The sequence below is a fragment of the Cydia pomonella genome, chromosome 23 (genome assembly GCF_033807575.1).
Source record: "Cydia pomonella isolate Wapato2018A chromosome 23, ilCydPomo1, whole genome shotgun sequence".
NCBI lineage: Eukaryota > Metazoa > Arthropoda > Insecta > Lepidoptera > Tortricidae > Cydia > Cydia pomonella.
Genome location: NC_084725.1, coordinates 142,346 through 214,434, shown reverse-complemented (window position 1 = coordinate 214,434; position 72,089 = coordinate 142,346). Strand labels below are relative to the sequence as shown.

Here is a 72,089-nt window from a genome sequence, read left to right as displayed (position 1 = left end):
AGTCCGATATAAATAACTATAGGTCTTAGCTTAATATCCCATTTATATAAATTGTTTATTAAAATCATAGAAAATAGAATTGCCCCACTGCTGGACAAACATCAGCCGCCCGAACAAACCGGGTCACTCACGTATATAGTTCTATGATTGCTCGACATATATCGCTCCATAACCAATCGCAATCATCGACTTTATATACGTGTGTGGTTATTAATATTGTATGGAATTTAAAAATAAGCCACCCACTACTTCTTGTCAATATTTCTTCGAAGTGTATTAATAAATATGACATGATATAATATTAGTGACATCTTTTTTTAACCGCCTTCAATAAAAGGAAGAGCCTATTAATACGGCCGTATTTTTTTAGATATACTAGTTCAAAACTCCGTAATTGTTAAATCCGTTATTCATTTTAAAAATCTGTAATTGTACAATCGGGGACTTTCGCGGTGAACCACCTTAAGGGCAAAAATCTTTTAAACGTCTTGCAGGCGGTGAGCCAATAACACAAAAGTGATATTATGGCACTTAAAAAAAGTGAGTGTCGAAAGAAAAAGGTTAGCTCAGGTAAAGTTTATTGTCGTCCATTGTCTTTGTGACGGCCGGCATTTGCAAACTAAGATAAGGAATCCTAAATGCATCCTAATTGGTTATCTTTATGGGGAGGCGAAGTGTAGCCTAAACAACAACAAATAAACTGTCCTTACTACCTGTTGTTTGTCTCATTACCTGATACCCTTTTCATTATTAAGATAAAGAATTCTAAATGCATCGTAATTGGTTATCTCTATGGAAGGCGGAGTTTAACTCACTCGCAAGGATCGACGCAAAAGTTTTCTGAACTGGTACACCGCGAATGTCCCCAATTAGTACCTTAATATTTTACGTTGTTCCCATTTTGGACTAAATACATTTCCAATAAGATATACTTAGACACTTGAATCTTCTTCTTAACACTAAGTTGTTAAAAAGTTTATAATGAGCGCCTATAGCTCACTAAACTGTATTAATTTATTGTTATTACTGTCTAGGATGGAAATGTACACTAGATTAAGTAATTACATTGTACTAAATTATGTTAAATAAAAATAAAAAACTTGAATCTTCTTTTAATAGACATATACTTAACTTTGGTGTGAAGGTCTGCGTAGTGCAACCTAAACTTATTAATCTAAGCACTCCAATTTTTAGACTACAATAAAAACTTCAGGCGATATACATTATTAAATGATTTTCTAAGTACGAAGGGAGCCATACTGGCACTATTTGCTGTTTCTTGGCCTAGTATATTCGCCTCCACTTAATTTAGTAGTCTCGTTTAGTCTTATTGGATCATAAATTATTTACTATAACATTATAGCGTATTAAAAACTCATATTATTATATAGTTAGGTATATAATGTGAAATGTCAAACCGCAGTCTTCCTTAGAACTTTAGAAAAGACACAGTTTTTTAACTTATGTGGTACTGTATGAAGATGGTTTTTGCGATAAATGATTTTCTATTATATTCTATTCTGTTCTGCATTCTATTATAAAAATGATAAGACCATCATATCACCTTGATATTTTTCTGATTGGCCCTATGGTTCACTGGTGGAGAATGCCATGAATCCACGTTAAGCCTTCTGTACCTTTTTAATGTGCAATAATGTTTAAAATAAATAATAATATTAATAAAACAGCGACTCCACGTATGTCTCAGTCCGGAGCGGTCAGCGGGAGCTCCTGACGCGACATATTGTTCACACTACAAACACACTCACCTAATGTAGGAATGTAAGTCTATGTATTTAGTTCGCGTGTATACAATTATATCGAGCTGGAACTATGAATCAAATTACTTTGCCACTCTTGTGATAGAATGAAAGTTTCTTACCAGTTTTTGAAGAATAAAGAGAGCCTTTACGAACTGGTAAGGTGAATACGAAATATGTAAACGGGTTTGTCAAGTGGCTTTTAAGAGGTTTCTATTGTCTATATTTTGACGACCGGTCTGACCTAGTGGGTAATCACCCTGCCTAATATGAAGCCGGTGGTCCTGGGTTCAAGTCCTGGTAAGGGCATTTATTTCTGTGATGAGCACGAATATTTGGTCCTGAGTCATGGGTGTTTTGTATGTATTTAAGTTTTTTTTTAAGACTACGTCGGTGGCAAACAAGCATACGGCCCGCCTGATGGTAAGCAGTCTCCGTAGCCTATGTACGCCTGCAACTCCAGAGGAGTTACATGCGCGTTGCCGACCCTAAAAACGCCCCCCCCCCCCCCCCTCGTTGAGCTCTGGCAACCTTACTCACTGGTAAGTATTCATAAATATTATATATATCGTTGTCTAAGTACCTACCCACAACACATTTTTTTTGTTTTTGTTTTGTCTGTTGTTAACCTGTTAATGTGTAATAAAGTGACACACATACAAGCCTTATTCAGCTTACCGTCGGACTTAGTCAATTTGTGTAATAATATCCTATAATATTTATTTATTTATTCATTTATGATTGTAAGTATTTTATATATATTGGTTATTCAAAAAATACCGTGTCGTTTCAACCGTAATAGACAACATTTGATGTCAGTATAGCAGAGCCGATATTTGTTTTTCAACACACTTGCTCGAAAAAGATCTTATTTCATGCAGGTGTACTTAAGGACAAAGGTCTGTTTTGTTCCCGCGGGAGTTATGGATTGTGAAAAAAAAACCTGTAAGTCCCTAGGGAGTTATAGCTTTTTTTTTATTATGACACTTATTCATACAAACCAAGTAGCATAAATGAGTTTTACTTTTAAAATACTGACGTTTATAATTTAATATTTCTGTTTATGTTTAAAATTATCTAATTTAATTAATTTAACAGCCGTTTAAAATATTTTTACATAATTTTCAATCGTGGCTGAATGCCGAATAGGTCTGTGCCTGCGATGCCTCACCTGCCAAGAAATTACAAAATGGCGGACGAATGTTTGATATGTCACCGTATTTAAGAATTATTTCGCTTAAAATTTAGTTTTTTCTTCGCAAGTGTGATGAAAAACATTGTGTGTAACTCCGGGGGTAAGCATATTGCAAACTCGGGTCTTTAATTCCCTCGCATCGAGATTTACCGTCCTCGCTTCCAAAATGACACATTTTTTACGAGCTTTTATTTAAGTTGCCTTGTTTAGAATGTTAGTGTGTGTAGGTATAGATTAAATCATGGAAGCTCCATTTTGACCCACTTCCCGGTTTCCGATTGACCTGAAAACTCGCATACATATGTAAGTCGGGTGACAATGCAATATTATGGTACCATCGAGCTGATCTGATGATGGAGACAGGAGGTAGCCATAGGGACTCTTTTAAACAACGCAAATTATTGTGTTGGGGTTTTTGGAATAGCATTGATGAGTTATTCAGATTCAGATATATTTATTTCTCAATAGAAACACACAATTTTCATTAATACAAACAAAAATATGCACACATAATTATTTTATTAACTTGTACCAAAAAAATGATGTTTTTGACACAAACTTATTTTCCAGAGATATTTGACATAATTTGGTGGGTAGATCATTTCTTATATCATACCATAAGTATCTACAATATAAGCTCGATTTATGGCCATGGCCACGTGCTCTAAGATATTCATTGCGTAAAATTATTTTCTATAATTTACCAAAATTTACCAAGCGAAGGTCTCCATTTTGAACCGGGCAGACTGCTTTCGTATGTCCGGTACAGGTCGCAATTCTCAACCGATTCTCGTGAAACCCCATTGAGAGCGTACTCCCATCATTAAGGCCGGCATCGCGGTTACAATCCCTCTGATGTTGCAGGTGTCCATGAGCGGCGGTAATCGCTTACCATTACCGGATCCGTCCGCTCGTTTGTCTCCTCACCTCACCGAAAATTTTTTATGATACAAAAAAAAAAATTGGTGAGCAGGTTCAGTACCTAATTAAATGGAATTTTGCTCGAATTTACAGCCTACAATAAAGTAAAAATTAACCCAAAAACGATTAACGACTAATTACAGATAGCATATCTTTTAAACACAATAAGATGTTTTTACACTCTCCCCTTCTAAAGCCGAGATCACAATGATACCTGTTCCTTACAACAGGTTTAGAAAAACTCCCAAGATATTTGAAATTGGAACGTTCCATCCAACTGGTTTTATTTGATTTTTGAATTGAAGATAATGTGGAACTGGTTTGAATGTTGTTTCGTTTTCTTGAAAGGTTAGAAATGTCATGGGAATGGGGAATTTGTAAGGAACCTGGACATTTCGTTTCAGGTTTTCGTGTGAAATGTTATAAGATGGTTTTGGGGCACGTTGTATAAGGCACCCTTTAAAGCGATAGGGTTGCATTTTGCAAGGGTTATCTATCGAGGAACTATTTGTAAAAAAAAAAATACATATTTAACCAATATTTTAGGCCTATTTTTATTTTTTTGTAGATAGTTTTATTCGGCATATTTTGGTAAGGTTTCCTCATTCTGGTCGAAATTGGTAAATACGAATCCTAATTTGAGAAAAATTAAATTTTCTGCTTAGTTATGAAAATACCATACTTCTTCGTGTCGTTTTCGTACCTATTTTTTTAAGCGAAATATAAGTATCTGTCTACGCGCCCTATAAATGGTTTTGTCTATCCAATCCACCTATGTACCAATTTTTATTATGGTTGATGAGAACAGCTCCTTTTGCTCAAATGCTGCTCTTTGGATAAGAAATTCGTAAACATAATGTATATAAAATAAATATATAAAATTTTAACTTAATTAAAATTATAAAGTTACGACTCTGTAAAACACGAAAATGCAGACATCTTGAAATCCGGTTCCCTCCATTACCAACCTAATGAAACCAAACGAAAATTCAATAAAATGCTCCCTCTTCCAAACTTCTTCCAAACTTCACTATCCAACTATCAGGCCCCGCCCCCTGACATTACGCATACCGTCGACTCTTTCCAACACGTGCACAACTATGCCAGTGAAACGAGACGGTAATAGTTTAACCGCATGCATTGTTATTGTATTTGAATATTGCGTTGTTAAAACAGCTTATATCGCAACTAGTTGCGTTCAAAATAATACTTAGATATATGCAAAATAGGGCTTAATTTTGTTTGACAAAGTTTGGTTTTAGAGCGTTTTTGTTCTGTCCCAAGACGGAACGTAGCAACATTTTTACGCGAGCGATTCGCTAGCGTAAGATGACGGCGTAAGGGCTATAGTGGCGTAAAAATGGTATACTTAAGACGTTCTTGAAAAAAATACGCGGGAAACTAGTTATTCTCTATCGACGTCTTCGCAAGATGGCGGGCTAGAGGCGTTCAGAATTTGAATTTCTCAAAGGAATTAGAACGATGGTTATATGTTGGCTCTATGGTATAGATAGAGGGGTTGAGTTTGGCAGCGCTTGAAGCGCTGTAGCCTATTTGTATATTGGTTGGGGTGGTCTAGCGGGAAGATAGATAGATGTTTCCGCGTTTGGGTTCGTTTTATGTATTTTAAAGGGTGTTAGAATGTATGTAGCGAGTAATTGTTTGGTTTGATATTTAATAGGTTTAATTTTATGTTTTATAACTTGGGGTTTTAGAAAAATAACGATAAAATATCAAAGGTTTACAATATTAAGTGTATAGTAAGGACGTAAAATTAAATAACATAAGTTTATATTTGTATATGATATATTGTTTAGTTTTGTGTTTATTCTGTGCTAGACTTCTTTTATTGCACCTGGAACACCTACTGACATAACATTATTTTTTTTTATTCCGCTACCTAAAGGTTGTCTGGAAGAGATCGCTTTTTAGCGATAAGACCGCCTGTTGTTTACCTCTTCTTTATGTGTTGTATTGTTTGTACTGTTTCTGTATTGAGGTATGCAATAAAGTATATTTGTATTGTATTGTAATAAAATATTAAACGGAAAGAAATTAAATTAATATTTAAGAAACCCACAAAAATGAATAAACAGATGTTCCGTAATAGTAATAGTTTTATCTTGTATATCTAGTACCTACATATAAAAGATAAAACACATACATACTTCCCCCGAGTTACGAAAACGTAGGTTTATGTCAAACCTAAGGTAGGTTATGGGTTAAGTATATGGTAACTACAAAAAATATGTCGAAAATAACTTAAATAGGTACTTTACTTATACTTGGCAAATAAATAAATCTATAATTTGTATTCTAACCCGTTATACTGACATGGGTTACTTATTAAAGCATTTTCACTGACCCTCTAGCTATAAAGAAATCACTTCTATTCCAAATACAACTAGTTTTATTCATTTCAAAATATTTTTGGTGCCCCTTAGAAAACCATACTTACAAAATTTCACACGATAACCTGAAACTAAATGTCCTGTTTCCTTACAAATATCCATTCCCATGACATTTCTAACCTTTTACGAAAACTATTTTATTCAAACCAGTTCCACATTATCTTCAATTCAAAAATCGAATAATAACCAGTTGGATGGAACGTTCCAATTTCAAATATCTTGGGAGTTTTTCTAAACCTGTTGTAAGGAACAGGTATCATTGTGATATCGGCTTTAGAAGGGGAGAGTGTAAAAACGTCTTATTGTGTTTTTTTTTTATGGTGTGTTTGACACTTGACTCTGTTTTTATTTGTCCAAGAATTAATTTAGATGGCATGGAATAATTTCGGTGTATTACGGTGATACCTAAATTACTAACTTGTTATCTAGATCTTATGTATTTTTTTTATGTAAATGTGAATAGAATGACAACTTACCTATAATAAATTAATAGTTTAAAAAACCGCTTTCTCACAAGTGCAAACACGACTATGATACGATATTCCATCATGGAATGCCAGTGCCTATCTTCCGGCTTCATCGTCAGACCTTGAAATTGAATCGTGGTAAAGGTTCATTACAAGACTTTTCTAACAAATACACCTATGATACTATGTTCCATCATGAAGTTCCAGTTCATATCTTCCGGCTCCATCATCAGATCAGTTCGACAGTACCATATTATTGTATTGTCATCAGAACTACATACAGCTGCCAATTTCTATGACGCTACGATCCTTGGAAGATGGTTAAATTAGTTACCTTAGATTCCATTACGTATACAGGTCCACCTAATATAAGTTTTTGGCAAAAATTTCATTTTTGGTACAAGCTTTTATCGCTGACTGTATTTTTCTTTCCACAGGCAATTAATACTCATCGAGACAATTCTAAAAACCCCAAACACAATTAGGTTGCATTGTCTTATCATAGAGTTCCTATGTCCACCTCTTGTCTCCATCATCAAATCAGCTCGATGGTACCATAATATTGCATTGTCACCCGACTTACATATGTATGCAAATTTTCAGCTCAATCAGAAACCGGGAAGTGGGTCAAATTTAACTTGCAAGATTTGATTACAAACAGACAACGGTCAGGTGAAAGTAAATAAAAGCTTGTAAAAAATAAGTAGGTGCATTGCATACCTATCAGTAGGTGATTAAATTTTACCGGTAAGTAGGTAAGTAAGTTATTTACCTAGACCATGGGCGCCGGTGACCGCTTTCCATTAGACGGCATGTCTGCTCGTTAGCTGAATATCACATTAAAAAACTCATTAAGTACCTACCTACTTATTGTTTTTTTATAGATTACTACCTACTTATATGGTACTTAAAATATATACTGTAACTGTAGACCTACCCGGTTATCTACAGTAGGCCTATGGAATATATTTAGATATTTTTACTTTAAAATAGGAGCTTCTAAAAATGGCGCCGACGGAATCTGCCCCGTTTCAAGTGTTACCTGATGCAGACTACATAAGGTACCTACCTACATTATCTTACAATAGTTCTAAACGTCGTAAAAACATAACTAACGTTTTTAAATCGTAATTTAACGTAGTGAAATCTGAAAAAAAACGCAATATATTGTATTAATAATTTAATATAGTTATTTTTCTATTTATCATGAAGTTCCTTGTCATGAATTTCTGATGTAATTGAGAGATTTTATAAAATTCCAATAAACTTTATTTTAATGCTACAAGAAATTGTAAATTCTGCAATAAAAAACAATTCATAATTCACAAATCCGTACCTTATTACACCTAATCTATCCGTCAAAAAAACTACTGTATTTATAAAACAAAACAGACTAATTTTTATATTGATTAGGAATAAATGACAAAAGTCAAATCCTACCAAATCTTAGCTAATTACTGTTTGCATTTAACTCAATAACTATCATAATATTAGTGTAGTGAATGTATTGTCCCACAGTACGTAAATAGCCTGATTCTTGGCCGCTGAAATATACCGCTACCATCGGTTCTATACGCAAATAGGTATCATATTAGTAGTGTAGTGAATAGGCATATTGTCCAACAGTACATAAATAATGATTCTCGGCCGCTACTGAAAGATGCGTTACAATTGGCTCAACGCGCAAATATATATGTATTATAAGTTACAATAACTATCTTAATATTAGTGTATAGTGTACACTAACCTAGTGAATGTATTGTCCGACAGTACGTAAATAGCTTGATTTTCGGCCGCTACTGAAAGATTACGCAACCATTGTTTCTATACGCAAATATCATATTATTAGTGCTCTGGTTGGTTTATTCACTTAAATACAATGTAAGTTACAGTATAATATTATATCTATACTAACTTATTAAAACGCATAAAATACAAACAAGAATATTATTAGTATTAATACCGGTCTGGGCTAGTGGGTAGTGGCCCTGCTTATGAAGCTGATGGTCTGGGTACATGTGATGTATTTTTTTAAGTCAATAATTAATTTCTGTAGAATTTTTGTATGTAAAACTTCTACTCGCTCTAATTTCTTTGTATAAAAAATTTGCAACATATTATTTTTCTGACGGGACGGATTTAAAAAAAAATTAGAGAAAATATGCCTTAAAAATGTCTCAGATTACTGGCAACAATTTCTTTGGTTTGAAGATGCCATCACAAAATAATCCGCAAAATTCATTGTATGAAAAATCGAATTTCTTTAAAGTTCTCCATACAAAACGCCAATTTCATAGGTAATGACCTAATATATGTTTATACCAGAATTGTCCATTTAAAGGTATAAATATAATAAGGTAACAAGTAAGATACACGGTAGGGGCGCCGGGCAGTGCGGCGGCGTCGGGCGGCGGCGGCGGCCACTGGACCGCGCACTACAGACTACAACATAACCTTGTAGCCGTTGTTACTATGTCAGTATAGCTTATCATAACCGTGGGCAAGGAGCATCGTGTTGAAGTGCTAATAATCAATCCTGCTGCAGTTCTTGCGCCGGTTTTTGAAGTGAAAACTTCTTTAGCGGCGCTGGCGCTATGCACTTTTTGTGATGGGGAAAAAATGTTAAAATTGCGACAGATTGAAAATTCGTAAGACGGACACGTGACCTGATCGAAAAACTGATACAATGTCATTGAATTGTAATAGTTTTGAAGTGTTACATAAATAAATAAATAAATATTATAGGACATTATTACACAAATTGACTAAGTCCCACAGTAAGCTCAATAAGGCTTGTGTTGGGAGTACTTAGACAACGATATATATAATATATAAATATTTATAAATACTTAAATACATAGAAAACACCCATGACTCAGGAACAAATATCCATGCTCATCACACGAATAAATGCCCTACATTACATTTTTAATGTAATATAAACTGTCATGTTTGTGTACGATAGCGCAATAAATGAATATTTTATTTTACCACATAAATGATAGTACTTCTATACTGATAATTAAAGCAATTCGTGCAATTATTCCCTAATCATTCAAAAATATCAAAAATGCACAACGTTAATATTTCAAGTTTTCACTTCTGCCGGCACTCCCGGAGTGCAACCCTTTGTTTATTAATATCTATCGATGTATACACCTGGCACCTGCACCTGCATACATCTGCGAAGAAATTCAAAGGTGTATGTGAAGTCTCCAATCTGCATTGGGCCAGCGTGAGCACTACAGCCCAAACCCTCTCTCAGGAGAGGAGGCCTGTGCTCAGCAGTGGGACGTGTACCTATAGGCTAAATTATTATTTATTATTATTATCTATGTATGAACCATTGGCAGTTTTTTTAAATTCACTATAATACTGAATGACTGCTAGAACAGCCCGGATCCGGGCCAAGCCGCCCTACACTTCTTTTTATAGAATCATCGATCACTCATCCTTAATAGGAAAGGGGACGGCGTTTCTCCGTACAAATGCAGTTCCCATTTTCCTCTCTGGACACTAACATGATGGAAAATATTTTTTAATTTGATGTGTATTAACTATAGCTATGCCCCTACGTTAGCTGTGGTTGATATACAACAAATTGTGTCAAAATATTTTCAATGATGTTAATATCCAGAGAGGAAAATGGGGACTACATACGTGATTTAGCGCGCATCTTCCACTTCCGTCTTAATTCTATCATATCGTTGAGAATGTTCAAAACTAAAAGTCTAATTTTAAGCGTCAGATTGTAACATACATTTTATAAAATAACTTACATAGATAAAAAACATCAAATAAATGCCCTTACCGGGATTCGAACTCAGGACCATCGACTTCATAGGCAGGTTACCCACTATGCCAGAATTACCTAATATGCAGGGCTCAGAACCGGTTTATAAAATACCGGTTAATTTAAACTTTACTGTAACCTAAAAACCCGGTTCATTCGACGAGCGACGAAACGACCGGCTGGCCTGGTGGTAACGTGGTGGCCACGTAAACATAAACACCGACACAGGAAGAAACCCGTTTTTATTGTTCTAAACCGGTTAACTTCACAAGAACTGTTCTCATAAAAACCGGTTTAAAAATAAAGGTTTATCGAGCGAAACCGAAATTAAAAGGTTTTGCACCAAGTATGATAACGGATTGGAAATTTAACCGGATTCCGAGCTTTGCTAACATGTTTCAAACAGTATGCCAAGCTGTCCTGTCTCGCCTCGCCGCAAAACGCAGATCTTGAACAATTGCATAGTTCCCAGTTCGATGGCTTTAAATACCCGTGGACAGTTGACTAACCCTTCGTAAGCCGTATTGCAATGAGATAAGGTCTACGTTGGTTATGTTGGTGTGAATACCTAATCCGGTCAAGGACGTTTGACCTGTCGAGAACAGTAAACAGACCTATTTAGTTGTCCGTGGTTCTCGTCAAATGTAAAGCAACACGATTTTTTCATTTCTTTTGCTATAAAAGTGAGACAATGTTGTTCTAAAAAGTGTGCAGAAAATGATATGTCTCTGCACTAGAGTATTTTACTTTTTCAGGACGTTTTTAGGGTTCCGTAGCCAAATGGCAAAAAACAGAACCCTTATAGATTCGACATGTCCGTCTGTGTGTCCGGTTATGTCACAGGCACTTTTTTCCGAAACTATAAGAACTATACTGTTTAAAATTGGTAAGTAGATGTATTCTATGAATAGCATTACTAGTTTCATACAAAAATAGAAAAAACAAAAAACAATAAATTATGGGGAGCCCCATACTTAGAACTGAAACTCAAAAATTTTTTTTTCGTCAAACACATACGTGGGGGGTATGGAGAGGTCTTCAAAAATAATATTGAGGTTTCTAATATCATTTTTTTCTCAACTGAATAGTAGTCGTTTGGGCGAGAGACACTTCCAAAGTGGTAAAATGTGTCCCCCCCCATATAACTTCTAAAATAAGAGAATGATAAACTTAAAAAAAATATATGATGTACATTAACATGCAAACTTCCACCGAACATTGGTTTGAACGAGATCTAGTAAGTAGTTTCTTTTTAATACGTCATAAATGGTACAGAACCCTTCATGGGCTAATCTGACTCGCACTTGGCCGCTTTTTTATGCTGGCTAGACATAAAAAATTAAAAACATTTACGACCAAGCATAACACCTGTAGAATCCGACCAAACTAAGTTGGCAGCGATTTTGGTAGCCGAAACAGTGCACGTGTTATTTTAAACGTCAAGCTTCTATGAATATATGACGTTTACTTAACACTTGCACCGTCTGGGATATCAAAATCGTTGCTAACTTAGCTTGGTCTGACTCTATTTACTTTGTAATATGTATTTGAAATTGCGGATATACTTAATTATTTTACTTAGCCTTAGTATTATTAGCAGATACAACAAACGTACGTAAAATGTTTGCGGACATAGATTGGCGAAGCGCTGGTGGCCTAGCGGTAAGAGCGTACAACTTGCAATCCGGAGGTTGCGGGTTCAAACCCCGGCTCGTATCAATGAGTTTTTCAATACCTATGTACGAAATATCATTTGATTACCAGTCGCTTTTCGGTGAAGGAAAATATCGTGAGGAAGGCGGATTAATCCCAATAAGGCCGAGGTCTTGGTAGGAAGGTCATATGGCAGTCGCTTTCGTAAAAATTAGTGCCTACGCCAATTCTCGGGATTAGTTGCCAAGTGGACCCCAGGCTCCCAGGCAAAATGCCGGCACAGCACGAGGCATCCTGTTTGACGCATTTACTGTACTATGTAACTGTGTAGAATTTATTTTTGTATGTTTGTTTTTTTTTTGTAATTCGACATTTAGAGACTTTATACATCTCTAAGTAATAATAATATTTTACTTACTTTTTCTTTAAACAATAATACTTTATATTGCATTAATATTTTCAATGAATTGTATTTTATAATTGTTGATGTGCTTGTTTTTGTTTGTATGTAAATTCCATGTTGACGTGTAAAAGTACCCTTGTGGCCTATTTGCTGAATAAATGTCGAAGTTGAAGTTGAAGAAGATGTAATTGCTTGACATGAATTAATTCATTATTTAATTAGATATAATAATGTCATTGTTATACATATTACTTGTATTAAAAGCGTCAAATATACTCGTAGTTAGTAATGTTTGCGGGCACAGATTGGCGACAGAATGCATCGTTCTGAATAAGCGAATACCCGCCGAATGCCGAACCCTCGGCCGGCCTTGACCGTCGTTATATGTGCATGTGGACATTGTGGATTGTTAATGTCGTATCAACAATCTATTTTATGTATTTATTTACATAATCAATTACAATAGCTATATTATCAAAAAACTAAGCCTAAATTAGCCTGAGGCATTGTTCCCAGGACACTGGCCGCGTTCCCTCTCTGCACAGTGAGGCTAAGTTTTTGTGCGAAAAAAGCGCCAGCTCGTAGGTCGCCAGACACCCAGACTAGTTTAGTAGAAATTTCTTTTACTAGTTTCTTGGTGTCGGACGACCAAGGACCGAAAGTTTCAATCGCAAGTGCCGCAAATACATAATTACTTTTTAAAAATGCATATTTGCGACACTTGACAATTTGGGCGTCGTCTGCTGCCGTCCCCGGCTTCCTGGCAGAGCGCCGGACATGAGATGGGGCCAGCGTATCAACGCATGTTACATCCCACGCCAGGGGCCGCCCCAGGAACCAAGGTACGAGCGAGCAGCCGTCGGGCCTTTTGCCATCTGCCGCTGATAAACCAACTGGCTCCAGGGTTGCTGGTATGGAGACGGTACCGAGTGCTCTGCGGATTAGGTCGTTTAGGGCCGAGTGTCTATAAAATCGGCCGGCGCTTGACTGGCAGTGGAGTCCGTGGTGCCCATAAGCGTCAACAAGGCTTCCACAGCGGGAGCAAGCGTGTGGCTCGCAGGCTTTCAAACCTAGCCTGAGGCATACGGCTACGCGCAGTGACGCCGGGTCCAAAAGGGAACCAATGTTCCGCGACGGCAACGCGCGCAGCCAATGCCCTGACTCAGGTTCCGATACTGCGAGCAGTCTAGCACGTTCGCAAGGGTTCGAACTATTGTCATGCTAAAAAAGGGTCATTGTTGTTCTAAAAAGTGTGCATAAAGTGATACGTTTCTGCACTAGAGGATTTTACTTTCTAAGTACATGAAAAAAATCGTTTCTTTTTAAGAAAGGCAATTGAAATTTGATTTAAAATAGATTTGTTATACAGTTTCCATTCTGATATTTAACTCCCCATTCCATAAATAACGATACTTTTACCTAAATGGTTAATTGAAAGTACCCTCAAGAAATGCTATAATATATATACTTAGTCATGTTTTAAATGAAGAACATATATTTTACTTTCTTCGTATTCGAAATGAAAAGTAGAGCGTTTAACTCGGGTAACAGGCATAATTTCATCCCTTGGTTAACAATCTACTATTGATAATACATATAATGTCATTTTGTAAGACATAAAAATAATGATTATATTAACTTTTTATTTATTTAATTTGTTAATTACATAGTAATTGTTATTAAAATAATCGTCGTTATTGGTATTTGTAAGAAACTTCAACATTGAAACAATATGTACCTAATTCTTTCTGCAGCAAAATGCTAAAATCATGTCAACTTCAAATGTAAATATTAACTTACATTATTCTTAAAATACCTATATTTAAGTTTGTTTAATATATAAATACCTATAAGTATCTGGTTGATTGAGAAAATGCCCAGATTCATTTACCCATTTGCCATTTATTTATAAACATTTTTACCCACGACGGAACGGAGACGGTATACTCGTATGCGTTTGGGGTGAGAGGATGTTTGTGCAAACCAATGTTGCCATTTTTCAAAAAAACGACTAGTCCGGGTTTGATGCGGTTTTCAGTGATGGGTTCGGGTCTGATTGACAAACAAACAAAACAACACAAACAAAACAAACATCCTCAAACATTTATTTGTGCATCCTTTTTCAACTACGTTTTAACCGTCGTGGGTTTTTTCAAAATTAATTTTGTTTTTATTTTATCATGTTAAAGATTGAATTCTATCAAATAACATTTTTTGTTACCTTTATAACTATTTTAAGGTCTAATTTGAGTACCAACGATATAGTATCATTCAATAAAAGAATAATAAACAAAAACCCTGATGACATATATAATTGTCATAATATTATTTTACCTACAATGTGCAAAAAAATCTTAGTTACCGCGTCATTTATGAGTTAGTAAAAAACTGGTTAAACACTTAGTTCTTCTCCTATTATACGATTGTGTTATTAAATTATTTTTACTTACTTAAACACAACAACATTTTGAGGAAAAACAATATTTATTTCACTATTTTATAATTTACATCTGACCGAGACTCGTCTGCCGTCGGCATCGGTCCGAGTTTGGTGTAAAACGTGAAGGTTTATTTATTTATATAATCAAGTTATAACATTACAGCTCACACCAAAGCGTAACCTAGATTCATAACTTAAAACTATTTATTTATTTTAGGCATCGCCATTCAACGAGGGAACGTAGCCAGCCTCATGGGCACCCTTCCGCAGGGGACAGACCTGGGGGACTTTTCATAGGAGGGGGGGTTTTATATTCTTATGTGTAAATGGTAGGCACTGGCGCGAGGAATGAAAAGCAGGAGTAAACTTGACAATGAAACTTTTATTTTAACTTTCGGATACAGGGTCGAGTTAAACCGATCGCGTCTAGCAGCGGACTGCCGCCGGCGCATAGCAACGTAGTGCACATTACTTGCATAACATGTCATACAATTTTGAACCTTAAGTATTAGTAACTAAGTATGTATTTAACATGGCAACTTTTCCTTAAAAATAAACTTAACTAGTTACATATGTACCTATAGTGAGCGCATCGCTAACACTCCCCACCCCAGTGCTGACTCAGCACTCTAAACTTACGGGAATAGGAGCGATGCGAGCCGCGGACCTCCGGTAAGTCCCGGTAGCCGTCCTCACCTCCACTAAACGGATCCGTCCGTCTGCGCCAGGAATTACCTGCGTGATCAATCCCTTCGGCCACATATTGCGGGGAGAGTTGGGATCTACCACCAGAACGAGGTCCCCTACTTTTAGCGGCTTCCGCTCCTCTAGCCATTTTGTCCTAGGCACGAGGGTGGGTAAGATTTCTCTTAGCCACCTCTGCCAGAACATGTCAGCGAGCCTCTGCGCCTTCCGCCATAGTTTCCTCAAGTTGAGATCAGAATCATCGAACTCTCCTACAAGAGGGAGTCGCGATGATGACCCTAAAAGGAAATGATTAGGAGTAAGAGACTCACCGTCAGCAGGATCGACAGACACGTGCACCAATGGACGACCGTTGACCATGTTCTCAACTTCTGCCATTAATGTGGTCAAAACCTCGTCCCCTGGTGCTCGTTCTTTTAAAACGACTTTGAGAGCCGTCTTTACTGAACGTATTAAACGTTCCCACGCCCCACCCCAATGGGGGCTGGCGGGGGGAATAAAAGTCCAATCCATGTTGTTATTAACCCCCTCAGCTTTTAGAACGTCCATATCTAGCGCCTCCATTGACCGACGCAACTCTGTGTCGGCGCCCCTCAGATTAGTACCGTTGTCCGAGTACAGATGGCGCGGCCCGCCGCGCCGCGCCGCCATGCGTCGCAACGCCATGATAAGCGAGTCGGTTGTAAGGGAGGCAACCAGCTCGATATGAATCGCCCGCACTGTGAGGCATGTGAATAGAACACCATATCTTTTCTCTCTGCGGCGACCCACCGCGACCTCCATTGGCCCAAAAAGGTCCAACCCACAGTGAAAAAAAGGTCGGTGATGGTGTTCTATTCTGGCCTCTGGTAAATCGCCCATGCGCGGTACCTGAGGTTTGCTCTTCATTATCCTGCACAACATGCACCTTGACGTCACGAGTTTTACAGTAGGTCGAAGTCTAAGTACCCAGTACCTTTGCTTTATTTCGTTTACCACCATCTCCTGACTTCCGTGGGCGGCTTTCACATGGTAATGCCGGACGATTAAGCGTGCTACCTGATGACGGCCGTCCAGGATCACGGGTCTCTTGACGTCCAGAGGCACATCTGATGCGGCGTCAATGCGCCCGCCCACGCGAAGTAGTTCATGTTCGTCTAAAATGGGTGATAATTTTAATAACTTACTTGCGCGATGTAAAGCCCCGTGCGCCTTAATTCTGGCTAAGTCTTCCCCAAAAGACTCGTTTTGCGCGTGTTTTAGTAAAAGTATCTCAGCGCGCTCCATCATTGCGCAATCGATCTCGACCGCCTGACCTTTGCACCCAGCGATGAACTTTAGCACTGCCGCCGTGGCACGGGTGAGACGAAGCCACGAAGAGAAGCGCTGTGGGTCCGGCACTGGCATGCATGCAGGTTCGTCACGCACCTGGACGACTGCTACGCATTCCCCTGTCTCCTCCTCGTTACAGGTCGGTATTATATCCTTTGGCCATAGACTTTCGTCAGCGTATAAAAAAGAAGGACCTTTAAACCACTCGCTCTGTAGGGCTAGATCAAACGAGTCCCGCGTCGCTAAATCGGCAACATTTATTTTCGTAGGAATGTACCGCCACTCGTCAACGCGGGTAAGGTCGTCAATCTCCCCCAAGCGATTTGCTTCAAAGGCCTTATACGTACGATTTTTGTTGCGAATCCAATGTAATACAGTTGAGGAGTCACACCAGAAGTAACGCCTCGTTGGCGTCAGTTTGTGCTCCTTTCCAATTGCATTGCCTAGTCTTGCAGACAACAATGCAGCTTGCAGCTCAGCCTTCGGTATAGTCAGCTGTTTTATCGGCATAACTCTGCTTTTGCTGGCAATAAATGCAACATAAATAGTGCCGTTATCCTCCCAGCGCCAATAGCCCACAGCTGACATCGCCTGAGAAGATGCATCGCTAAAAAAATGCATTTGTAAATTATTATAATATGAGTACTTACTACTCGATGCGGTCGTAGCAGATGTAGATGCCGCTACGCCCTCGTAGCATTTCGTAGCACTGTGCGTAGGTGCGTGGGTCGCAGGGGGAGAGGTAGGTGCCGTTGCGACGATATCCACACAATCTTGCATTTCGCTCGCACGCGCTGTAGCCGATTGGCTGTCCCTTACCGCATTGCGCGCGGCTGTGCAGTACCACCTAGGTATACGGATATCTTTAATTACCTTCAAAAGGTCGACCCATTTTCGCCACTTGTGATAAATTTGGTCTGGAATGTAATCCTCCCAATCCACCTGTAAGCGCCAAGCCTCTTGAAGCATAATTCGGCCTTGAATCGTGAAGGGTGCTAAAAAACCTAGTACATCAAATATTGACATAATTACTCTTAACATTACACGTTTCGTAGGCCTATTCTCACCTTCAAGTACGTCGCTCGGTATACGTTTTAATGACAGATCGAAGCCCAATATGTCATCAGCAGGGTACCAAATGAGACCTAAGGTACGCTCGCTCTCATGTTGCTGGCCGACTTTGAACCTTACAGCAGCAGTGCCTAAGGTCTCCTTTGGCACGCTGTTTAAAACTGCGACGCTGTTGCTCGTCCAATTTCTTATTTCAAAGCCGCCCGCCCTGTGGATATAACTGACATTTTTTACCATTTCGATCGCTGTCGCCTCGTCGGGCAGGCTGTCGATGTAGTCGTCCATGTAGTGCGAGTTGACGATGGCATCGACGGCGGCGGGAAATGACGATTCAAATCGCTGGGCGTTTTTATTTTTTACAAATTGCGCGACAAATGGAGCACAATTTGCGCCGAAAATAAGTGACGTCATCGCGTACGTCTTCATGTTTTCTGTGGGGTTGTTTCTCCACAGAAACCTCAGCGCGTCCTGGTCATCTTGATGGATCTTGACTCTCAAGAACATGTCTCTAATGTCACCTGTTACTGCAATTGGATGTTCCCGAAAGCGCAGCATTATACCTAAAAGTGATGACAATAGGTCAGGTCCTGTGAGCAAATAATCGTTCCAGGAGCTACCACTTACCTGACTTGCAGCATCAAATACCAGACGAAGTTTTTGCTTATTGGGGTTGTCTACGCCGAAATGAGGTAAGTAATAAGTCTTCGGCGTGACCTCGGTGTTAATTAGTTCCATAGCGTAATCATTTTCTAACAAATGATTGACCCTTTCACGGTACCTTTCGGCGAAACCTGGATTCTTACCCATTTTGCGCTCAATACCCTTCATCCTGGTAAGCGCGTTTGGGCGGGAATCGGGCATGGGGCGGTGTTCGTCCTTCCACGGAAGGCCGACGTACCAACGCCCATCGATGAGCTCGGCGGAGCGCTCCAGCTGCGCGACGGCGCGGGCGTCGTCGGCCTTTTGCCGCACGTGCGTCGTCACGCCCATGGAATCTAGCAAAAATGAGCGCCTAACATCTTCGTGGATTTCCCTTAGGAGGCACTCATCTGATGTGGTATCGTGTTCTGCTCCGCTATCTGCAATAAAAAGGTTAGTATGCACAGCGACAGATGGCGGGCCCCTGGACGGACGGACAGTCCGCGGCACGCACACTTTCCCATGGACACTCCAGCCGAGGCGGGTGAGTGTAGCTGATGGCTCATTATATTTGCCCTCCCGTATTTGAATAGGTATTACAACATGTAAGTTATCTTGACCTAATAATAATTCAGGTTCTGAATCAGTGGTACAAAATTTATGTTTTATATCAGCTAAGTGAGAGTAATTAACTAATTTTAAAACAGACAATGTTTGTATTGGCAAACTCAATTCTTCAACACAACGCAATTTAACATTATAAACCTTATTGTCCATACCTTTAAGGTCGACATTCACTTTTGTCGATTTGTACTCAAGTTCGTTATCTTTAAACGCACCGTGAACTCGCAATGTCTGTGAATTACCACGTAGACCGACGCGTCGCGCGAGATTAGCACTTATTAACGAGACGGAAGATCCATCGTCCAATAGCGCGGTGCTATTTACCATACCGTTAGGTCCCTGCACACGCACTGGTACTACTTTTAACAACACTCTGCTGTCGGTCGCTTTTATATGAGTTAAAGTTTCCATCACTGGCTTGAACGCGGGTTCGCGCGGCGCGGCTGTACTATTATTCGGTACACTTGCACTCGGCAGCGGTGCGGGCGCCGCCGTGACGTCACGCGCACTGTTGTTTACCGGATAATGTAGTAGGCGATGATGTGGAGCTCCGCAGCCGTCCTTGTCGCACGCAGGGGCCTTGCAAGTATCGCGTTCATGCTTGGAGATAATGCATTTGTAGCATAAACCATGTTTTTTTACATGTTGCCATCGTATTTTTCGCAACGCCTTCTTAAATGGTTTGCATTCCGTTATCTTATGCACAGCTGTTCGGCAAAATAAACATTTTAAATCGCCTTCTTCAGTTTGTAGTAAAACAGTTTGTGTACGGGAAGATGAATGTTCGCTAGATTTGTTTTTATACATATCGCTGCGCGTAGTTGTTAAAAAACTTGCAGTTGTAGAAATCTTTAATGCTTCGTCATTAAGAAAATCCGATAGAATGACTAACCTCGATTTCCGGGCATCTTGGAAAAGTTTAAAACTGTAGTCTGACCATTTGGAGATAAGCACAGTGGGCAGCTTGGATAGGATGATGGAGACGATATTCATGCCATGTAGGTACTCCTCGCGTCCTACTGCTCGCACAGCTTCTACGAAATTTTGAACCTTCACTGCGAACATAACTATATCCTTATGATATTCGAGTTGCAAAGGCTGTAGCTTCTTGATGTCTTGCAGAACACGAGAAATGATGCTGTCGGGGTTTCCAAAACGTAGCTCCAAGGTCGACATTACCCGGTCGGGCGACGTGGCGCTGATAAATAATGCAGTGACAGCATCACGTGCGGCTCCTTTAAGACATTTACGAAGCCTCCATAAATTTTCTTTATCTGTAAATCTACAGACCTCAGTAGACTCCTGGTACGCCTGTTTGAACTGAAGCCATTCTAATTGGTCACCTGAAAATTCAGGTAGGTCCTTAGGCGTGCTAATGCGGCTGAGTAAACTGGCGTTAGGCACTTGATTGCTAGCGGTCGATAGGTCTTTAAGTGCACCGGCTAATAATTGCACTGTTTGGTTGAGCGCGCTGACGGTACCTTCGGGCGCAGGCGGCGCTGCCGGCATGAAGCCATCGGCGGCGGCGCGCGGCGCTAAGCTAGACGCTGGCCTCGGCTGAGCTTGCTCGGTGAATGCAGAGGGTATCACAGGTGCAGGCATCTGTGCTGGAACTGAAATGTGCAGCGCGTCCGTTGTGACTCCATTGTCGGGGGCTTGCTGCTCCTCAGGTAGTTCCGTGTGGATGCTTTGGTGCTCAACCCACGCATTGATATCTTTGCGAAGAGGTGCATTGCCATCGAATTGTGAACTGTATTCTTCTAGGTCCTCTTCGTCACTATTAAGAGCTGCAAGTTGCGCGTCTAAGGTTTTATTAATTAGATCCATTTGAATCGCAGCCTTTTCCTTTGCGGCGTCCAAAATTAATTGCTTTCGCCTGGCTTCTTTAGAGGCTGACGATCTTCGTGAGCCCTTGCTGCTCGGGACGGCACCCACATGTGACGCGGCAGGCTTTATGTCGGGAATTGGCTTAAATTGCTGCATTGGTTCCGACTTTATGCTGCTTGTCGCATTTAATTTGTATTGTAGAAACTTCTTGACCATCGGATCCAAAGGATTCTCGATTTTTTCGGGCGTAGTTTCATTGCACGGCGGTATAACCTCACTTTTTCTTTGTTCTTGCTCGCGCGCCATGTGTTCCGCGTGCTCCCGACGTACCTTCGCACTACGCGTTTCCATTTTTGAAGGCGTTCGGTGTATCGGCATTATCCGGTTCGAAGACCACTTTGTAAATGGTAGGCACTGGCGCGAGGAATGAAAAGCAGGAGTAAACTTGACAGTTACATATGTACCTATAGTGAGCGCATCGCTAACACTCCCCACCCCAGTGCTGACTCAGCACTCTAAACTTACGGGAATACGAGCGATGCGAGCCGCGGACCTCCGGTAAGTCCCGGTAGCCGTCCTCACCTCCACTAAACGGATCCGTCCGTCTGCGCCAGGAATTACCTGCGTGATCAATCCCTTCGGCCACATATTACGGGGAGAGTTGGGATCTACCACCAGAACGAGGTCCCCTACTTTTAGCGGCAGTCCGCTGCTAGACGCGATCGGTTTAACTCGACCCTGTATCCGAAAGTTAAAATAAAAGTTTCATTGTCAAGTTTACTCCTGCTTTTCATTCCTCGCGCCAGTGCCTACCATTTACACTTATGTTTATGTTTTCTTATAAAATAAGGGTTATATGGGTTTAATTTAGTTAGTTTATATTAGTATTGTCTATAAACAATTTTTCAGATTATATTCAAGTTGAAGATGAAAAAAAAATATTTATTTAATAAAAACTAACTTTTATCTAAAATGGATTAAATTTCATGAAAATACATACTTAAATATATCTAAATATAAAACTAATTAAAAACTGAACCTAAATGTATCAGAACTCAAATATTTATAAAATAACTACCTACTTATACCTACGAATATCTCTGTCTTGCATCCTTTCAAGCACTCCCGTCCACGCAGATATTAGCCTTCCTATCATACACAAGTAACAATCATCCAACGTATACACGAGGAAAACAATTATTTTTAAAATATTTTATTACTTCTAATTATCTTGTATAGCCGTTGAATAACAGACGAGTCTTTTTAAATGTATTAAATTATGTAAAACTTACAAGCGTGTATATGTTTGGTTAGTTACGAGTTATTTTATGAATACTAGAAACAACAAAATGAATAATCAAAAATAATAAATAACTATAGGTATATGTAACACAGTTACATATATCAAAAGTAAATACTTAGCCATAACAAAGGTAAAATTCAAGCGTTGACAAAAGTATAGTAATATTTTAAGCATAATGTAAACAAGTATTCTTGTTTACATTTATATGTAGTAAACTTTAAAAAAAAATCTTTTTTTTTTGCGCCTCTCATCTAAATTGATAACGGCATAATATAGATACGATATAGTTTGGAAAAAAATACGAGCGAAGGAAGGTGCCAATTTTTTTTTTCAAGAAATAAAAACTATTAATTTTTTTGTTTTATTTTAATTCGCTTGTTACGCTCGGGAATCGAACCGACTAAAAAAAAAAAAACACGCGCTATTTTATTCCACTATTAGTCAATATAGTTAAAGCTTTTTCTTCAAGGAACATTATATCTTACACTCGCCTGTCAAACTAAAATTTAAAGTATTTTTTGAATTTTTAGTCTGTTTATTTCCCGGGCGAGACAAGCAAATTTAAAACATCTTTAAATGCTGTTTTTTTTTTAATGAAAATATGTTTTCTTTAAGCGAAATGAGCTAACTTAAGGTTTTAAGGCAGTTTCCCTCCAGGGCCTATTACTTCTTTCCAACCTGTATACTATTTTTGTCGTTAAATATTTTAAAGTTTAAGGAACGTTTTCAGGGTTCCGTAGTCAACTAAGAACCCTTGAGTTCCCTTGAGAACCCTATAGTTTCTCCAAGTCCTCCTGTCCGTCCGTCTACAGTTTTGCTACATGATCGTTAGTGCTAAAAAGCTGCAATTTAGCATGCATATATAAATCATGCATGGCAACCGACAGATAAAATAAAAACTAGAAAATTTTATTTTTAGTGTAAGTACCCTACATTATTTTTTTCGTTGGATGGGTCTTTTAAATTCCCATGAACTACCGTTTGAAATTTCTCATAAAACTAGTTAAGTACGAGAAGTGTCGTGGATTCCTACTGACAAATATTGACTGTTTACTGCACCTTACGTTACAATATAGCGATCTAACAATGATTTCAAACCAATTCCTATGAAGTACCATTCCAATTTTCTCATAAAACTAGTTACTGTCTATAATATCTATCCAACACTTTCAAAACCAGATCTAAATGGAAACCCGTTCCTACATTGTATCCCTCTTTTATAGCTATCGGGTAAAAGTAGAAAGATTGCGTTCGTTGTCAGGTCGTGGGTACGAGGCACGATACAGGTATCTTCGCCAGGGCTTGGCGTGGTGTCTTAAGGTAACCCTCTTTTATACCAGTCGGGTAAAATAAGACACCTGTTTCTGTGAAGTTGTCGATTACCCGGTTTAGTTGAATTTACGATCGAAAGATGTTGTAGAATTTATAAGGTGTTAACAATATTTTGTTTTAAATTTTGATAACGTTTCATGAATCATATTTAGTTATTATGATTTAAGTTAGCTCATAACAATGTGGACATGTGAAAAATAACATGTATGGTTGTGAAAGTTATTTTTAGCAATAATTGAATATTGTTTTATATAGAATGCTTATTTCTGAGCGTGTTTATGGAACCCGAAAATTGCCTCATGCTCAATCGTTGGCAGAGACTGCATGCGGCCACTGATTAGATTTTAGTTTTAATTCTATTTTATTTTATATTGTAACAAGATTTGTTTTTAATGTTTATTAACCATGTATAAATAAATGATTTTTATTTATTTATTTTTACATAGGAATCTAACAAACACACTATCACAAATCGAATTTACTTAGATTTTTCGTTTATTTGCGCCCCAATAACGTTTGTTACATTTACATTCATATATTTACATATATACATACTTCTCCCAGCCTATTCCAAGGCAATAGGCGAACGCGTTCACTGAAATAAACCAAATGTCGCTAAATTCTAATGCATACGTAAATAATTCAACAGTAATCTATATCTAAACATGTTTCTTATAACTCCGCGCGCGAGCTCCACAGTCCACACCCGAACCCTTCCTTATCTTCCAACTACGTAAAACTTAACACTGCGAAACTAATTAATTTCCCCGTATATCCATATTATATAAACGAAATTTTGAGTGCCACCGTCTTGGCGTCTCAGGTGGCCCCCGCCCCGGCCCCGGCCCCGGCCCCACGGGGGGCTCGCGGGATCCGCGGCTCTTGAGGCGAATAAATAACAGTTATGTGCCTTTATGTGTACATAAGGAGGTATGTAAGAGGATGGGAATTAAAAATGTATGTTTGTGGGAGTGCGTGTGTTCCGGGATTTGCATGACAGGTGGATTACTGTACGAACATTTACGTTTATAAATAGAGGTAATAATATTACTTAGTTTAATTGTAAAATAATGTACTTGGCAGATTATTCACTGATATTTATAAGTTTCGAAAAATTGTTATCTTACATCCTGTTAATGAATAAAGTGTAAAAAAATTCATATCCATGCGATAATGTAAAAGTTGTAGAAATAATGTAAAAAATAATTACGGGCATCATGCAGTTAAAAAAATATATACAAAAAAATTAAGATGTAAAATAACTTGTTTTATAATTTATTATTACCAAATTAAGCTGTAATTGATAGAAAAAATAGAATAGAATTACCAAATAATATAAAATTAAACAAAATAATACTTCGGCTGTGACAAACGGAAGCAATACCTATATAAAGGTTTCATTGGTTACAGTAGTTAAGATTTAGATACTCCACTATTTAATTTTGTATTGGCCAATACCATCCTACTATAAAACATAAAACAATAATAAGCAAAAAACCATTTTTTTTAATGCAAACCTTATTACATTTATTACGCCTAACACACCTTTAGCACAAGCTACAAGCTACTAAAATTATCTTACTTAATAAAATATATTTACTAGGTACGTAAAAATATTATACAACCGCTCATATACCAGGTACCCGCATCCAAGGAAATTGCCAAGACGATAAGAACTGTCTGCAAGACTAATGTGCCCCCTCCCCCCACAAGGGCTTATCTGGAAAGGTATCGGCCCCTCTTTATACAATTTTCGGGGGGCGGCGCCCCCCTTTTTGTGCCGTACATTTTCATTTCCTTCATCTTTCTCTGCTCTCGAGGGTGCCAGGGACGGAGTTGGGCAAAGGATTTAAGCATTATTTGGGAGATGTACCTACTGACAAATTTTGTTTGCTATCTTCAATTATTATGGGGTAAAATGATACTAGCAATTTGTTTTTATGTCTTTTGGACATTATGACTACATATTAATTGTCATAGCTTCAATGTTTTGTATTTACATGCCCATGAATTATAGGGTTATTAGAGTTAATTTTTTTGCGAAATGACTACTCGACTTATTACTCGATTCCATTCTCTACCAGTCAACGTTTAGGCAAAGCAGAGAGATTGTGGGCGGTGCTACTTTAACAACAACAACCAAATATAATACAATAACATACCATACATACATAACTATACATACTTATTCTGGTTATCTAAGCAAGAAGTATGAGCCCTATCACTTAATTCAGACTAGGTAGTTGAGCGGTGGTTTCCTTTCCGGAGGCAAATTAGTAATTTTCAATAATAAATATTATAGGACATTATTACACAAATTGACTAAGTCCTACAGTACGCTCAATAAGGCTTGTGTTGAGGGTACTTAGACAACGATATATATAATATATAAATCTTTATAAATACTTAAATACAAAGAAAACACCCATGACTCATGCAGGAACAAATATCCATGCTCATCACACGAATAAATACCCTTACCAGGATTTGAACCCGGGACCATCAGCTTCGTAGGCAGGGTCACTACCTACTAGGCCAAACCGGTCGTCAAATTTGATCTAGTTTTTCTCTATATCTTTATATTTAAAATCACCCGAAATCAACCTTCGTTAAAAAGCCAAGCACATGGAAGTACCTAAACCTAACTTACTTATCATTTGTTGCTGTTATTAATGATATATTTGCCAAATATATTTCACTTAGAAATGTTTCATCTATTTTGTTATACCATGAAACAGTTATAAATGTAATAATTAAATTTAAACATAATCTCTTAGTTGAAAAGACCATTTTCTGCAGGATTTGAGGAGAAAGAGTAACCTGCAGCTCCAATTCCAGGGAAGTGGGCTGAATAAACACAACAAACGATCGACAGCCCGCCTGATTCCGGTCGGACGTCCCTGCACTACATATACAATCGCACAGTTGTCACATTTCACAGTTCTCTTTTTCTTCTTTATCGTTTCACTCTTCGTCTTCTTTCACGTGTCAAGATTGGTGACGACTTTCACAACACGTCTTAATTTTCCAACTCCACTACAGCTTTGACCTTGTCTGTCCATCTCATTGGTGATTTTTTCGTGGCCTGCCCGCGTAACCAATGTGCATATCGTTTACGCTCCGTGGCGAGCGAAACGCAACTGTCACAGTCGCACTAATATGGGAGAGTGATAGAGAGAGATGACTACGCTACGCTACGGAGCGTTAACGACAGTAACGTTGGCTACGCGGCCTGGTACCGTCTTTTTCCTGGTCCACGCACCTACCTAACGCCAATCTAAAAACCAAATACTAACTCCGTCCCTGCACCCAATTCCCCGTCTTACAGCGCAACCTTAGACTCCCCCCTCCCCCTAACGCCCGCCGCCCGACCCCCCCGCCCCGCGCTTCGTTAGCGAACTTCCATACTTTGTAATATGCAAATGCCGCGTCTAAAGGGAGACGTCTTAAAATGAATTAATGAGGGCTGACGCAGGTGATTTTGGGAATAGGCTTGGAAGATGTTGTTATACATAAAGATATATTAAAATACGTACCTATTACATTTCTTACGAAATAAATCGTTTTTAAAATGCGCGCCCCTAAACAGTACCTTACGAACACGACAAAAAAATCTAATACACACAATGAAAAATGCAACACGTCAAAAGTACTGATTTTTGTTTCGTTTGTGGCGCCGGACGCATTTCATTTCCGATTCTTGTAATGCAATGCAAATGCGTGGTATTAGATGTCGGTAAAAAAAATGGGGTTTTTTGTATCGATACATTAAGTGTGATAATGAAATCATTAGTAATGCGTTTAATTACTAATTGAAATTGAATTTCGATTAAAATAACAATCATTAACCGTTTCAGCTTGGGCCTTTTTTGGCGTGAAACGTAGCCATTACCGATTACAACACTCGAGTATACGTAAGTAATCATTACTGGAATACATACTTATTGATCGCATAGGCGACGGTGTAATTGTGTACAAGTACTACTAAATTGGTAAGTACAAAAAAACCTTTCAAATGCTATCTTCATCAAATTGTTGGTCATTATGACCGAAAATAATTTTTAATGATAGAATTTACGATATTACAAATTAGCCAACATACATCGCGTCCGAAACAGGCAGTTTTTTTTAAAACACAGAGCAAAAGTACAAGTGTCTAAATGCGAAGGCCAAAGGCCGCGCTCCGGCTAGCGCGTCGGACCGAAGGCCCGAAGTGTCTGGGAGGTAAGTGCTCAAACACCAAACAATAGTACAAATTCGCATTGTGTGCGCAGGCCCGAAGCATCCGGGAGGTAGGTGCTCAGACACAGAACTGTCGTACAAGTATCTAAATGCTACGGCCGAAGGCTGAGCTCCGCGTGAGGCCGGAGGCCCAAGGCATCCGGGAGGTAAGTATTTAAACACAGAACAATATTTTGATAACAATTGTCTAAGTGCGTAGGCCGAAGGGTTCGCGTGCTCTGACATACAGAGCGCCTGCGGCGCACCTCATACTGTAGGCTCGGGCTAAGCCCGACATTCACAGCGCGCTTGAAGCCGGAGACAACACAACACGATACGTCAGACAAATGTGAATCCAACGTAATACTTTATTATATTGAAGAAGATAACAATATCTTACGCAGGTCCCCTTAACTAAACCGGGAATTGTACCCACGACCTTACAGAAACCAGTCTGTTACTTTACCCGACGCCTACAAAAGAGAACTATGACACCACACCAAACCGGGTATCGTACCCACGACCTTACAACTCAATGTCTTTCTACTTTTACCCGATAGCTATAAAAGAGGGATACAATGTATGAACGGGTTTCCATTTAGATCTAGTTTTGAAAGTGTTAGATAGACATGTCCTCTGTAGCTATTTGTATGCCATGTGGCGTAGCATAGTGATACTTTATTATAAATTTAAGACCTACTGTTGTACATACCTATGTTTAACAAATAAATAATTTGGAATTGGAATTGGAATTGGAATTAGATATTATAGACAGTAACTAGTTTTATGAGAAAATTGAAATGATACTTCATGGGAATTGGTTTGAAATAATTGTTAGATCGCTATATTGTAATGTAAGGTGCAGTAAACAGTCAATATTTGTCAGTAGGAATCCACGACATTTCATGACATATCACCTATAAGTATACCTTACTACAGCTTTATCGGTTTTTAGTAGGGTTCCGTAGTCAACTAGGAACTCTTATACTTTCGCCATGGCTGTCTGTCTGTCTGTCTGTCTGAGGCTTTGCTCACAGTCAATATTTGTCAGTAGGAATCCACGACATTTCATGACATATCACCTATAAGTATACCTTACTACAGCTTTATCGGTTTTTATTAGGGTTCCGTAGTCAACTAGGAACTCTTATACTTTCGCCATGGCTGTCTGTCTGTCTGTCTGTCTGAGGCTTTGCTCCGTGGTCGTTAGTGCCAGAAAGCTGAAATTTGGCATGGATATATAAATCAATAAAGCCGACAAAGTCGTACAATAAAATCTTCGGCACTTCGGCATTATCCAAAGCACCAAAGGATTTTCAATTTCAACCCGCGCCTAGCATATTCAAGATATAAACTTAGCACCAAAATTTTAATGGAATCTAGTTAATCCTCGGGGTGGGGGTGGGGGGTGCGTATAAAATTACATAAACATAAACTTAATTAAATCGGAACGTCTTGGAATTGTTCCGCGGTGATAAATTAGTTCGCCGCCATCTTGGAAAATAATGGAGGCATTTTGTTTAGGGGAGGCCGGGGTGGGGCGGTTGAGGTCATTTATGAGGTTACGTTTTAAATTATTGTTGTAATTTCATTTTAAGTTTATAAGTGAAAATTACGCTTCGAGCGATGCCCAGTAGAAAAAAATTAATAATAATTAATTATTATTATTAGTGATTTGCAAAAAAATTGCGAAATAACAACATACACTCTTAGAATATGCTATCGATTCCTTATATTTTAATTGAAAGGAAATTATACAATCACATATATTTTATTCGAAATTCTCGGTTTTCAAAATATCTCTTTTTATATATTAGCCTACATTTAAATTCCTTTTTTTTTTTATCTACATATTTAAAAGGAGCCTTTATCAATGAGACATGTCGGCTCCGTTGGGCCTCTACATTACAGTTTCAATGTGTTACGAGTTCTCAAAAAAACTGTACACGAATTTTGCAGTTTTAGACAGCGGTTCCGCCAATATCGAGTGAAAAACCCCAATATCAGTTACTGCATAGCCCCATATTTAAATTCCTAAGTATTCTGTTGCCGCTATTTAGCAATATTGTTCATGACAGAGATCTAACCAATATCTATCTATATTATAAGCATTATAGCCTTTATATATATATATATATATATATATATATTATGTCATGAAAATGATGTCATTTTGAATGAATGGATCCAATTTTCGCCTCGAAAAATATGGCGGGCGAAATGAAAATAGATACCTACATTTGCTTATTTTTAAAAAAATTTAGAAAACGCGTGTGTCTATTTGTGACTTAATACTTATATTGTGTGCATGTGCAGGTAGTGTATGTGTGTGAGTAGGTAGGTCGGAATTTCATAAAACCACTCGAGCGTCTATGCTCCTTGGGTAAAGTGATTTAATTTTCCTTGCGTACAGTATTGGTTCTCAAACTTAAGACTCAAACAACGATATTTTGCAAAAAAAAGAGTGATTTAATCCCCTCCATACTACAAAACTTTAAAAAAACGATCTATTTACCATGTACCTATATTTAAAGAAAACCGCAGCCAAATAACACTAGACCCTACTCATAGTGATGTGTTCCTGCCGGTGAGAAGGTTGTCAGAGCTCAACGAGGGTGCGGAGTGTTAGGGTCGGCAACGCGCATGTAACACCTCTGGAGTTCCAGGCGTACATAGGCTACGGAGAATGCTTACCATCACGGCCTTAGGCTTGTTTGCTATCGACGTAGTATGAAAAAAAACAACGGGTTGCACTCCGAGAGTGCCGGCAGAAGTGAAAACTTGAATATTAACGTTGTGCATTTTTGATATTTTGGAATGGTTAGGGAATTATTTTGCACGAATTGCTTTAATTATCAGTATAAAAGTACTATCATTTCTGTGGCAAAATACATTACTTCCTCTCCTACGCCTTCAATGACATGCATTGTCACAGTTTTTCGATCAGGTCACGTGTCCGTCTTACGAATTTTCTATATCTCGAATCTGTCGGTCACGTGACCTGTCGCGAGTTTAACAGTTTTTCCCCATCACAAGAAGTTCACAGCGCCGCTAAAGAAGTTTTCACTTCAAAAACATATAAAGATAAATAAACGTTATATTGCTCGATATGCTAATGGCCAATAAATATCTAGATGACTCCCAGCTGCTACATCTATGACTGACTTAGGACGAAGGCACGTGACTGATTTTCCTGTACCAACATAGTCCCTATTTTCCCCTCTGGATAAATATTTTCGTGAAATATTTATTCTTTACTTAATAAAAGATTTATTAAACTTACGATTCGTGTGATAGTTTTAGAAGCGTAGTAGAAGATGTCGCTCGGCTTAAACGATGAAGCTTATTACGAAGGGTGCCGCGCCATGCTACCATTGGGTACATATCAAGTCTAAACGTGTAAGTAATATGTAACTACCCACTAAAGATATACGACATGGTCATTATTAGCTCATCTTTAAACTCTTGTTTAAGTTAAACCTAGTCTAGACTTATTAACTATTTTTAGGGTTGCCACGGGTTTGCCAAAATTACCTTATTATTGTTTAAATTTATTTCAAAATAAGCCTGATATTTTTCATCTTAATGTAGGTACCTATTTTTCTAAAATATTCTTTACTAGTGGCACTGTCAGCTAATAGGCCTCGCGTTGATAAGCTTAAAAAAATTAAAAACATAAAATAGGTATACCTACTTTTGATTAATTATTACAACGTAATCGGAATGGTCTTCGTTCCGCCCAATATACATTAGGATGTACACTCCGTCTTGATGGAATGTCAACCTTCACTGTAAACAAACAAAGTAGCTTTTCAATTGTCTTGAAAAATATTTAAACAAATGAAAATCAACCTACTTACTCGTAACATACAACTAGAACCAAACTTCCTTAGCCTTTTTTTGTAAGGTGGGCCGCACGAGGATAGCCGCTAATGGCACTTAAGCCCTCTATGCCAGTTTCTACCATTTTGACCATTTCCCAAAAGAACCAAACGACAGAAAAATACCATTTAACTACTACTACGTGACATACGAATGGCAGTTTGCCAGAGTCAAAAGGGAGACCTGCGCTAACGCTTCGGTCAATAATATCCAACACAGGTGTTATCAATAACAAAGTACTTACAAAATAAGGACTAAACTGTGTAACGCAAAATGAAAAATAATTAACTATAAAATCAATAAAATAAATCTCTTTCTATGCGCAATACAGCACCATGAAGATGAACCCAAGACGATTTCGAGTATTTCGACCAGTATTTGACAATACGGTAAGAAGCACTTACAACCCTTATTACCGCGTATTAAAGTGCACTTTTGTTCAATCTGGCCGCATTATATTTTGTAGTTCTACATCGCGCTATCTAAGTTTTTATATCATATTGTATAGATAAAATTTTAAAAACAATTCCGCTGGGTCAGCCGCATTCGAGGGGAGCCAGTACTGTCAAACTGGTCAAACTTGACAGACATTCAGACGTACTCTCAGAGTAAACAACAAGGGAAATATACATTGATGTCAGATTTGATGGAAAATGGTCTTCGGACTTCGTTACCTCGAAAGTGGTATCTTATACCCTGCGGTTAGAGCGCGACCCACTTTTTGTTTTTTTTTTTTCAAAAAAAGAACTTATAGTAGGCAAGTAAGTAAATATTCTTTATTGCACCAACAATTATACATTTTAGATACATGTAAAACTACAAAGGAATTTAAAGGAAAATAGAACCAGGTAATAACAGGCGGTCTTATCGCTAAAAAGCGATCTCTTCCAGACAACCTTTAGGTAGCAGGAAATTTAGAACTCATAGGCAAGTTAATGAAGACCTTATTTTTTAACACACTTGCTCAAAACGGCGATTCTATTCAACCGATTTTTGGCTCATAATCCTAGATAATAATAATCATAATACACGCGAGCTTTTTCATTATATTATCCGACTGAGTAACAGTACATTGTGCAACTAGGGGGGTAAGTGAAATTTACCCCCGGAGTTACACACAATGTTTTTCATCACACTTGGGAAGAAAAAAAAAATGTTAAGCGAAATAAATCTTAAATACGGTGACATATCAAACATTCGTCCGCCATTTTGTAATTTCTTGGGAGGTGAGGCATCGAAGGCACAGACCTATTCGGCATTCAGCCACGATTAAAAATTACCTATGTACAATAATAGTAGTTTATGTGACTGCTACATAACAAAAGGCATTAAAATACACGAGTGTGGGTTTAATTAAGAAATGAGCGAAGTGATTTTCTTACAAAGATCACACGAGTGTTTTAATGCCTAATTACACTATTAACTAACACTAAACATACACTATTTTATCTACACACATATTATAAACTTTCTATGAAATATTCACTAATCCAAATTACAGTCTAAGTTGTATGGCATCGTTGTCAAATCGTTGCTCTCTTGGCGGAACTCGCGGATATGTGGTGGCCTCACCGAAATATTTTTATCGCTTATTTTACACGAAACTTTTGCTATAGTTACCTTAAAAACAACAAAACATATTCATTTTACCTATACTTAAAACTAATTAAAATATAAACTGTACGTCAAATGGCGGTAAATGAAACCTTTTTCACGCATGTAGTTTTTTTTTTTTTAAATTCAGAGACAAACTAGAGTCGGGGGCCTATTTCCGTATCATTCGATACAAACTAACATGCGAGATATGTCAAAATTGTATGCAATTGACATTTCATTACGAACAAAAAAGCATCTCGAGTTCATCGTAATGTTGGCCATTATTTACGAATTTTGAAGGCATCATAGAGGGTTTATGATATGTGTGTAGATAAAATAATTTTAAACATAAATAAAAATAATTAATTATAAACGTCAGTATTTTAAAAGTCAAACTCATTTATGCTACTTGGTTTATATGAATAAGTGACATAATTTAAAAAAGCGGCCAAGTGCGAGTCGGACTCGCGCATGAAGGGTTCCGTACAATTTAAGACGTATTAAAAAAAATCTTACTAGATCTTGTTCAACATTTTACCACTTTGGACACACATTTTACCACTTTGGAAGTGTCTCTCGCGCAAACTATTCAGTTTAGAAAAAAATGATAATAGGAACCTAAATATCATTTTTGAAGACCTATCCATAGATACCTTACACGTATATGTTTGATGAAAAAAATTTTTTTTTAATTTTATGACGTATTAAAAAAAAACTACTCACTAGATCTCGTTCAAAACAATTTTCGGTGGAAGTTTGCATGGTAATGTATATCATATATTTTTTTTTGATTTTTCATTCTGTTATTTTAGAAGTTACAGGGGGGGGACACACTTTTTTTCACTTTGGAAGGTTCTCTCGCGCAAACTATTCAGTTTAGAAAAAAATGATATTAGAAACATTAATATCATTTTTGAAGACCTATCCATAGATACCCCACACGTATGGGTATGATGAAAAACAATTTTTTTTTTAAATTTCATGACGTATTAAAAAAACTACTTACTAGATCTGGTTCAAACCAATTTTCGTTGGAAGTTTGCATGGTAATGTATATCATATATTTTTTTTAGATTTTTCATTCCGTTATTTTAGAAGTTACAGGGGGGGGGACACACTTTTTTTCACTTTGGAAGTGTCTCTCGCGCAAACTATTCAGTTTAGAAAAAAAATATATTAGAAACCTAAATATCATTTTTGAAGACCTATCCTTAGATACCCCACACGTATGGGTTTGATGAAAAAAAATTTTTTTTTAATTTTTATGACGTATTAAAAAAAACTACTTACTAGATCTCGTTCGAACCAATTTTCGGTGGAAGTTTGCATGGCAATGTATATCATATATTTTTTTTAGATTTTTCATTCTGTTATTTTAGAAGTTACAGGGGGGGGACACACTTTTTTTTCACTTTGGAAGGTTCTCTCGCGCAAACTATTCAGTTTAGAAAAAAATGATATTAGAAACATTAATATCATTTTTGAAGACCTATCCATAGATACCTCACACGTATGGGTTTGATGAAAAAAAAAAAATTTTTTAATTTTTATGACGTATTAAAAAAAAACTACTTACTAGATCTGGTTCAAACCAATTTTCGTTGGAAGTTTGCATGGTAATGTATATCATATATTTTTTTTAGATTTTTCATTCCGTTATTTTAGAAGTTACAGGGGGGGGGACACACTTTTTTTCACTTTGGAAGTGTCTCTCGCGCAAACTATTCAGTTTAGAAAAAAATTATATTAGAAACCTAAATATCATTTTTGAAGACCTATCCTTAGATACCCCACACGTATGGGTTTGATGAAAAAAAATTTTTTTTTTTATTTTTTTGACGTATTAAAAAAAAAACTACTTACTAGATCTCGTTCGAACCAATTTTCGGTGGAAGTTTGCATGGCAATGTATATCATATATTTTTTTTAGATTTTTCATTCTGTTATTTTAGAAGTTACAGGGGGGGGGGACACACTTTTTTTCACTTTGGAAGGTTCTCTCGCGCAAACTATTCAGTTTAGAAAAAAATGATATTAGAAACATTAATATCATTTTTGAAGACCTATCCATAGATACCCCACACGTATGGGTATGATGAAAAAAAAATTTTTTTTTTAATTTCATGACGTATTAAAAAAAAACTACTTACTAGATCTCGTTCAAACCAATTTTCGGTGGAAGTTTACATAGCAATGTATATCATATATTTTTTTTAGATTTTTCATTCTGTTATTTTAGAAGTTACGGGGGGGGGACACACATTTTACCACTTTGGAAGTGTCTCTCGCGCAAACTATTAATTTTAGAAAAAAATGATATCAGAAACCTCAATATCATTTTTGAAGACCTATCCATAGATACCCCACACGTATGGGTTTGATGAAAAAAGATTTTTTGAGTTTCAGTTCTAAGTATGGGGAACCCCCAAAATTTATTGTTTTTTTTCTATTTTTTTGTAAACATCCTAATGCGGTTCATAGAATACATCTACTTACTAAGTTTGAACAGTATAGCTCGTATAGTTTCGGAAAAAAGTGGCTGTGACAGAATCGGACAGACAGACGGACATGACGAATCTATAAGGGTTCCGTTTTTTGCCATTTGGCTACGGAACCCTAAAAAGGTATAACTCCCTAGGGAACAAAATAGGCCTTTATTCTTCAGCACACCTGCATGAAATAAGATCTTTTTCGAGCAAGTGTGATGAAAAGAAGGTATCTGATTGCTAATAATATATATGGAAACGGAGCCTTCTTAAATTGGTCGAGTAGATTTTACAATGTAGTGGAGGGGTGGCAGGCAGTATGACAGATGCAAGACTTTTACAAACCGATTTAACAATTAAAATTTGATTATTATGAATGTTTCTTCTTTTTCCTCGCAAGTGTGTTGAAAAACGTCGTATGAAACGCGTGTGCATTGGTCATTACACACATCGGCTTTCTTACAATATCGCTTCGTGTGTGATGCCCAACTTAGCAAAGTGTAACAGCAAAATCAAATTAACTGAGGTTCTTCAAAAAAGGAGTGTACAGATTTTTAAAGGGTCGGCAACGCGCATGTAACACCTCTGCAGTTCTCTCTGGAGTTGCAGGCGTCCATAGGCCACGGTGATTGCTTACCATCAGGCGGGCCGTGTGCTTGCTTGCCACCGTCGTGGTTTTAAAAAAAAACTATAAAATCAATAAATAAATATCTTTCTATGCGCTACAGCACCATGAAGATGAACCCAAGACGATTTCGACCAGTATTTGACAATACGCTAAGAAGCACTTACAACCCTTATTACCGCGCATTAAAGTGCACTTTCGTTCAATCCAGCCGCATTATATTTTGTAGTTCTACATCGCGCTATCAAAGTTTTTATTTCATTTTGGATAGATACAATTATTAAATATAATGCTAATGGGTCAACCGCATTCGAGGGGAGCCAGTGCTGTCAAACTGGTCTATCTTGACAGACATTCAGACGTACTCTCAGAGTAAACAACAATTGAGGTGGATATACATTGATGTCAGATATGATGGAAAAGGTCTTCGGACTTCGTTACCTCGAAAGTGGTATCTTATACCCTGCGGTTAGAGCGCGACCCACTTTTTGTTTTTTTTCCAAAGAAAGAACTTAAAGTAGGCAAGTTAATGAAAAACTTATTTTTAATACAGTTGCTCAAAAAGTGCTACTTTACGTAGCTGTTTAGCGTGCAGAAAGTTGGATTTCGCGACTAGTGCTTTTTACTTTTCCACTTGTTCCAATTCATGACTAATTATTGATGATTATTAATGTTAGTTTCCTTTAAAAGTCGTAATCAACATAAAAACCTACTGTTAATGTAAAAATAATAAATATAAGCATATTTCATATTTTATTACTTACCTCTTTATCATTATAACACGTTTATTTTTTAACATTGAATATTGAAAATCCGTTCTTAATAAGTTGTCTGAATGGAACGGAATAGCTGCCGAAACGCCTGTCAGAGCAGAGGCGTTTTTCTTACTGCAAGAATATTTTAAGTTTCCAAAGGCAACATTCGATATTGTTTTTATACAATTTAAAATAATATACGATACACAAATAATCGTAAATAATGATACGAGTACTTGGAAAAGGTCTTCGGACTTCGTTACCTCGAAAGTGGTATCTTATACCCTGCGGTTAGAGCGCGACCCACTTTTTGTTTTTTTTCCAAAGAAAGAACTTAAAGTAGGCAAGTTAATGAAAAACTTATTTTTAATACAGTTGCTCAAAAAGTGCTACTTTACGTAGCTGTTTAGCGTGCAGAAAGTTGGATTTCGCGACTAGTGCTTTTTACTTTTCCACTTGTTCCAATTCATGACTAATTATTGATGATTATTAATGTTAGTTTCCTTTAAAAGTCGTAATCAACATAAAAACCTACTGTTAATGTAAAAATAATAAATATAAGCATATTTCATATTTTATTACTTACCTCTTTATCATTATAACACGTTTATTTTTTAACATTGAATATTGAAAATCCGTTCTTAATAAGTTGTCTGAATGGAACGGAATAGCTGCCGAAACGCCTGTCAGAGCAGAGGCGTTTTTCTTACTGCAAGAATATTTTAAGTTTCCAAAGGCAACATTCGATATTGTTTTTATACAATTTAAAATAATATACGATACACAAATAATCGTAAATAATGATACGAGTACTTAGTATAATATTTTATATTTACAATTGTTTCTGTCTTAAATAGAACATGCATAAAAAAAGTACTTGTTGTTTTTCTTATTTTTTCGCTACAGTATTAAAAAACATCGTTCGATACACGTGCATTCTTCACTCGTCGCGAGTCTTTAGATATCTCGGTACTCGTGAAGTAATGACATACTTTCCGCACTAGCATCGAAATGTACTATTACAGTACATATGGTGCTACTTTTCCGCACTAGGGCGTAAATTAGCACATTATGTATATAACTATCTCGAAACTTTAAATAAGCTATATGTACTGTTAAACTTTGTTCGATACACGTGCTAATAGGTAATTCGCAGCTCGTGTGCTACCCAACCTAACCTAACTTCGGTTTTGAGAAGAGATTACAGATATATATTATAGATTGTCATACATTCACCCGACATACCTATGTATAACTGTGTCTAATTAGGAACAGCGTAGTTCAGAATACTACCTATCTTCAGCATATGACACAAATAAAACCCCCGCAAAAAGGTCGGAAGACCCACACATAATAAATATACACCGTGTAATATCACTAATTATAAAATCGGCCAAGTGCGAGTCGGACTCGCACAGGAGGGGTTCCGTATCATTATCTATACAAACGGTCACCCATCCAAGTACTGACCCCGCCCGACGTTGCTTAACTTCGGTGATTTGATGAGAACCTCGAGATTAGAAAGAAATATTTATTTTATTCTGTTTTTAGTATTTGTTGTTATAGCGGCAACAGAAATACATAATCCGTAGAAATTTCAACTGGCTAACTATCACAGTTCATGAGATATAGCCTGGTGACAGACGGACGGACGGACTGACGGACGGACAGCGCAGTCTCAGTGATAGGGCCCCGTTTGACCCTTTGGGTACGGAACCCTAAAAATAAACAACATTATTGGTTACATCGTTTTAAAATCAACCTTATAACAACCGTTTAGAGGTTACTATTGAGATTGACTCTTATAGAAGATACGACTTTGCGATCGTTAATAAGTATAGTCACCGTTGAACTATATTCAAATCCTATCAAAAATTATTAATTTAATTCAACTCTATTGATGACGTCTCAAAGTATAAAATCGAATGGCAAGTTAATACATTGAAAGGCAAACTTGAAGGCGGTCTGAATCCTTTTTGCGTAATATTTTCCATTTTCCCCTCACGTCATTAATAACCCGATTGCAGTTTCCTTGTGATAAACTAGTGTTTCTTCATATGGAATTAAATGTAATTCTATTTTTATTTCGTTAGTAATAAAGGTTTTTAGTTTATTTTCTTTTTATTGTAAAACTAGATTGGAGTACAGGAGCACAAATGTCACAAATTGATCATTAATATGAGGTATTTTTGCGTGAGCTTTTCAATCTCGTACCTTACTTAGGCAACTCAGCATTATATCACGATTTTATAAAATACTATTTCACCTCCCCAGCTCGTGAAGGCGCTCCTGATGGTTTTTCCAACAAATGGTGGCGCTGTTGTCGCCTGGCTGACGGAACAGATCAACAACAAGAAATTGTTGATTCCGATTCAAGCTCGTCACAGACGGAGTGATAATATTGTTAATATTCTGTAAGATCCAGACAGATATCTTAAAGTATAGCTAAACACCATACATTGTTAGTCTAGCCCCTACCTTGTGAGAGAGACGAAATATACCAAAATATAGGATGACTCAGGCTAGACCGGTCCGGGGCCGGGCCGGAGCTTCCGGCGCTTCGTTTTCCATGGAAAGCACCACGTGATCACCGATCAGCCGTCATAGAAAATGACGTATCGGACGCCTCGGCCCGGGCCCGGCCCGGTCTAGCGTGAGTCATCCTTATATCGTAATATACCGAGCTACATACCGCAAGGCAAGGTATCTTAAGATGCCTTAAATTAATTCAATTCAATAAGAAATCATAAGATACCAACATATACTGCATATGCATTCCCATTGCCAGGGAGGTTTTGGGATCATACTGAGCAACTTTTACTATGGGACCAACCCAGAAATTGCGAAATTTTTTTTACCCTCCCATAGAAAAGTGACCAGCTAAACTGTATAAAACAGCCAGAAAATTGTTTCGCGATTTCGGGTTGGTTCCATAGCAAAAGTTGCTCAGTAAAAGCCCAAAACCTCCCTGGCAACGGGAATGCACATATTTTTTGGCCACCTTGTATATTATAGCTTCGTGTGTGGACAGGACACTGTCAAATGGTACTATCGCGTGCAGCGACGGTTAAGCATTTCTTAACGAGAATCGTTTGCAGCCAAATCTTTAAGGCAGCACACCACTTTTTACCCACGACGGAACGGAGACGGTATATGCGTTTGGAGTGAGAGGATGTTTGTGCAAACCAATGTTGCCATTTTTCTCAAAGACTACTAGTCCGATTTTGATGCGGTTTTCAGTGATGGTTTCAATTGGTGCATGTTTTTAGATAGGTGTTACGGTGACAACTCACCAGAGGGCGCTGCAGTAAACATTTATTTGTGCATCCTTTTTCAACTACCTACGTTTTAACCGTCGAGGGTTTTTTCAAAAAAATTAATTTAGTTTTTATTATGACAACTAATTAGGGTCGTGCAATAAGTACGTATAGCGTCGGTGTTGTAAGTACGTAAAATATATCGTAAGATGCCTTTTTTTATATTATCGCTCCGTCTGTGACGGGCTTAAAGGTACAAATGTATGTAACGGACTTTAATAGTTGAGCTTAACTTGAACCGCAAATGGGTCAACAATTAACGTCCTCGACCATGGCTATATCTCAGTCATCGCGCACCGCCCACCGGCGGCGCGTGGCGGAGGCACAGAGGGCCTACCGCGAACCACGTTCGACGTCTTGCCTCCCTGTCACACTTACGTACAAATGTACAAGTGCGACAGAGAGGCAACACATCGAACGTGGTTCGCGGTAGGCCCTCAGTACGCAGAACTTGAAACGAGACAAGTTCCGCATCGGAATAGGAAAACGAACGCAATCTAACTTCGCTTCTTTGCCGGCAGCTGGTATCGAACCTTTATATAAGTATAAATTATGTCATTCACGACGCGGGCATGCCTCGAAATGTCATTTTATAAAGGTTAGATTTGACATTTCTACGCGTCATCGTGAATGACACGACCTATAGGTATGACTACGCCTATTTATTTAAATAGGTATGATGTCTGCTGTCGATATTTTTTATGATAAAGGAGGCAAACGAGCAGACGAGACATATATATTTACGAGGCGATTTCTATGTCTATGTCTATATATATACCAGAGGCACAATATAAGGAAGGTGTCTTTTTAGACCCAGTGGTCCAACTTCGAACATTTTATACGGGCCTATTTCACAATGTCCAAGTAAACTCCTGAATAAGCTTAAGAATTTAGTCATCGTTAGCGTTTCATAATCTTCCAATAAGCTTAACTGGTAGATAAAGTGGTAAGTAGAATTACTTTAGCGTCAATTCAAGTTATGGCTACCTCCTGTCTCCATCATCAGATCAGCTTGATGGTACCATAATATTGCATTGTCATTGTCACCCGACTTACATATATATGCAAATTTTCAACTTCATCAGAAATCGGGAAGTGGGTCAAATTTAACTTGCAAGATTTGTCCAATACATACTAACAGGGCAAGTTAAATAAAAGCTTGTAGAAATCCGTGTATGACTAATTCTTGTCTCGTATTTATTCTAAAGAGCTATGTCGATGAACGTCTCAACGAACGAACGGCACCAATAGCGGGATCGTAGGAAGGAAGTCGCTTCCTGCTGGACGGGTTGGTCTTATCTTGTCCTATCTTATCTTATCCACATGTTACACGTGCGTTCTTTTGTGCGCATGTGAGTGACGATAAGTAAATATACTTGAGGTGTTCTCTACCAAGTTTATACCCTGTTGAAAAAGTCGTTCAGTATCGTATGTTAAGGCTTGCTGTATGTGACCTGTTTATCATCAGATGAAAAATATTCCTTCAACACCGAAGCCTTTATTATGAAGGATTTAACAAGAAAATTACCCAATTTCACCTTCCCCAAAGCAAGATGGGATATTTTGGATACTTTACCTCTGGCAGACTACAATTATAATGTCAACAACTCGATCGATATATTATTGGGTGCTGAAATTTACGCAACTATTTTGATGCATGGAATGTACAAGCATGAAAACTAATCCTTTGTTGTATGTACAAGAGACGCAATTAGGATGGATTATATGTGGGAAAGTATCGCAAAGCTTTCAATGCAATTTGGTGTTAAATAACATCGAAGACATACAGAAATTTTGGGAAATTGAAGATATCTCAGCACAAACACTCAATACCAATGAAGAAAATTAGTGTGTCAAATACTACAAAGAAACAACAACAAGGTTGGCAGACGGAAGATATCAAGTACGGATCCCTCCGAAAAAAGTCCACAGAAACTAGGTCACTCAAAAAGTAAAGCTGTGGCGCAATTCCGGCAATTGGAATACAAATTCAATAAAAATAAACATATTGACGACCGGTTGGCCTAGTGGGTAGTGACCCTGCCTACGAAGGTGATGGTCCCGGGTTCAAATCCTGGTAAGGGCATTTATTCGTGTGATGAGCATGGATATTTGTTCCTGAGTCATGGGTGTTTTCTATGTATTTAAGTATTTATAAATATTTTTATATATTATATATATCGTTGTCTAAGTACCCTCAACACAAGCCTTATTGAGCTTCCTGTGGGACTTAGTCAATTTGTGTAATAATGTCCTATAATATTTATTTATTTATTTATTGCGCAACAGTACAAGTCGTAATAGTACATCGTATCATCTAGCTGTGTGTATGGTTCCGTAGATGTTACTATTCGATCTATTCACCAACAGTCAAGCTCAGTCAAGTCAGATCAAGAACTTGCAGGTAGGTAATTTTCGTTACATTGCTGTTTAAGAGTAACTTCCTCCCGTGGACGCTCCGGTTGTGGAATGAGCTACCTGCCGTTTTCCCGAGGGTCTACGTTACGGTTCTTCAAAAAAGGAGTGTACAGATTTTTAAAGGGTCGGCAACACGCATGTAACACCTCTGGAATTGCAGGCTTCCATAAGCTACGGTGGCTGCTTACCATGAGGCGGGTTGTATGCTTCTTTGCCACCGTCGTGGAATAAAAGTTTGGTCGATCGTATCGAATATTACATGCCATTTCTCGCGCCGTGTAGATGGGTCTTAAAATGAGTTTAATTTATTTCGCTCGTATCAGAATTCTACACACGAAAGCGATAATTGTGTATGACTTGCGTTACATTGCGGCATTTGATCGATCAATTCAATTCGTTGCACCTTCTTAACCGACAATCATGTAAAATAGCAAAAAGCGTGCAAAAAAATTCAGCATCTTGCTCCAAAGCAACCCAGCTCCATAGAGCCGTTACTCCTCGCCGAAATTCAAAATTGGAACGTATTCCCCGCCCACACGGCGGTGTATGAGTATACGTGTGTGTATGTGTGTGTATGTGTGTATTATCTCGCGGTAAGTAATGAGCGCGGTGAGGCTGCGATGAGATTCAAGATGGCGCGCGAACACTTCTTAACAATCGTGCTGCCGACCCGCTAGCGTGGAGGCGGCTTTTATATCATACTGGTTATACATATAGGTACTTACATAAATTTCGTTGTCTGATTCTCTAACGCTCTCGCATATTTGAGTGATTAGAGGCAGATAAAGAAGTCACCTCCTCCCACCCCATCCCCAATACACCCAACTCTTGCTCCACGGAACGGCGCCAAGTAGATTTAGGGCGACCATGTTTCCGTTTTCCGGGCATCTTCCAGGTCAGGGCCACCTTGGATAGGTGGGTGTCAGGCTTCCTGAGGATATGCCCAATCCAATGCCATTTGCGCGTTTGGATCTCCTTATGTACGGGTGCTTGTCCGGTTATTCTCCATAAGTGAGCGTTTTTGATCCAGAATAGAATATAGAATAGAAAGTTCTTTATTATTTATCATTTTTGTTACATATAAATATGTCCGCAAAAAGGCGGTGTGTCCTTAATGTAATATGTCTTTTAAGATCTATACATTTAGTTTATGTCGTGTAGCCAATTTATGGCTCACAAGCAAGTGTTATAACCTACGTTAGTAATGTTATTACACTGTTTCATTATTTGTTAATCGAATTTTTATTTTAAAACATGTTCCCTTGAGGGTAGACTCCTTTTACTCACGTATTTATTTCTGTCTTTTTTGCTGACATAATCTATTTCGCCGATTCTGTTACTGTACATCATCGGGTTGTATTGACCGTACTTAACATATTGTGGACCAGGGTTCTCTAGTCCTGGAATGCACAAGTTATTAAGTTTGTCTAGCATGTCTCGGTGTAAGTCATGAAGTCTTAGATGCCATGGATCTTCATCCAGTAAGTCCCATAACATTTCTGTTGGTATTGAACGAGGAAAACCTCCCGCAGACTTAAGAGCCATGCGGTATTGCCTTTCAAGAGTTAAAAGGTTCGTCTTGCTTACTCGAGGGAGTAGTTGTACTATTCCATAGTCTAATATAGGCAAGAGGCATGCCTGTACTACCTTTAGTTTGGTTTCTATGTTTACTTTCGAGTAGTAGCCGATTATAGGTGCTAACATTCCTCTGACACTTCTAGCTTTTCTTACGACGCTTTTGACATGTTCGTTCATGCTTAGTCGTTTATCTAGTTGGACACCAAGGTATCGAACACAGTTTTTGTATTCAAGATGGACTCCTTTTAATTTGACTGTCGGTTTATAACAGTTTGGGTTTCGTACACTACGTACTCTTTTATTAGTGAACATTATGCACTCTGTTTTATCAACGTTGCAACGTAGTCCCCAACGTTCGTAATAATCGACTATTTGATTGGCAGCCCATGTAGCACGTCGTGTAGCTTGATCCGGTCGAAGTGCTGAATTTAAAATACACAAATCGTCGGCATACTGTGAAAGCATCTGCCCGGCTATATTTGACTTCGGTATATCATGCACATACAGATTAAATATTAGAGGCCCCAGGATGGACCCTTGAGGTACTCCGTGAGGGACTTCTACTTCATCTCCAATTGTTGTTCGAAACTTTCCATGCACCTTTCGATTCAACAGATAGTTTTCAATCATTTTGATGATATTATTGCTGATATCCTTTTCTATTAGTTTGAATGTAAGGCCTTTGTGGTTTATTGAGTCAAAAGCCTTACTCAAGTCTGTCGATATCATAGCAACGCTATGCCCTTCTTCTAAAGCATCTGAAATATATTTAGATGTGCGTAGAATCTGTGTTCCCGTGCCTCGTTTATGCATGAAACCATGTTGGTAATTCGGAACTAAATGTTGACATGCCTTCAGAATGCGGCTATATAATATTTTTTCGCAAACCTTACCCATGACATTTAGTAAAGTAATGGGTCTATAAGATTTAGCATCCTTGTAATTTTTCCCAGCTTTATGTAGAAAAATACATTCGCCCAATTTCCACCTCCTTGGATAGTAACCGGTTATTAGGACGTAGTTTATAACTTTAGTCAAAGCCCAATAAAATGCAGGACCCGCTAACTTTAATGCATCTACTTTGATGTGGCCTGGCCCAGGCGCTTTTTTGTTTTTAAAACAGTAAATAGCTTTTTTTACTTCTAAAACATTACATTCTTCAAGTGGTTGATACGGTGTGTATTGCTCATTACCTTCGTCTATTTTTTGTATGGGGGATTCCTTCACTAATGCTGCATCGACATGTTTATCTATCGTGTCTTTTTCAGTGTTACAGCTTTCAAGTTGGGGGAGTTTTTGTGGTGGGTTTTTCAAAGATTTTTGAATTCTCCACATTTTTGTTCTGTTGTCTTTAGTGTTTTCTATTATTTTTGTCCACGTAGTTTCTCTATAGTCTTGTAATGCTTTTTGAAGTTGTTTTTTAGCGTTATTGTAGTTGATTCTAGCTTGCAAATGCCCACCAGTCCTCTTTATATTTCGTTTAGCAGCGTTGCGTTCCTTGATCATGTCTTGTATTTCCAATGGCAGTAATTCTTTTTTATCCTGAATCTTTTTTGGTACGACAATATCCAGAGCCATGTTGATTGTTTTTTCAAGATTTTCTATATACAATTCGCATTGTTCGTCAGTCTGTAGCTGCACACTTGGATCGATGTTATTTTCAATTAGCTCAATGTATTGTTTGGCTAGACCTTCATCTTCATATAGGAGTCGCATGTTTCTAGTTTCATTTTGTTCTTCCTCCATGTCAATATCCATACAGAAAAGCCAGGGCAGATGATCTGAAGATACTGATTCGAGATGTTTACAATGTACGTTTGAATGTCTTGCTTCGCCAGTAATTAGAGCTACGTCCAGTATACCGTTTCCTGCATGGCATGGTCTTGAAGGTAAACCTGTATGTCTTAATTTACATAGGCCATCATCGATACGTTTTTGCACTTCGAGTCCAGCACCGACAGTTCTAGTGTGATTCAACTGTATCATTCGGAGATTTAAGTCTCCGATGTTAACTGCATCGCTGCTTTTGAGAAGATCTTCTACCTCTTCTCGAATATTTCTATATCCTGTTATGGGTATATATATGCCTCTTACTATGATAGATTCTCCCGTCTCAAAGTTTGTCGTCAGTTTAACAGCCACCCCTTCGATTTTTCTATCGTTGTTGCTATGCCCCGGTATTACCTCAATTTGACTCCATCGCAGTCCTTTTTTAGGGTTCCGTAGCCAAATGGCATAAAACGGAACCCTTATAGTTTCGCCATGTCCGTCTGTCTGTCTGTCTGTCTGTCTGTCTGTCTGTCTGTCTGTCTGTCTGTCCGAGGCTTTGCTCCGTGGTCGTTAGTGCTAGAAAGCTGAAATTTGGCATGGATATATAAATCAATAAAGCCGACAAAGTCGTACAATAAAATCTAAAAATTTAATTTTTTTTTGGGTACCTCCCCTACACGTAAAGTGGGGGTGAATTTTTTTTTTCGCTTCAACCCTAGAGTGTGGGGTATCGTTGGAAAGGTCTTTCAAAACTAATAGGGGTTTTCAAGAAACATTTTTTGATAAAGTGAATATATTCGGAGATAATCGCTCCGAAAGAAAAAAAAAATGTGTCCCCCCCCCCCTCTAACTTTTGAACCATAGGTCCAAAAAATATGAAAAAAATCGTGGAAGTAGAGCTTAAGAAAGACATTAAATGAAAACTATAGCGGACATGATCAGTTTAGCTGTTTTTGAGTTATCGCAAAAAGTTTTCCCTTCATAGTAAAAAGACTTACTTTAATTAGGTACGGATTATGCAAATTTGCCTATTTGTTTAACTCGGGTGAAAGGTACCATTTACTACACTTTAAGCTCCAGTTTAGCTTATTGTGACGGGAGAGTAACTACGGAACCCTACACTGAGCGTGGCCCGACATGCTCTTGGCCGGTTTTTAAATATACAGCTGTTCCAAGATGAACTTTTCTCATATCATATAGTTTGTCATAGCCGTTTATGTTATATTTCAGTACCCCTAGTGTAACCTTGATCGACATCATAACGTGACGAACGCGTTTGCGTTAAGTGTCATTTTGTATAGGATTTTGAGTTTCCAAAACGTCCCGCTTGGCGCGCTCTTTCGAAATTCAATACAAAATGAGACTAAACGCAAACGCGTACGTCACGTTTGGAAATCGAATTTATTTACACTAGGGGTACTGTTTTTCGAAGTCAACCTTACATTCGTTTAGCACTATTATGATTAGATTAGATTAGATTTATTTATTTCTTAAAGAAAAAGACACAGTATTTTACACAAAAGGATAAAACAAAGGCTTTCACTAAAAGATCGTCAACTTAACATTAAAACAAAAAATATAAAATTAATAAATAAAGAAATGTCACGACAAAAAAGAAAATGTCAATGTATACATAGCTAGGGACAACCCCTAAAGATCGCAGTCGACTTTTGGTTTGTAGATGTATAATGCATGGATACATAGTAGTAAGTAAGTAAATATTCTTTAATGCACCACAAAGAAAACAAAGTAAAGAAAGGTAGCAACAGGCGGTCTTATCGCTGTAAGCGATCTCTTCCAGACAACCTTAGGGTAGCAGGATATAAAGAACAGTAAGTTTTTAGAACAGGTAGTGCACGAATGAATTAGAGGAATACGAAAATTACACATACATTAAGCAGACAGTACATACAGTACATTTACAATTTAAATAAACATATAAACATAACAATACATACCTATATTAAAATAAATAAATATTAGATACATATCTAAATATACATACATATAACACAGCGGCACATTAAGAAAGAGAAAAGTAATGATTTTTCAGTAGGGTTTTAAAGCTTTGAAGAGTTTTCGCACACCTAATATCTAAGGGCAGGCTGTGTGTGTGTAACAGTGGCGGATCGTTCAAAGAACTCGATTCCCACCGGCTTGTCTAATTTCAGCCAGTAGAGTACTTTCACGATCGGTTCATGGAGAAAAGGAAAGCAAAATTAGCTCCGGGTTCCCCACGAATATTTGTGACGCGCCGCCGCTAGTGTGTAATTACCCTTTGAGGGAAATATTCTAATTGTTTCACGGTAATATTTTATTGTTAATGTTTAATTGTAAGTATTCTTGTTTGCCTGCCATAAGCTCAGACTTTTTAACTACATTAAACTATCAAGAAAACAAAAGCCTTTTCCCCACCACGAACCCCGCTCTCGAAGTTATAATATCGTTGGTACTTTCGCGGGGGGAGGGGGGAGAACTTATTTACATAATTATACATACTGCTACATTAGTTCGCGTCTTACGCTGTCTCCCGCCGAATTTGATACTTTATATATTATACGTGCTTATATTTGTAACGTCTTGTGGTGTTACACAAGTATGGGGGAGGGCGTAAAATCAATACAAAATTAGGTCAAAAGGAATACTATAATTAAAAATTACCTTTTCACCTCAGCAGCTCGAACAAGCCTAGTTTCGTCACTCCAGGGAGTGAGACAAGCTTTCGTCACAATGATGATGCCTTCCATTCATGAATGTAAATAAATGTGGTTAACTTTACTTGATGTCGAATTTTTTTAACCTTTAATATGTTCTCACTACTGAGGTGAAAAGTTGTATGTGTCACATGAGAGCAAAGTTATTTTACATCTCGTATTTTTGAGTCCCTCGCTACTGTCAAGATTCTAACTTAGAGTCACTGGCATCGCTCGTGATTCAATTATAGAATCTTTCGCTTACTCGGGACTCAAAATCATCACTCGCAAGAAAAACTAACTTTCCTCTCTTGTTGCACAAATAACTATGAAAGCCTTACTATAATACGTCTGTGATATCTGGGAGACCGAGCTTTGTTCAGAAAACATATAAAAACTCAAAAATACTCGTTTCCCGAGATAAAACCTAGATAGATCATCTCTTCGCCCCGGAAAACCCCCGTACAGCAAATTTCATCGAAATCTTTAGAGCCGTTTCCGAGATCCCCGAAATATATAAATATATATACAAGAATTGCTCGGATAAAGGTATAAGATACACCTTAGATTATAACTAGAGTTAGACCAAGCTAAGTTGGCAGCAATTTTGATAGCCCAGACTGTGAAAGTGTTATTTAAACATCATAATTTGATTGACGTTTGATGTTTATATTTTATACATTTGACGTGCCAGTCTGTTTTGTACAGAAAATTACAGACAAGGCGTCTCCAGTTCTTAAATCTTCGAAGGTCCATACAATGCATATGACCATTGGCCGAGGTTTTAGACAGAGAGGAAAGCTGTTAAAGGCGACTCCAGTTGTTAAATCCTCCAAGACACAAAACAGTAGAAAATTAAAAACGACATCACCTCAAACTATAGAATATACCACCGTTTTGTAGCTTCTATCTATTACCAGACTTTTTGCACTTGTCATTTTGTGTGACATGTTTATTAGAATGACTAAAACAAATGTCAGTAATGGTATGGAACATCTTCGTAAATCTGGGCTGAATTGAATAATCTATATACTTAGCTCAAAACCTGAATATATAAATACACCTTAAAGATAACATTGCAACGCACGTGCAATTGTATGTATATGTATATTTATCCTTGTTTATCCATATATATGTATATAATTTATGTACTCATAGTCATAAGGTATAATGAAACATACTATAGTATTTATTTAGAAATTTCATTTCGCTTAAAATTTACGGATTTTTTTTTTGTTTAATTCTCACTGCACCCACCTTGAAGTTTCTCTGTTTCGCCTTATGGTTGACAGGTAAAGAATGCCTATTGGCATTAAGTCCGCCTGTTGTACTCTTTTTTGTGTGCAATAATGTTTTAAATAAATAAAATAAATAACATTGGTGGGCTTGCTACAATTTCGGTAAGTATGTACTGGAATAGTAGAAAGCACAAAATTTGGCTCAAGGGTTTGATACTATTAATATCATCAGACCAAAATCTGTTTCGTAAAGAACTTAGAAAAGTATCAATTATGATACACAAAAGAAAAACCGAGTTAACTATCCACTTCTGAGTATTTTGAATCCTCTTCTAAATTTTATAATCATTCTTTCACGTCTCAGGCTATCCGACTATGGAATTCTCTGCCGATAGATTTAAGGCGCGCTCAATCTCCTAATTCTTTCAAGAGACTCATTAAACTTCACTTTTTACCTGCTCCGTAATACTTTTATCTGCTTCCTTTTCCATACTTATGGCTGGCATTTATTATATATATATATATATAATATGTATTTTAATATATGTATGTATATGTATTTATATATCTTTTTTATTTATATTTGTATATGATAATTATATTGCTTAGTTTTGTGTTTATTCTGTGCTAGACTTCTTTTATTGCATCTGGAACACCTACTGTCATAACATTTTTTTTTTTTTTTTTTTTTAATTCCGCTACCTAAAGGTTGTCTGGAAGAGATCGCTTTTTAGCGATAAGACCGCCTGTTGTTTACCTCTTCTTTATGTGTTGTATTATTTGTACTGTTTCTGTATTGAGGTGTGCAATAAAGTATATTTGTATTGTATTGTATTGTATTTTGAGAAGTATTATTAACGACCAAATAAGCAAATCAACCAAACACCAAAAAGTTCTAATTTACATCATTTGAAGACCATAAATTTCGACATAATATATAGTTCCACTTCCACTTTTCCAAAATCGCTTTCCGGGAGCAAATGGACGAAAAACATTTTAAATAAAATCGGCAGAGAGCATGTTAGGCCATGCTCAGTGTAGGATTTCATAGTTACTATTCTGTCAGAACAGGCTAAACGGGGGCTGTTAGTAAGTACGAGTATCATGTACCTTCGCAGGGCTTTGTACGCCTTATTACTAAGTTGAGAAAACTTCTTGCAATAACTCAAAAACGGCTGGAGCGATGTTCGCTATAGTTTTCATTAAAAGTATCTATTAAGCTATTGTTTTCCGATTTTTTTGGACCTATGGTTCAAAAGTTAGAGGAGAGGGACACATTTTTTTTTTCGGAGTGATTATTTACACAAATAATTGCCCTTACCGGGATTTGAACCCAGGACCATCGGCTTTATAGGCATGATCACTACCCACTAGGCCAGACCGGTAAATCATTATGTTCGTAAGCATTTGGTGGAATGTGCCTATTCCAGACACGATGGACAAGTCCAGCAACACCGACAGGGTGGTAGAGCGTCCAGACCCCGATGACCTTCAAGCCTTCCTGCCCTGGGCCTGCGCCCAGCTCCAACTGCCCAAGGATGTCGTCATCATCAGGAACCTGCAGAGTGAGTATCGCCATCCTTCCACCCGACCCAGGCTCAAGCTTTCCATGCCCTGGGCCTGCGCACAGCTCCAACTGCCCAAGGACGTGGCGCAGTGAGAATCCCTAAGCACTGGAGCGGGGCGAGGCAGCGGAGCGGTGAGCGAGATAAAAATACACCTATAGAATTGCTATCTCCGCTTCTCTCACCGCTTCGTTGCCTCGCTCTACTCCAGTGGACAGGTAGCCTAAAAGGTGCGTTTTCTGAACTGGAGGTCGTGTCTTCGAACCTAGGTTAATTACAAGTACAGGATGGGCAAATAAGAGTGATACACTTTGTTTCTAAATTTTAATTATATTTTAAGTGCGAAGTTTATTAAATATTTTTGCATAAAAAATTCAGGGTTGGCAATTGTGTACGGAAGATAATTTCTGCCAAATGATTTTGTTGAATGATTTTCTCAAATGTTTGTGTTGTTTAAAACATATGTTTTCTCAATTAATTTCGAGAAAAAGTGACAGTGATTGGAACGCAAATTCCCCAAATTGTGCAGCTCTTGACTTATTTCTGTGGGGCTATCTAAAATCACGTATCTATTTGCCAACCCTGAATAATATATTTTTCAACACACTTGCTCAAAACGACGTTTTTATTCCACCGATTTTTGCTTCATAATCCTAGATATTAAACACGTGTGCTTTTTCGGTATATTATAACACTCGTGCTTTTTCATTATATTATCCGACTGGCATAACAAGGTAACTGGTTGCTAATAATATGCATGGAAACGGAGCCTTTCTGAATTTGGTCGAGTAATACATTTTTTTAAACCATTTATTAGGTTTCAAATGTTAGTTCATAGAGGTTTTATCACACCAAACATAATTTATAGATTAAATAAATTAATACATCTCGTAAATTAATACATTAATGAATAAACATAACATTTTATCGATTTGATCTCCATCCGTCGAATAGAAATAGGAAAATATTAGCTTTTTACATTTTTTTAATTGGCTGGTTGTAGATTTCGTTCGCGCCTTTGCCTTGCGCGCGCATTGGAATCGTGCGTAAAAAAATAAATAACGCGCCAGCCTTTTTCCGTATTTGTCATAAAATTGGATTAGTTTTGCATGTTTTAGTTTATATATTGACGAAAATGTCATTTTCAAGCAATGAAAATGAACAACACATGAAATTGACGCTGCCAGTAATACTAATAGAGGCAAGAACCGAGAATGATAGCCTTTTACCATCAAAATCGGGTGAAAAATAATTGGCGGCATATGAAACGTTTATTCAATGGAAAATCAGCAAAAACGTCCAGTCTTTCTTGGAAAACGTACTATGCTGTTTCTATGTACAATAAAGTATATACATACATACATACATACATACATACATACATACATAAAACGTGTTGGTAGCTTACTTTAATGAACTGGCGAATAAGTGCCTACAAGCCCAGCACGCTTTGGTGCAATTATTCGATGTTAAAACTGTAAGCCACCATTTTGAAAATTGAACTTTTACTGTTTTGACAAAAAAAATCGAATTTATAAGTTTTGTTTTTGCCTCGCAAGTGTGAAAAACGTCGTATGAAACGCGTGTGCTATGGTCATTACACACATCGGCTTTCTTATTGCGCGCTCGCTTACAGCTCGCGCGCACAATATCGCCTCGTGTGTAATAACCAACTTAGCACACTTGTATCATAATGTACTATTAACATCAATACTTAATAATCTTTGAACTTAATATAGTTAAAACTTAAAAACAAAATGTATATCTTTTATTTGCCCAACCTGTGTAAGGTTTACAAATTGTTAGGCAAATAATGTGTAATATGGTACGAAATACCACTAACTCTGCGTATAATTAAAAATATACATACATATGTGTGAAATCTCCACTCTGCTTCCCTTACCTCTTACCTTTTAGATTTAGATTTATTTCTTTCATAATATTAAATAAGTAATCTATTTAAAGAGCATTCTCTACCATCCAACCATCACTGCCAGGCTAAACAGATTCGGGCTTTTTATTTTATTTTTTTGTGCTAAAACTATAAACATCTGCATAACATGATGTTTTAGAAAAGTGTCAGTTTCCTAACACTTAAAATCACTGTTTTACAGACGAATATGTAAGCGCGGTGACCACCGACCGCGGCAAAGCCAAGGGCAAGTCCAAGCCGCGGGTGCCGTCCGTCGTGGATGACCAGGAGAAGGAGGGCTCCAGCGTCAGCCAGGAGGAAACCGACCTCATCCGCATTCACGCCGTCTACGACTACGCCGACAACCTCGTCAGCCTCCGCTTCGACAAGAACACTAACCTACCCCGCATGCTCATGCAGATCCTCGGCCTCGTCATCAAGTTCCAAATCTACCTCACCAGTCTCACCATCAACCAAGGCTTGAACAAATACGTCCTCTATGAGATCGTCAACTTCCTTCCCAAATCCAGAATCACTGATATCACCTTAGACAACTGCTTTTTAAGCGAAGGTACTTACTTTACGCTTCTTGAAAACGCTTCTGCTTTAAGAAATTTATCTTTATCCAGATGCAGAATTAATGATCAGGTTGTAGCTTTGATAGCAGCTCAATTATATCATCCGAAACCTGGATCTGTTACTCTTGTTGTTCTCAATCTCTCCAGCAATAGGATCACAGATGTCGGTGCGCGAAGTATTAGAGAAGCATTGAAGATGAATATAAAACTAGCGTATTTAAATCTAGCTGACAATTTCATTACTGACGAAGGAGCAGCGGCCATCTTTAACATTCTATCAGAATTTCCATTAATACCACAAGAAGTTATGAATATGAAAAGTAGGCATATAGATTATTTACGAAACAAGCAAGCTGCGGTAATACAGATAGCGAAAGATTTACGAGTAACGGATATGATTAAAGGTAAAGGAAAGTCGACGCCGCGTTTAAAACCGAAAGGAAAAGACGATATAGGTAGTGAAAAGAGCGCTTGTTACTCTGACGCGTATTTCTATGAGAAGGCTAAAGCCATGGCGGATAGTCTGACGCCTTTTAAAGATCCGTACAGTTCTGAGAACGTTACTTATAGGGACGGTGTTACTTATTGTTTGGGGAACAACACTTTATGTCTACTGAACTTGTCGTACAACAGCTTGTCTTACCCGAGCGTGGTGAAGCTGCTGGAGGTACTGGTGTATCAGAGAGACATGGACAGGAAGCCGAGAGGACTGCTGAACTGCAGGGTGGAGGGGAACCAGCTGCCCCTAGGATGTAAGGAGATGGTTCAGATCGAGGAGATGCTGGAGTACGCACTCTCGGGCCCGGGCAAGCGGAGCACGGCCCCGATTAAGAAGAAAGGGAAATGAATGTATAAAAGGAGAGTAATGGAGATTATTACAGTCGTAAACAGCAGATTGCGATGTATTCAGCCACACATTCTGTGATAACCTTGCTCTAGGAACGATGCTATCAAGCTTAGAAGCAAAAAATAGTACCTTAGGTGAGACCTAGTGCCCAATGCAGTAATTTTTCGAGTTTTAAAATTATTCTAAACCTTGTACTGGATTATCAAAAGTTGCCGCTTGACCTCGCTAGCTAGCACTTAACGGATTCATAATGTTACATATATCGCCATCTCCTTTATCTCTATAACATATAACGTACTCGTATATAAGTAATGTGTGTGTGTGTGTGTGTGTGTGTGTGTGTGATTCGTGTTATTATTGTATATAAATTACTAAAGTTAGTTTATTTTTTAAATTATTTTAGTTTCATTAATTAAATTAATTATAGAGGGAAGTGCCTATAATTAATCAATACTAGTTTATGGAGAATCTTTAAAATATTCAATTTTGATTAATTAAAGTTTGAGATAAACAGTTTTGCTTTTTATTGCAAAGGTACTGTGTGGTTATATTTAATTTCCCGTGTAATTTATTAAAAGTTAAAAGTATTTATAATCATTGTATTCACTATTACCTGCAACCTGTAAAGCAATTATTAAAATCGTAAAAATAACATATTACTTGCTTTTTGCAGTTCACGTGCTAATGGTAGGATGTAAAAACTGTGTACATGTATATGGTCATGACTGTACATTGCCCAGACGGGCTTTGTATCTCAGAGTTAATGCAAGAATAGCTTTGCGATCCTAACGAAACAACGGTACATTTTCTATGAAATTCCATTTCGGGAGAAAACGGTGTCCATTAACTAAATTTTAACAAATCACTTTGATTTTGATGTCGATCGCTTCAGCATAACATATTTTAGGTTCATAGGTTTCGCTTTTTTTTTTGTATTGCAAATTTTGAAAAAAATGAACGCGTATAAGTAAAGCTATTTTTTCATTGTGTCAATAAAATACAATAGAATCACGGAGAATGGAAAATATTTAGAAGTGGAAAAACACAACTTTTGGTGTGGACGAGTACGTGGTTATAATTCCTTTTAATCCGTTCGACGGAAACCTCGATTAAAGCCAATCTCAAATTTTTTACCAAAAAATTGCCTCGTCCTTTTTTACCAAGACCAAGAAGCCGATTCAATTGTACATTTTGACATCAAAATGATATCTGAATGATGCCCTTTAGTTAGCAAATAATAGGTACAACAAAATAAATAGCAATGCCAGTTCGTTATTTATACTTCTTTATCAATGTCATCACATCAACAAAAATATCTAAGAGATCGAGCTTTGCTCAGAAAACATATAAAATCTCAAAAATACGCGTTTTCCCAGAGATCGATTATTAACGCCATAAGTATACAAATGTTGCTAATACCTGTAATTTCATAAAACGCCAAAATATACTAATGTTAAAATACCAATAGCAGTGATAGCAGACTATTTCCGCAATAAATCGTTATAAATTCCAAACTGTTCCATTTTCAAAATACCATTCGAATTAGAAGACGTTAAGCAGCCAGTAAAAGTGTCAGCGGTCGTAAACCTTTCCCGGCAGCGGCAGGGCGCGGCGGTGGCGCTGGCGCGTCGATACGTGCGGAAGCCATCTTAAAATATAAGTGCCCCCGCCTCCCTCGTCCTTAGACATCGCTTTTTCAATCTAAAGCGCACCAACCTTCGGTTTGGTTTATAGGAAAATTTTATTTTGTATTTTTTTTAAATAGGATTGCTTTGCTACTCTTTTTAATTTGTGTTGTCATATGAACGTTTAGCCGCCAAATAATGTCAAACCACAAATTGTTCCCTTAAATAAAATGGGACGTCACTTTTTTTAAGATACGGCACCTTTACGAATTACTATGTACGTATTACTTATGAATCTTAAATTATACTTTACCATTTATTCTTAAAGTAAAAGATTTTTAAAATGACTATCCGGTTTAGAATCAACGAAAACAAAATCGGAAAATCGAACGAATGTGCTCGTGTTATTCATCTTAAAGTTCAAGTAAAACAAGAAAATTTAATACATACTACACATACAAATTAAGGGTCACCTTTAGAATTCATATGTTTATCGCGTTGCGCTGATATCATTAAAAATCCTATCTTTAGTACAGAAAAGTAAAAATATTTAGTTCAAGTTACATTTCAATAAATTAAATATAAAAGGTCCAATTATGAAAAATGCAATGTGATATTACTGCCTCGACAATCTAATCTTGATATATTTGTCAAGAAATTAAAAGGTAAACCGAACTCAATACAGACAACTCCCTCCATCTCATATCAGTACAAAATAAATGGCCTTCGTCCCATCCCATTACACTTGCACTCAAAAATGTCTTGCCAACTTTTCGCGCGGCTAAATCAATACAGCATTAACGCTCACAGGCGCACCCACACAGCCGCGCAAAAACTATTCAAATGAAAATATACGCACACTACCGCGCTGCAGGTGTGTACTCGCGCCCTCACAGCCTTAGACGTTGGCTTTTTACATGAGTATTAAGCAGCCGAGCAGGGGTTGGCAACATTTGGCTCGTTCTTGGGATTAAAGTTGAATTAGGTTTATCGATTATTGACGTGTATTTTATGGTTATAATATGATGCTTGAATATTGAATATAAAAACGTTAAATACTATTATTAGGTAAGTAGTGATGAGATAAAGGAGATGAACATGCATGCTCTGATAGATAGCTTATGTGTTATTATAAAAATATTGTAATGGCTTCAGCACTGTAAATGTACCACAATCTTGCAATATAGGTAGACATTTTTGATTCGAAGGTGTAATACAAAATTAGTAAGTATATTTTATGGTTTTATATTAGTATATCGAGCACGTGTTTTGAATTTACTTCGTGTAGGCATCGAATGAATATCGCAATTAAAGTATTATAAATTCGAACATACAAACTTTACAAAAAACATACAAGTTTTTACAAGTAAACTCTCTTAACAAAAAGTTAGATACCCCAAACCAAATCGACCTCGTTTTTACCCCAATCTTCACTCAAACCGGTCTTTTTTATACAATCTTGATTCGTGTCTTGTCCGATTGTGATCTGGCTTGAAGCGACAGGTTTCTTGGATTTGTTACTTTACAATTTGTGTGGGAATATTCGGGAAAAGTCCCAACCTGTTCTAGAAAAGGGGTTCGATTATTGAAGGACTTGTTTCGAAATGACGCGATTGTGATAAAAATACTCGTTTTGTGGGTTTCTTGGCCGTGTGAATTTTTGTAGTATTGTTGTTGTAAACATCTATAAAATGGACATTGATTTTTCTATAGCAATTGTTAGGTTTGATTGTTGGACTCCTTGGACATTACCTCTAGTTATAAAATTTATGAGTACTGGAATTGAACGAACCCAAATAGTTTTGTGATACAAATATTTAACATCTACTCGGGCGTCCTGTATTTTTTTGCTTTGGAAATAGCTAAGACTTGGTATTTATCTAATAAATAAATAGATAAACTTATCATTGTAATAAAATAAAAGGGTATAAGTGTACTTAATAAACTTATAAAGACGCATGCCTAATAACAGCCACTAATCAACGTTTTTTGTATTATGATAATTTGTAGACAAATAAAATTAAAGTACCTAAAATTAATTATTTACTCGATTGTGTTTAATAATAGGTAATATTCAAATTTCAAAAAATTCAACGCTTCCCCTCTAATGGTTGATTTTATTTGTAGATATCACTACTCTCTTTTATCGAATTAAAATAAAAACTGGTCATGCCACTTGTAAGACCAAGAAGATCCCTCGCTCCCTTTTCTTAAACTTGTTCGAAAGAAGCGAAGCAGGTGAATTTGGTGCGCCCTATCTAATGCCCATTGTACTTTTTTCTCACAAAAACATGTTTTATATTGCTTTTTGACGCTGTCGACTTTATGCACTTGGTTGGGTAATCATTTGTACTGTGTCCACGGTGGTGTTACGATCGTACAATTTATATATTTTTAGTGAAAGTCAGTTTAAGTGTTATAATATAATTATAGTGTTGCGAAAGAAAAGCTAGTATTTCAAAGTGAGGTGTCTCCTAAAAAATGTAGTGGAAGAGTTACTAAACTAATTAAATTGGACAAGTAAATATGTAGTGTTCGTTTTTTATACCGTGCAAGTGCCAATTTTGACGCTCCATCTTTGTTTAATACTACTATTTTACCATAGCGTTAAGCAATTTAGTCAATAACTGAACAATGTAATATATCTTAGGACTTATCTATATAATAAAAAAATGCATTGTATTTTATAAATGTACATATACGTGCTCAGACAATAAACTGTATTTTTTTTAATAATATTTATATATATATACAGTAGTTTTTACATAGCAAACGTCGACATCGTAATAGGTACACAATGCCATAGATACATTTTATGCCACAACAACATTAACCTGACGTGACTTGAATAGCCAATTAGAGAACCCATAACAACACCGGCTTAGCTAAAAAGTTAAAATTCATACGCACGCACGAAAACATCGCTATACCCTAATTAGACATTTAATTATAAATCCGCTATGAATTCTTAACCGACTAGACATATTAAAATTTCACTTCCCCCAAACCGCGCCTATAGTATCACGCGGCCCCATCTCCGCTGTCTTTCTAAGGGGACCGCATAAAATAGTTATAGAGGGTAGGGGGGCTACTTAACCGTTTTTAGGAGACACCCCGCCCGACGCAGAAATTCCCCGCTACTTCAACCCCACTTCCTGCTCCCGCCCCCCTGCCTCCGGCGTCCTATAACTATTTCTATATTTTTAAACTTCTTACCGAGGGTCGGCGATACCTGCTTTTATAGTTCCGAATTTAAATACGGCACGTTCATTGGTTGTTTTTATAGTTGTGTGCGTTCGGATTCGGGTCGCGCGTTTTAGTTTTAATTTTGGGGATTTCTGGGAAACGGGGTAATGTTTTCCCTTCGCGTGCGGCTTGCATGCGGAATGTAACGGTATTAATTTTTATTACGTAGTTGGAAATTTTTAGTCCGCAGTTTTAGTTGGACGCTGTAAAATTTATTCGCGGCCGGGAATGAGATTATGAATGTGTTTTACGAGGGTAAAAGTTGTCCAATGATAACCATGTTGCCAAAAATCGCTTGGCTTAATTTTGCGCGAAGCTTACTCTGAATAGGGTAGAAATTAGACAACAGTGATATTATTTTTTTACGTACCTATAATAATACCTAATAATAAAATATGGCACGCAAAAGATTATGACGTTCTTATGGCTCGATAAATAAAATAATTTGGGCAGATCGCATATCTATCATATTTTTATCAAACATCATAAATATGTAGATGCCAACAATGAATCCTGTTCTCAGACTTGAATCAATCATCCATATAATATATTATATAAATAACGTTCATAAAAACCATCCAACTTTAGTCCAGTACTGCAACTATATCATCCACAGTTTCACTATGTAATTAAGTATAAAACCAATCCTCGTTTTTCCGTGTGTGGGTAATTTATCTCAATATTGACCTCAGAATATTGTCTTAAAAAATATAGTCACGCCTAAACAAAGACATTCAAATAATTTTGGACCACAGGTGGTTTTCCGGCACTTTCGTTATCTGCACCAAAAATAAATCTGACTCCACACTCTGCCACGTAGATGTCGTAAATATATGCATAGAATATTTATTAAGTATTTCAATCTCAATCTGCAGCGTGATCTGAATGTACAGTCATCCTCAGGGGAAGGGACGCATATTCTAATGTATGCTTCGCGATATATCTCTTACATGTTCGTGCCTTCTCCTTTAACTGTTCAAGGTAGGCAGTTTCTAACCCTTACACTTAAGAGGAAAGTGGACGACAGATTCTCCATACAAAAGTAGTCCCCATTTTCCCCTCTGGATATTGACATTATGGAAAATATTCTTACATGATTACAAATACAAACACAAAATTCTTTACTTTTGTAACTTACACATTAAATATAAGCTAAGGGATGGAGCCTCCCTGTAAGCAAAAAATGCAAAAATAGCTTGTGTTGGGAGCCTCCGCTCTTCCTTAGGTAACATGAGGTAAGTATAAAGCTATATAATTCTAGTTGTATTATATGATTTAATATATATTAACCATAGCTATGCTCCTACGTTTGACTTTTTAGATTTTTGATTATTGTAAAAATTTGGTGCGAAAAACAGGTTTCATACAAGTTTTTAAATGCTCCTTAACTCTTATAATAATAAAAAATTCAAAAAAATCAAACGTAGGGACATAGCTGTGGGTGACATATAACAAACTGTGTCTAAATATTTTGAATCATGTTCATATCCAGAGAGGAAAGTGAAGACTACGTTTGTATGAGAAGGCGATTGCGCAAGGGTCTTCCACCTTCGTAACTAAAACGGTTTGTGAGCTTCTACAATGATTACTAGTTGTAGGTAGATAGGTATTTTTCTTGGGTTAAAAAATAAGGGTTCAAACCTGGGTTGTACTATATAGAGCAGAAAAACTCATGCTCGAAAAAAATTACTAAAAATTCGGTCAGGATCCATATTATATACTACAGACAAAACCTATAGTGCGCAGCAAAATATTTAAAATTCGCGTAAAATATCCACTATGTTTTCGTCTCAATTAATTAACCAATACTTTTACAATAAAAAGCCTCCGCCTGTGATTAGGTAGTGGAGCGCTACAACATTGAAAAAATATAAAATATTTTAAATTAGTAGGCTATACGAATAACTCAACTAAAATCGCACCAAAGGTTGACGATGAAAGAGATAAGCTGAAGATTACTAGTTTAAATTATAAATCAGACCAAAAGGTTGACGTAACGCAAGTTATATAGAAAATAAAACTTTATTTTAATTATAAAATGTATCATTTCGCTAGCACAAGTCTCTCTTTTGTACAAAATTAATGTTGTAACTTACAATCAAAATGATGACCCCATTAATCTTCACTTAGTATTTACTACCTGAATTTTAATTCGGATCATAAAACAAAAAATTGTAGCTTATTATTTTTCTTATTAAATTATTTTGTAGGCACAGTGTGCTAATCTTATAAATATTAAAATCTATTACAAGTATATTGCTGAAAACGGTCTAATAATATTATCAGGTCCTACATGATAATGGGATCTTGTTTTTTTTTTGTAATTATGTCATATATCATAAAAATTCGCATAATTCATTTTATCTTTTATCTTCGCATATTTCGCAACTTGTTAGGTTAGGTTAATGATTCATACCTTACATTTTCATTATATCTTTGGATTTAAATAATATAACTTATTAAACTCGAGCTGGTGTAGTAAATAGTTAATACGAAGTGTAAAACTGCCGCAGTATATACTCGTAGGTGAGGAGACTACATAATAAGTGCGCACAGCCGCGAGGAACGAGCCACGCGCGGCGGCGGAAATGGTCGCTACTGAAAATTATCAAGATGGGTTTATTTAATATTATTTATACATTTAAACGAGCAATTCTTTTATATACATTTATATATTTCGGGGATCTCAGAAACGGCTCTAACGATTTCGATGAAATTTGCTATACGGGGGTTTTCGGGGGCGAAAAATCGATCTAGCTAGGTCTTATCTCTGGAAAAAGCGCATTTTTGAGTTTTTATATGTTTTCCGAGCAAAGCTCAGTCTCCTTGATATTTTAATATTATATATGACCGGTCTGGCCTAGTGGGTAGTGACCCTGCCTATGAAGCCGTTGGTCCCGGGTATGAATCCCGGTAAGGACATTTATTTGTGTGATGATAACAGATATTTATTCCTGAGTCATCGGTGTTTTTATATATATCAACATCTATCACTGTTTTTTTTTTAGTTTTTTTTACAAATCACAATCAATGCCGGATTTAGAGGTCTGGAGGCCTCGGGCAACAAAGGAGTGGAGGCCCCCTGGCCCCAAATTATTTTCCAAATATAATGGACAATTTTCCGAAGTCTCTATTGTGGGGGCCCCTCTTTTGTGGAGGCCCCGGGGCTGTAGCCCCGGTTGCCCTCCCCTAAATCCGGCCCTGATCACAATGTACCTATAATTAAAGTTTCGCCAAACTGTAAAACAGTTTGTTGGCGATGCGTTTGATCCAATGGTTGGCTGGTAAAGAATTCCTTTTGGCATTTAATCCATATTAACTTGAACAAGTTAATTAATGCTATTAGTTGTTTGCGCCATCTACTATGTATTCACAATAATTATAAAGTCCTAATTTTGCATGTGAACCTATTTATCTTATGTATTAAAACTCATTACCGCCAACAGATGGCGTTACCGCTTCTACGAATCATCGAGTATAGTTGTTTACTTCAATAAATAGTCTTGCACTACCTGTCTGCGTGAACGCTGCAGTTTTAATCCTCCCACACCTCGCATCGAACGGTACACCATAATTTGTACATTTTTATTTATTTGTGCTATAAAATTTCAATAAATAATTCCTGGGTAAATTGTACAGTGTTTTAATTACCAGTGATCGTAACTTTTCAAGTAATTTTGGTGCAGCATTGTTCGTCAACAGCATCTGTATCCGCTACTCTAGCTGGAATAGTTAATTACAGTTAATACCTATTAACCTTAACTGATCAACTCGCTAGCAACAAATTGAAAAATATTCCTAATTATTACTATACTGCACCAAAATTGCTAGAAAAGTTACGATCACTGTTAATTACTGACCGTCATTCGACGCGAAGGCTACGCCTCGTATAAGTAACTACGTAAGTATCTCTCTTTTTCCTCGCGTTGTACCGGCATTTTGCCACGGCTCATAGGAGCCTGGGGTCCGCTTGACAACTAGTCCTAAGATTTGGCGTAGGTAAGTACCTACGTAAGTATGTAGTGAAGTAAAACAAAACCCCAAACCACTCACGGCCTTTTCCACGTGGCGCGTACCCGCGTCTTGATACAGCATATAAGTCGATCGCGGGGTGGTTTTTACATTCACCCCAAGGAACCCCATCCTCTGCAACCCCACCCCAACCCCATCCAACCTAACCCCAACCCTAGGCAGAACAAATAAGCTTCAAACTTCCATGACAAAATTGATAAATGTAAATTTAGGGGAATTGAATCTTAAATGTATTCAGTTAAAGTTGATTTTCAAATGTGTCTGAATATTTTAGCATGGGAGGGTAGTCTTAATATTAATATCGTCTTGGGGAGCTTACATGATGAAGTTTTATGTTGTATGTTGCGTGTATGTTGGATTATGATCGGCTTTATGATTGCGGCTTTTATGTTTATGTTGTGGCGCTATGTGGGATTATGTTGGGAGGAAATCGTGGAATTTTGATGTGGTAGTTATCTATATTCTAATGTAAATCAATAAGTTATTCTAACGGTATCTACATAGGATAGCAGCAGACGACGTGTCGTTACGACGCTACTGGTTTCTATGTGTTTCTATTACTAGAGGCTCTGTGAGCTGTAGACCTCGCGGTAAACTTATATATATTATATATAATTATCACAACAAACTGCGCTTAAGTCCTTAATGCCAATTTTTACCATTATGAAAATTTTCCAAAAAGGAAACGACAGAAAATTTCTTTGTAATTACCGAATCTGCTCAAAAAATTTCACGAGAATCGGTTAAGAAATGCGACCTGCAGAGGAGAAAATCCGGGCATACGAAAGCATTTACCCAAACTGAAATGCAGACCTCCGCCAACGCTCGGTCTATAAGGTATTGCTCACGCCATTCCTAAATTGCCGATTCAGATTGATAGTTTTTTTCGTAAATTTTCTTAGTCGTAATTTTTTTCAAGGTATTTGCGCGTTAATTGCGCGAAACGCAATCAACAAACATAAAAACAAATTCTTAAATCAGAATGAGCCTACCATACCAAAACACGTGTTTAATTAAAACTAGCCAAGACCTAAACTCTCGGTATCTCTGTATCTTTCTGTGAATTCGCGTGTATAACGATCACGGAGCAAAGCCACAAACGGAAAGACGGACAGACGGACATGGCGAAACTATAAGGGTTCCACGTTAACTACGGAACCCTAAAAAACGTGTCTTCCAAGTCCAAAGAATCACAAACCACAGACTACTAACCAGGGATCGGAACCGGTTTTTTGCAAAAACATCGAAATAACCATATATTTCGGTTTATTTTATACTCTAAATGTAGGACTCAGTTGTGTTTTCAGATAACGACTTCGTATTATTAGATTGCCTAATTAGAAATGAAGTAATTAACAAAGAACGAAAAAATACCGTTTTCGTTCCCATACAAAAGATACCGGTTTCCGATCCCTGCTACTAACTTTTATGGGTTCCTTACAGTTGTAACCATTATAATCTGTGTGTACCGATTTACCGAAACGTTTGAATGAAACTCACCAAGAACCGAAGTGTCGGTTCGGTTATCTCGGTATCTTTGTGTACCTCCTCGTAACTCGTAAGTTCGGTTCGAGTATGCGTTTAAATTAAACATGGCTGATTAGGTCCGTTAGCTTCAACTTCGAATTAAACTTGGGAGAGAGATTTGGGAAGGTTTGGAAAATTAATTAAATAGTGCGTTTATGGCACCATATAGTTGTTTTATAGTTTCATAAGCAGGTAGTTGTAGGTGTTTTGAAGGGCTACAATGAATTCTATTGAAGGTACACTGAGGTACACTGAAGGTATAATATTGCATGCATTTTGCGTGAAATAATTCAAGATTTAATAGGTCTGACTTCAGGTTGACCTTATTTTGAGCTTATAGCTCGTTTAGGGATAAGTAACCTGATTTATATCTAGACACGCGGTAGTGTGTCAAGCCAAGTTAAGGTAAGTTAAGGTAAACTATATATAATATAAATATTTATAAATACATAAGTACATAGAACTGACCCCAAACTGCGACTGACTGCTGCGCCGACCCCAAATGAATGGGATAAGGGCAAGAGAATGATGATGATGACTTAAGTACATAGAAAACACCCCTGACTTAGGAAGAAATATCCGTGCATATCACACGAATAAATACCCTTACCAGGATTTGAACCCGGGACCATCGGCTTCATAGGCAGGGTCACTACCCACTACACCAGACAGTTCTTCGAAATTCTTATACTTTAAGTTAGAAGTTACAATGAAATTATTTTACTTGGGATGTAATTCAAGTTTAAGATAAAACTCCCATATGGGAGCCACACTTAAATATTTATTTTATTCTGTGTTTAGTATTTGTCCTTATAGCGGCATCTGAAATACATCATTTGTGAAAATTTCTTCTGTCTAGCTATCACGGTTCATGATATACAACCTGGTGACAGACAGACAGACGGACAGTGGAGTCTCAGTAATAGGATCCGTTTATACCCTCTGGGTACGGAACCCTAATAAGGACTAATAATTCGGTCAGGATCCTTATCGCACATGCACATATAGATAGACACACAGATATACAGATATGTAGATAGACAGATAGATTGTCCAATAGTTGCAGAGTGGAACGCCATGCACATGAACAATAGAGGTGTTGTTGGGTTATTTTAGTTATAAAACTTAGATTTAGGTTAATTTAATTTATTGTATTTATTATAGACAAGATGTGAAAACCTGTATCGATCGTTTTTTCTCGAAACTCCTTCAAATCCCAAGAACAATTTCAATTCTTATATTTTACCAATAAACGATTATGAGCATGAGTGTGAAAACTCATTCACAAATAATTTCAATACTTACTGAGCACCACCATCCATAATGAATACATATTGAAACCGAAATTAGTCACACACGCGTAATATATATATAAGTACGTATAAGTTGTATAAGTACCGCTATTATATACCTCGGAGTATAAGTATGTGCGCTATGTGTAGCAATCCGGCCCAAAAGGGATGTCGGCTCTGATCGTAATCAATTTAATTGGAAATTTCCTTTGATTAAACGCAAAGACGTTGTTAGAAGTTGACCTAATAAAATATGTAGCGTCGGCAGATAAGGCGGAAATGGATTGGCCTAATTTATTTAGTCTGTACTCTGTATCTTTAGGTATTTAAATAAAAGTAAACAAAATCTACCCTCAAATGGCTCTTTAAGCCAGCTGAGGGTAGATGAAAACATTACATGATCAAATAATTAAAGTTAAAGTCAGGCCGGTCAATGACAGATCCAGGCGGTTTTGTATTTGGTTGGTTAACCAATAAATGTTATAACTACCCGAAAATTTACAAATTGTTTGTTTACTTTTTTACAAGCATACGGCCCGCCTGGTGGTAAGCAGTCACCGTAGCCTATGGACGCTTGCAACTCCAGAGGTGTTACATGCGCGTTGCCGACCCTTTAAAAATAAATACCTAAAGATACCGAGTATAGTGTTAGTATTAAGCTGAAAAAGCTATAATACATATACTTTTATACGAGTATAAGGTGATTTTACTACATTCAATTATTAATATTATTCAAATTGCATATTTTAAAATTAAAATATACAGTGAAATGTACAAATTCAATCATAAAAAAATATTAATATGTTGAGGGTAATATGAGAATCAGCTGGAAGCTAGCTGCCAGTTATGATGAGAGGTCGGTTTAGCGGGAAGACGGCCGTAAGATTCGGACGCATCGGATCAGCGAAGAGATGTTGTTGAAATGTACTTATAGAATAAATACTTAGAAACTGCCGTGTAACAGTGATTAAATAAACTACCTATTCTATCATATTGTGTCATTGCCACTGCCACAGCGAACTTTCGAAGGACTTTCCCTATGAAAAACTAAATAATTTCCCAATTTGCGTGAATCTGCGGACGTTCCCCAAGTCGTATATCTTAAAATTTCCACCCAGTGAATCTTGCGGCGCGGGCCGATGTAGCAATAAAATTTATGTGCCGAGCCGCTCCCGAGCTGCTCCCGTGCCGCTCCCGTGCCGCTCCCATGCCGCCCTCGTGCCGCTACACAGCTACGATCCGGTGCGTTTCATCTTCATATTATAAAGAAATGTTTACATAACACTAAAAATATACATAATATACACAAACAGGTCGGTCTGTAAACAAAATCGGTTTTAAGTTAAGGTCTTGAGTTCAGTTATTTTTAGATTTCCTACTCAATGAGATATTCCATTTTTTTCAGTGTTTCATAGTATATAGGTACTTAATTCTGGCTGTGTTGTCAGATAAATCGCTTTCCCGCTTTTTGACCGATTTTTGCTAATAAAACAAAATCACAAATTTATTTTCACGTCACTAATTTACTTATTTCTACGAAAAATAACGAAGTTAGTTGTATCCACAAAAATGATTTAGGGCCTGTTTCACTATGTCCAAATATTGGATAGCTAATTAACAAATAAATTAACTGCCAGATAAAACTTCCTGCAAAACTTAGCACTTTATCTACCGAGGTTTATATTTGGCTTGCGCAAATATGACCATGTGTCTCAGTTTCGTTCTCAGCTCAAGTGGCTTCCTATTCGTCTTCGCCGTGACTCTCATGTATGGCATTCTCTTTAACCCCGCTACACCACCTTATCTCAAAGAGCGTTTCAAGTATCTCTCTTCTATCAGATGTTCTCAGACTCATATTCTTGCTCCTCCCTTATCTACTTCAAAATTTTATAATAGCTCTTTTACCTTCCGGGCTGTTCGGTTATGGAATGCTCTGCCAGTAGAATTAAGATTAGCTAAATCTCTCCCCATTTTCAAAAATCAGCTGAAACTATACTTTCTATCTCTACCTTAAGTTGCCATTTATATATTGTATATGTGTAAGTATAAATATATATATATTGTATTATATTATATTGTATATTTATTAGTATATTAGGTATTGTTTTATTTAATACTTATATAAGTAGTATGTGTGTTTGTATTTAATAGTCTCCATATTTAGCTCGTTACCTGGTTCTATTTTCCTTTAAAATTCATTTGTAGTTTTACATGTATGTAAAATGTATAATTGTTGGTGCAATAAAGAATATTTACTTACTTACTTACTTACTACCAGCTTACTTGAAGATAGTGAAACGCCAACGATGACTTTATTCGTTAGATAAGTGGCAAGTAGCTTATTCATTATTTTACTTGATTGTGAAACAGCCTCTGAGACCTATTTTTCAAAATTTCAATATTCATTTCGGCCACATTGCAGCTTTTAAATTCCCCATATAATAAATTCGGCGTGACAATTGTTTTCCTCTCTAACATATGAATGCTAATCCACAGTAAAACATGTAAATGTGTCCGGGTGTATCACCGGCAGCGGGGGTTGAATGTTAACACTTCCCGCAGGAAAAAAGGAAAAATGTGCGGTCAAGTGGGACACATGGTGTATGTTGGGAGTTCTTGTTCATAATTCATAATAATTTATTTGCAAAAAAAAAGGATTTACAAAAGTTGGTACATTATATTTGCAAGAAGGTCCATCTCTTAGCGGTCTATGCACAGCATGCAGATCTTACTAACTAGCCTTAAACCTTTACAGCAATAGTTATTTGTGCAACAGGAGAGAAAAGTTGGTTTTCTTGCGAGTGTTGATAGTTGCGAAGTTAGAATCTTGAGCGTAGCGAAGGACTCAAAAATACTAGATGTAAAATAACTTTGCTCTCGTGTGATATATACAAATTTTCACTTCAGTAGTGAGAACATATTAAAGGTAAAAAAAAAATCGGGTTGCACTCCGAGTGTGCCGGCAGAAGTGAAAACTTGAATATTAACGTTGTGCATTTTTGATATTTTGGAGAAATTGAGTAGCAGTTTTATAAAAAGAGATAATTCTCTATTATACCTAGGTACGTAAATAAATTTGAGGGTGGAAGATATTTTGTGAATTTTAGTGTTAATATATAACATATACAGAGTAATTCATGAGACGTGAGCAGGACTACAGCCTACACAGTCAGTAAATGTTAATGAATCGTTCACCATCATATTAAGTAATACAATCACGCTTCTTTTCTGTTATTTAACTTTTTGGTAAGGAAAAAATTGAGTATCTACAATCATGGACACCCAACAATACAAAGATACAATACAACAAAATTAACAACGATTAAACCTCTTTAACCGTTATGACAGCACTTTGATTATGAAGAAAATAAAATGTCACACTTGAAGATACGCTTTTTCAAAAGTAACCAGGCTTCGATGACATTCAATTTGCACGTCACCATGATGTCACGTGTCCGTCTGACGAATTTTCAATCTGACGGTCACGTGACACCTGACACGAGTTTAACATTTTTTTCCCATCACTAAAAGTGCACAGCGCCGCTAAATAAAGCACATTATATAGATATATATATCTTGCTATACTTCTCCTAAGATCTTCTTCCACTCAGTCCAGCCACTTATTATGCTATCTAACCTTACTTAAAACGCTGGAATGATTTAACGAAGCTAACCTTCAGCGGTGACAACATTTTTTACGTCAAAACACTCCCTTATACTTACAAGCATAAACACAAAAAACCTCCCCTAAAATACCATCATAAAGATAAAGTTCAAAAAAGCTCGCAGTCACTTAAGCAAATTGCAACAAACAATGAACACGAAAACACCTGTAACTTCATTAGTATGCGCCCCTTTTCCATTTTTACGGAATATAAATGGCGTTTTAAGTGGCATTTTTTCCGGAATGTTAACAGATTTTTCCCCGGGTGATTAATTTGCTGGACGGCGGCTAGTCAGAGCTAGGACGGGGGACGTGGTTTTTAACATATGCTGTAAATGCTTTCGCACGATAATGTACCGGGTTTTAAGGGTCCCCGGCAAGCTCGGTTCTCCATACTTATTTCATTTTTTACTATATTGGGAACACTTAAGAGAAACACAATCGCATACCATGACTTAAAAATTAGCACGAGATCCAAAACAAGTGTACACAGCATGCTTTACAAGTAACCGCAAATGTTACAAATTAATTTAACACCATATCATAGCTACAGACTAAAATATCAGTAAACAAATAACTATCTAAACATAACAATATAACAGAGTGATAAACTTCTGATGATGATACAAATGTAGTTATGCTCTTATTTTAAAACGACTAGCTATTAGATTGCTCTGAAACGTTTTACTTACTTTGGTATTAGTTTATACATATAGCCTCAAATACCGTAGTTAAAAAAATACAGCGAATTTAAGATTTTCATACAAAACTTGTTTTTGCTCTATTTCGTTTATTTTATAAGGTGGAGACATATATAATAGATTGTTAACTAAGGGATGAAAGGCACTCATTTCTGCCGAGGTAGTTTGGCGCTCGAACACGGTGAGTGAGTATTGCACTAATAGGGGATTTATTTAGAAGCAAGGTAAGTTACCTGTATACGTTTGATGTATCCTGCATCCCTTTATATGGTTTTGTTATAATAGGTAATTTGTCTCGTTTGATTTTACTAATAAGAAATATTCAATTCAATTCTATTGTATGCTCTAATATATGTAGTTAGTACTAATGTGGATGAAATAATTTCAACTGGGTTTGAGATCGAGTTTTGTCAACAGAACAATACTCGTGTGTAAATTGTTTAAGTAGGTATTATAATACCTACCACTACTTTTAGAACACTTCAAAAAATGCTAGGATGTAAATTTTTGGCTTTATGAGTTTCTTAAATGTAAAATTATTAAACAAAAACTCATATTCCGTATTTTAATTTCCAAATATTTTAAAATAAAAGAATGGCTTTCAGGGGCGAATGCTCCAAAAACAGACTGCGAAAAGCACATACAACATGTTGGTGTTAGTCAGTC

At 37.2% G+C, this 72,089-nt stretch overlaps 2 protein-coding genes across 2 annotated transcripts; one reads left to right on the top strand and one right to left on the bottom strand.

Annotated features, from left to right (window-relative positions):
• Positions 1-15,405: 15,405 nt before the first annotated feature.
• Positions 15,406-18,728, bottom strand: LOC133530710 (uncharacterized). Its single transcript, XM_061868731.1, has one exon. The coding sequence runs from the start codon at positions 18,683-18,685 to the stop codon at positions 15,665-15,667; it is 3,021 nt and encodes a 1,006-aa protein (XP_061724715.1). The 5' UTR covers positions 18,686-18,728; the 3' UTR covers positions 15,406-15,664.
• A 32,556-nt stretch (positions 18,729-51,284) lies between these two features.
• Positions 51,285-55,596, top strand: LOC133530679 (uncharacterized). Its single transcript, XM_061868698.1, has 3 exons — positions 51,285-52,090; positions 53,806-53,816; positions 54,114-55,596. The coding sequence occupies exons 1-3, from the start codon at positions 51,828-51,830 to the stop codon at positions 55,334-55,336; spliced, it is 1,497 nt and encodes a 498-aa protein (XP_061724682.1). The 5' UTR covers positions 51,285-51,827; the 3' UTR covers positions 55,337-55,596.
• The last annotated feature ends 16,493 nt before the right edge of the window (positions 55,597-72,089 follow it).

What these genes read in the sequence shown, in the direction of transcription:
- LOC133530710 (XM_061868731.1), bottom strand. Translation starts at nt 18,685, where the DNA reads ATGCTGCGCTTTCGGGAACATCCAATTGCAGTAACAGGTGACATTAGA.
- LOC133530679 (XM_061868698.1), top strand. Translation starts at nt 51,828, where the DNA reads ATGTTCGTAAGCATTTGGTGGAATGTGCCTATTCCAGACACGATGGAC.